A 64,182-nucleotide genomic window follows, 5' to 3' on the forward strand; every position below is an offset into this window, starting at 1 on the left:
GGCTTTAAAAAATCATTTTTTCGTGAGAATTTTCAACTGAACATATTCAAGAACATCCGAATTGTGAGTAATACATTTGTTTTTATAATATTCATTGCAAATTGATTTTTAAAATTGAATTCAAAATATCGTGGCGTGTGCGGATGGTTTCCGTTTTGGACACATGGCAGTTAACTGGTTAATTCTGCCGATCCGCATTTTCCTGTCTTCAGTAGATATTCATTCCCTATTCCTTTTCTGGGCAATTCCAGTCCAAGTACTCGCTCATCTGATCTTCGCTAGAAATTATTTCGTGTAGCAAGTCAGCATACATTGCTTTGTTACAGTGCTGCTTCTTCATTTTTAAGAATAATATCAACCCTCTGGTATTAAACTTTCCATTTTGTATCTTCCTTTTTGTTTCCCTGGGCCTTTTTATGGGTTGTCTGTGGGGTCTTGCAAAGATGAGGCGGGGCCAGGGAAGAATATGGGAGCAAGTAGAAGGGAGTCCATGAGAAGGAGCTTGAGGCTCCCTCTTTACCAGGACCCTTCAAAGGCATTTACCAAATAGAGATCATGTGAAACAGAGACCCCTTTTTGTAACATGCTAAAAAGATAAAGCCTTCCCATTTTACATGGCACTAATCCAATTATCATGACAGGACTTAGCTAGAGTACCTGCACCCAAGGGATGAGATGTCGGGAGACAGACGCAAGGATTTTAAAGCAAGACTTAAAATTTTAGAGCCCAAAGGGCTTGAAGATCAACTAGTCAAAACCCTTATTTCATAGGTCCCAAGGCAGGCACTGGGGGAGTTCAGACTCAAACTACAGTCTCTTTAAATTCAGTTGAGGAACTACATTATTCAGGCTGTCAGAGAAGTCTGGCTTGGGTGAAATATGGGGGGGTCTTTTCACATCAAGAAAGACAGGAGGGTTCTGTGCCTAGAGAAGAGGGGAGAGAAAGCAGGAGGTGAAAAAGAGGTGGTTGTCAAGTTTTGTCTTCTCTGCATTTGTGTTCTGGGCTCCTTGACAGTCTGTGTGAATGAAAGTGTTCTATATTAGCAGAAGCCAAATTAAGATTATTAGAACCTGTTTGGAAGGCTACAAACCTCAACTTCCCTTTAACCAGCTACTTCAAGAAACCAAATGAGCTCCAGTTTAAAGCTCTTTATCGAACCTTTCACACACCCCTTTCCCACACTTGGAGAAGGAAAGTCATTAAAGGAGCAGGAGCCCTAGCCGGTTTGCTCAGTGGACAGAGCGTTGGCCTGCGGACTGAAGGATCCCGGTTAGATTCCGGGAGCACATGCCTGGGTTGCGGGCTTGATCCCCAGTGGAAGGCATGCCGGAGGCAGCTGATCAGTGCTTCTCTCTCATAATTGTTTCTCTCTCTCTCCCTTCCTCTCTGAAATACATAAAAATATATTTAAAAAGGAAGAATAGAAAAGGAGGAAACACAAACATGAGGGATTTCCCTACTTCGAGGGTATTTTTACCCAGTTCCCCAGTATCTACTGTATCCAGAAATTCAGTCATTAGGGTAACCATGGAGATATTACTGGCTTCCGTCCTGTTTCCTTCCTTTTCTTTGCTATTAGAATCTTTCTATAAGGCACCCCGCTCCTGCTGGCGTCCGGGTCCTGCAGCTTCTCTCTCTGCTCAGAGACACTTACGCCGGGAGTAGGAACACTTTTTTAAGCGAGGAGAGCGTGTAAGCAGAAGAACCAGTAAGGTTCACACCAAAAGGGGATGAGTACCATTCACATTCAGCGGGTGTGGACTACAAGTCCCAGGAGACACCGCAGCCACGGCGCGTTCCAACGATCCTTCTTCCCTCACTCATCTGGATCGTGGAGATAAAGGTTCCGTCCGCGGCGCACTGCAGTATGGTCTGTTTTTAACCGCGGTGACGGAGTGCGGAGCCCGGACGGTTGCAGGCGGGGGCGTTAGGAGGCGGATTCCTCCTCCCTCCAGCACTGGGGGGCGGGGAGGAGGGAAGCCGGGCCAGCGGGCTGGGGACGGAGCCCCGAAGACAGCGGGCTGAGGCGATGGAGGGCGACGGGGTGCGGTGGGGGAGCGAGCCGCCGTCGGGTCCCGGCCCGGGCGGCGGCGGAATGATCCGGGACCTGTGCCGCAGCTTCAGCCGCTACCGCCGCTACCTGGGCCGGCTGCGGCAGAACCTGCGAGAAACCCAGAAGTTCTTCCGCGACCTCCAGGGCTCCCACAGTCACAGTTGCCCCTCCTCCCCCACCGAGGCCGGGCTGCAGGCCGGTAAGGAGGGCAGCCGCTAGGAGAGAGGGCCGAGCGGCCAGCGGGACGTGGACCGCACCCCTGCCCTGCAAAACAACTCCGGGGAGAGGTGGCCGGGACAAGGGCCGTGCGGCCGGGCCCGCGTGCCTGCGCCGTCCGCATCCCAGATGCCCGGGGCGGGCATCCCTCGGGCGGTGGGGAGAAGCGAAGGGGCGGCGCGGGCTTGGCTGGGGTTCTGGGGGCGGGAGGCGCCCGCAGGCTGGAGTTCCCGGAGCTGGAGCCTGGGGACCGGGCTGTGCGCGGGCGGGCGCGGAGGCCCGGTGTCGGGGAGGGCGGGGGTACCCCGAGGAGGGCGGGAAGTTGCTCCGTGCTGGGGGCTAAGCCCCTGTGGCTCCGAGTCCAGCTTTGGGATGCAGGGCTGGAGGAGGGGCTGGAGGCAGGGTGCCCCCGGGGCCTGAGGAAGCCGGCGAGCTATGGTGGATTGAGCGTGTGTTAGGCGTGTTTGAGTATGTGCGTGATAGGCGTGTTTGAGTATGTGCGTGATAGGCATGTTTGAGTATGCGTGTGATAGGCGTGTTTGAGTGTGTGTTAGGCGTGTTTGAGTATGTATGTTAGGCATGTTTGGGTATGTGTGTGATAGGCGTGTTTGAGTATGTGTATGATAGGCATGTTTGAGTATGTGTGTGATAGGCATGTTTGAGTGTGTGTTAGGCGTGTTTGAGTATGTGCGTGATAGGCGTGTTTGAGTATGCGTGTGATAGGCGTGTTTGAGTGTGTGTTAGGCGTGTTTGAGTATGTATGTTAGGCGTGTTTGGGTATGTGTGTGATAGGCGTGTTTGAGTGTGTGTTAGGCGTGTTTGAGTATGTATGTTAGGCATGTTTGGGTATGTGTGTGATAGGCGTGTTTGAGTATGTGTATGACAGGCATGTTTGAGTATGTGTGTGATAGGCATGTTTGAGTGTGTGTTAGGCGTGTTTGAGTATGCGTGTGATAGGCGTGTTTGAGTGTGTGTTAGGCGTGTTTGAGTATGCGTGTTAGGCGTGTTTGGGTATGTGTGTGATAGGCGTGTTTGAGTATGTGTGCGATAGGCGTGTTTGACTATGCATGTGATAGGCGTGTTTGAGTATGTGTGTGATAGGCATGTTTGAGTATGTGTGTGATAGGCATGTTTGAGTATGTGTGCGGTAGGCGTGTTTGAGTGTGTGTGATAGGCGTGTTTGAGTATGTGTGTGGTAGGCGTGTTTGAGTATGTGTGTGGTAGGCGTGTTTGAGTATGTGTGTGATAGGCGTGTTTGAGTATGCGTGTGATAGGCGTGTTTGAGTATGTGTGCGGTAGGCGTGTTTGAGTATGTGTGTGATAGGCATGTTTGAGTATGTGTGTGTTAGGCATGTTTGGGTATGTGTGTGATAGGCGTGTTTGGGTATGTGTGTGATAGGCGTGTTTGGGTATGTGTGTGATAGGCGTGTTTGAGTATGTGTGTGATAGGCATGTTTGAGTATGTGTGTGAAATGCTTTTGCACCAGTTGGGAGGCAACTTTGAAGTAAGGAATGGACTCATGGCCCTGTGGTCGCTAAAGGAAATAAGTGATAGTTGCTGGGTGGCAGCGACTTGACAGAGATGTTGCTGGTGCTTATGGTGAAGTTAGGGAAGGGATTGTTTTTGGCCCTGAGACTTCTTGACAGGATTCTCTCTGGGATGCGTTAGAGGCCTTATAAGCACTTAAAATTGTGCAGCATCTTCGCTCTTTCTCAGATTCTTGTTTCCTCTTAAACTGCTTGTTATTGGTGGGGAACTGGAGGGTTTGGTTTGTTAATGACTGTATCTAATTAGGAAATAACCTAGGTTGGAAGGGATCCCATAAAGACAGATACCTTGGGGACAACATAGCAAAGAAGTCAGTGGGGTTAATTCAGTGATTCACACTGAAGTATGTATTAGCATCAGATTGAAATGAAATATGTCCCCGGCTCTATCCCACAGATTGAATGAGTAGGTCTGGTGGGTGGGACCTAAGAATCTAAACATAAAAACATCTCTGGGGAACTGATACAAGTGTCAGCAAATACACTTTAAGAAAACACAAATTAGAGGCTGATAGCAGATTTGAACATGAGGCTCAGAATGGAACGAATTGTTAAACTCATCAGGGTTTGTGCACTGGGCCCTATATTTCCGAAGTTGCATGTTTATTATCCTAAATTTGTCTGAGACTCCAGAAACAGTAATAAAAATAAGATAGTAAGGCTGTGATAAGGCCCTTAACAATACTATAGTATTACATTTAATTAGCCTAGATGTAAATAAAAAGGTTTTTATTTTACTTCCTGGGATAAATGGGAGGAGGAGGATGACTTGTGTTAGGGAGGGGGAGTAACCCCCCTCCCCCTTTCTTTAGTTCCAGGGCTGGACTCATAATAAAATAATAAAATTGACACAAGACTAAATTAACAGGAGAAAAAAACAATTTAATAGGTACACATAGGAGAATAACAATATGATCAGATCATAAAATGAGGCTCGAAGTTATCCAATCGGGCACCTTTAAAAAAAAAATTCTCACCAGAGAATGTGTTTTATTGGTTTTTAGAGAGCGAAACATGAATCGGTTGCCTCCCATACGCTCCGATTGGAGATTGAACCCGAAACCTAGGTATGTACCCTGACCAGGAATCGAACCCGAAACCTTTTTCAACTGAGCCACCCAGCCAGGACCAACCAGGCACCTTTTTATACCTTGTAGCCAAAGAATCAAATGTGACACATTGACAGAACAAAGCAAGTTAGTGCTTATTAGAAAGGAATCTAAGCAAAGTTTGAAATTGAGTAGTAAGTTAGTGAAGGCAATACAAGGTCTGTTAATACAAGCTTTTGACTGGATTTTTTTTTTTCTAAATATATTTTATTGACTTTTTACAGAGAGGAAGGGAGAGGGATAGAGAGTTAGAAACATCGATGAGAGAGAAACATCGATCAGCTGCCTCCTGCACACTCCCTAATGGGGATGTGCCTGCAACCAAGGCACATGCCCTTGACCGGAATCGAACCTGGGACCCTTGAGTCCGCAGGCCGACGCTCAACCCACTGAGCCAAACTGGTTAGATCTTGACTGGGTTTTTTAAACTCTTGTGATAGATTGTCTCAGCCCTGTGGAGCTAGGAGGGTGCCTATCACATGGGGACAAAGAAGTTAGGGTTTTCTTCTTATACAGGCCCTTCCTTAAGTAACTTTGATTCACAATACTTAATCTGCCACCCCGGGCTGTCTTGGATTGGCCTGCCCAGGGCCCTGACACTAGCTGTGCTGAAATTGTGGTGTTGACATCTTATGCCCAGAGATGTTCTGAAAATGGAGCGATGGAGGGGACTGACTTCTGTGAGGCCATCAGAGAGCCCCTGGTGGGGAGGGCTGATGACTTCAGCGATGATCCCTGGAGTGCGTACTTTGACCCTCTCCCTTAGCAGTGCTTTCCCGTGGCTTTCCCTGCTCCGGGGTTTTCTTAGAGCTTATCTAATAAAACAGCGCGAAACAAAAGACCCTCTATTGCTGCTGTTTTATAACAACTATTTATTCTTGAATTACTATTGAAAAAAAAACCCACGGGAGTAGATACACCTCGGAGGAATGGAGGTTTTCAGGGTACCCTGGTTGGCTCTAGTTTTTATCCTTGAAAAGTCAGCTTAGGAATACAAAGGCACCTTTTGCATGCTGCCTCACTGGCTTTTCTAGTTGACTGCATGGCGAACCAATCTCAGCGTTTTTTAACTCTCTTCAGCCTCTGTCCACCCGGAGTGAAAGCGAAGAGAGGGTACAGGTGACAGCGCTGGGAGCAATTTGATTTTGTTCCATAAAATGCTTCGGTTCCTGTCAGCATGAGGGGTTTTATCTTTGGGGGGGAAATTAGTGAGGTAGCCCTTCTATGTATATTTTGGGGATGCCACTTCCCCAGCTGCGTAGGTAATTGTGTTAAAGGAGGAACCGCTCCTTACGAGACAAGTAGCTCTTGTTCTCTCCTTTCTACAGGCTCTCTTCGCAGGGTCATGTTCATTCAGAGACCATCTCAACTTTCTTTTGTGAGTGTGGGTTTCTAATTAGTAGGGACTTGGAATGTTAAGAGAAGGGTCACTAGATTTAAAAAAAAAAGTTTTTCTAGAAAAAGAGAAGGGGAGGGGGGGGGGGACGGACAGGCGTTGATGTGAAAGAGAAACATCAATTGGCTGCCTCCAGCACTCACCCTGACCAGGATTGAGCCCGTAACTTGGGCCTGTGCCCTGACCAGGACTCCAACCAGCGACTTTTCAGTGCACAGATGACACTCAACCAACTGAGCCACACTGGTCAGGGCGGGGCACTCAGTTTTTCGAACTGTCAATCTCTAGAACAGCGGTTCTCAACCTGTGGGTCGCAACCCCTTTGGGGGTCAAACGACCCTTTCACATGCGTCGCCTAAGACCATCAGAAAACACATCTATAATTACATATTGTTTTTGTGATTAATCACTATGCTTTAATTATGTTCAATTTGTAACAATGAAAATACATCCTGCATATCAGATATTTATATGACGATTCATAACAGTAGCAAAATTACAGTGATGAAGTAGCAACGAAAATAATTTTATGGTTGGGGGTCACCACAACATGAGGAACTGTATTACAGGGTCACGGCATTAGGAAGGTTGAGAACCGCTGCTCTAGAAGGTCTTAAGATCATATCAGGATGGGGCGTGCTTCTGTGTTGGATGTAGTATGGTCTTTGAGCAACTGAAGATCATGGATTCACTCTATTTTTATTATTTCACTTTTAACCACAAATTAGATGGGAAGGACCCCAAAATTATGCTTCCTTCTTACTTTTGACAGCTTTGCATTCACTGGAGGCAGTATACATATGGTGGTACAAACATAGGTTTACAGTTGCTCATACAGAAAATAATACAGTAATTAATAAATAATAATACAAGGATAAACTGTTTCACGTACTCACAACTGTAAGCTTGCTTTTGCCCCACCCTGTATATAATGCACATGATGTTTTAGAAGTTAAAAAAAATAGATGACATAGAACTCTAAAATGAGAGTAGCTTGGACCAGGGGTCCTCAAACTTTTTAAACAGGAGGCCAGTTCACTGTCCCTCAGACCGTTGGAGGGCCGGACTATAGTTTAAAAAAAAACTATGAACAAATTCCTATGCACACTGCGCATATCTTATTTTGAAGTAAAAAAACAAAACAGGAACAAATACAATATTTGTATTTGCATGTGGCCCCTGGGCCGTAGTTTGAGGACCCCTGGCTTGGACTGTAACAAAGAAAACTGAATTATAAGTGAAATTTCCTAATTGAGTTCCTCTGTGGCTTTCTTTTCACCTAACTATAGGGTAGGAGAGCTCCCCTATCCGTCAATTTTCCGCTGTCAGAAGGTTCAGAAGTAATGAGAGAAAGGCTTTGAGCACTTCTGAAAAAGGCAGATGGACTATTCCAAAGTAGCAAAGGGAAAACTGCTTTTCTTGTTTTTCCATCCGGTGGAGTTCCTCGCTATTGCAATGGATCCTAAGTCTCCCAGTTTTAAGAAGCCAGGATGACTCAAATGTGTCTGTTAATTGGAATGCTCCGGTGTCCTGCATTCCCTCAATCCTGACTCCCACTCCTATTGACTGAATGATCTTGGGCAGATCACAGCTCTGCTGGGCCAGTCTCCTCCTCAGGAAATGGGGATTATTATGGTAATAGCGCTCAGGGTTGTGGGGAGTTATATGTATTTAGAGCAGTGTCTGGTACTGCTAAGTACTTGCTATTATTCAATAAACTTTTGAGTGCCTGGTTTAGGGGATAAAGAGTCAAAGACATTGGCCTTGGCCTTGGATTAGTGGAAATCATTTTCCCTTTTATACTTTTCTCTTAAGGAAAAAAATACATATATATAATAATCAATGTTATCATGTACCTGTTTGTGTATGTTGGATGAGAGATGAAAAGGAAGACCTGAACTTGGTCCTCCAGAAGAGCATAATCTGATCTCAACCATATGCACACTTAATGCGTAAAGCAGAAAAATGGCAGAAAGCGGAGGCATTGTAGGCATCTTATGTGAGTTATGATTCTTTTTAGAGCTCTTTGCCTTTGGTTAGCCAACAGTTTGACTTCTCCTACATTCTTCACCCTCTTGTAGTCACAACTAGTATAAACTGGTTGCCAGAATTAAAAAGAAGAGGAAAAACACTAGTGCACTTATTTAAGCAGACATTTTTCTTGAACTCCTTAGACAGAAATTGGTGTGGATAATGAAGTTTAAGTGGCAGAGTGACATCTGGGAAAGGGACAGAAAGTCAGGAGAGAGGAGATTCTCTCCAGCCTGGATTTATAAAACTGCCCCCTGCATGGGTTGGGGGTGGGAGAAGTTGGGGTTGTGGGATGGAACAGAAAGAGGTGGGTTGGTGTGGTTTCTAGTAGTTTGCCATGGTCTGTGTAGAGGAGCTGCCTCAGCATTTCAATATAAGCAGAGATGGTGTAATTGATGCATTATTAGTTAAACAATATTATATTACCTTATATTACCTTAGGTGAAAAACCCTCTTTCTCCAAGTACATCTAAAACTTGCATTTTCTCTTTCAGTTTTCTTCCTGGATGGAAGCAGCATGTAGTGATCAGAAGCAAGCCCAAGCATTTGCATCAGACTTGGGTTCCTGTTCTAGTTCAGCCTCTTATTAACGGTGTGGCCTGGGGCAAGTTACTTAACCTATTTGAGTCTTGGTTTCTTCATATGTAAAATGGGAGTGGTACAGAATGCCACTTATTTTATTATTCCATCTATATGAAATGCCCAGAATAGGCCATTCATAAAAAGAGTAGACCAGTGATTGCCAGGGGATGGGGAGAGAAAAATGAGAAGTGACTGCTAATGAATATTGATTTCTTTGTGGGGAATGAAAATGTTCTGGAATTAGATAGTAGTGTTGGTTGCACAATTCAGTGATATGTGAATTATCTAAATAAATAAATGGGAGTGATAATGTCTGCCTCACAAAGTCATCATGACCTTTAAAGATATTATACATCAAAGCACTCAGTACAGGCATATAATTAGTGCTAAGTTTATTAGTGTGTGTGTGTGTGTGTGTGTGTGTGTGTGTAGTTGGTGAACAGTAGCTTAAGAAGTTGGAATATGATGGGTCAGGGGAAGAATAAGAGAAGCAGAAAGATACTAGTAGAATGTGGGACAGAGCAATTTTGAACCAGAACCAGATTTAGGCGCAGGTCTCTAAGCTCCAGTTCTGTTTCTGTGACTCCTCCCTTGTTCCTTCTGACCTGGCCATGGGAATATAAAATGCACCCTGGCAGGGGAGAGATCTTACTGCAAATGAGTCATCACCCAGGCTCCATAGCTTGTCATGGAACCATAATTTACCTCAGTTGAGACATTATTATCTGATTGAGTGAACATAAAGCGACACTACATATCCAAGCCTCTTCGTCCCATGTCCAGTCCCTAACATTTGCTGATCTTGCTACCTCCTTGCCTCTGGGAGGATATGGCCTCCCCAAACACAATGGCTTTTTGCACCCTTTCCCTTTACCACCTTTCCCCTTTCTAATCTGCCTTTCCCATGGCATAGGGCAGCCCACAACTGAAAAGGTTGGGATAGTTCTGCCTGCTCCTAAAAGACATTATTACCTTAAGATTATTATCATTTTCAATGTTTACTGATTTCATTGTGATTAATTCTTCAGCCTTGCAAGTAGTTTCAAAGAAAGCATAGATTTAAATAAAAACTCATTCTGGTCTTTACATTTTGTTCTGCTTTGTCCACTTTGCCAGCATGCTTTTTATTTCTTCATACTTCTGTTATCTGACTCACTAGGTTAAGGGAAAAAAACAATCTTCCTGCAGTAAATGTACTTCTCAAAAACGATCTTTTTAAAATAAAACCCTAAAAACATGTTATTGAAGTAAAGGCAAATATGAATTTCCCCTTATATCTGCTGCTCAATTCCTATAGGCTCAGCACATATCGATTATGCTTTTAATTATTTACTTCTTTGCATGATAGCTATGGATGTATTTATCTTATCCTTCTGACTAGATTGTGAACCCCTCAGGGTAAAGATTATTTTTACTCATCTTTGTATCCTACAATTTCTACCATAGTGCTTTGTGCATAACAGACATATCTTTTCAATTATTTCCATGGCTAGTAGACTTTGGAATGATGTTTCTACTTCAGAAAGGTTTTTCCCCCTAAAAGAAAATACTTTTTATAGATTTACCCCATTTTGCTCTTTGGGCCCCTACAAAAATAATGATGTGCATTTGATAGATGATTGACTAGGCTGGAGTGGCATTCTTTGCTAGTATCCCAGAGAACGGTTTTCATGTCCCACAGAATGAGTTGCATGCAGATATCCAGTATCAGAGCTTCGCCATGATATGGGAAGTAAATTCCTAATACTCATTCACTCAACAAACCTTTATTAATGCCTCATTGTACTGGGCGCAGGACACATAATGAATGGTGAACCACTGTCCAAGTAATTATATTATTCATTCCAAGTTGATGTTATGAAAGAAGGATTAGTGTTTCATCATGTTCCTTCTACTGGTTTTCTACAAATTGGTTACCTATTTAATTAACCATTAGCTGCCTTAGAGGAAGTAGGGATAAGGCATATGGGAAATTGTAAGATTAAATGGCATTGATAAAACAGGAGTTGACATGCTTTATTAACTTTCTGAAAGAATACAGGAAAATTAGCCCAAACTGTCTTTTTTTTTAATCCTTACCCGGGGATATTTTTCTACTGATATTTAGAGAGAGTGGGAGGGGGAGAGACACAGAGAAAGAAACACCAATGTGAGAGAGACACATTGACTGGTTGCCTCCTGCACGTGCCCTGACCAGGTCTTAGGCTGGGGAAAAGCCTGCAGCCGAGGTACATGCCCTTGACTGGAATTGAACCTGGAACCCTTCAGTCCGCAGGCTGTTGCTCCATCCACTGAGCCAAACTGGCCAGGACCCAAACTCTTTTATGGAGTAATTATAATTATCTTGTTTGTATGATTTAAAAGCAGTCTCACCCCGGGACTGCACCTGCAACCTAGGCATGCTGACCGGAATCAAACCCATGACCTTTCAGTGTATGAGACATGCTTCAACCAACCAGGCCACACTGGCCAGGGCTTGTGATGTTATTGTTAGAGTGTTTGTCATCTTCATATCTTTCTCAGAGGTTACTCACAAGGAAGCCAGTATGAAGAGTATGAGGTGTGTGGGCCGATGTGTTTTTTTTCTTAACAGTTTGTTTATTTTTTATTAAAATTAAAAAAATACTGATTTGAGAGGAGAGAGAGAAACATCAATTTGTTGTTCCACTTATTTATGCATTCATTGGTTGACTCTTGTATGTGTCATGACTAGGATTGAACCCACATATATAGTTTTAAAGAAAGCATGGATTTTGCATATTGGGATGACACTCTAACCAACTGAGCTACCCAGCCAGGACTTTCCTAACAGTTTTAAGACGTAAGGTAAAATTTGTTCCTTACTTCTTGTAGGACAATAGCTCACCTCTAGGATTAGTAGGTTTTGCTTCCTATATGGGAATCTGAATGCTGTCATTCATAAGAGCACAGAGGGTGAATCCATGTGGAAGATGTAGTTTTTCATTCCTTTTTAAAAAATATTTTTAAAAATTGATTTCAGAGAGGGAGAGAGAGAGATAGAAACACCAGTGATGAGAGAGAATCATCAATTGGCTGCCTCCTGCACGCCCCAACTGGGGATCGAGCCCGCAACGTGGACATATGGCCCGACCAAGAATTGAACCCTGACCTCCTGGTTCAAAGGTCGATGCTCAACCACTGAGCCACTCTGGCTGGGCCAATTTTTCGTTTTTGACCTTCCAAGGTCTGACTGGAGTCCCTGTGGGATTTCTAGTCTTAAGTTTAGTCCACCTCATGTTTGAAAATTTATTCTTTGCCAAATGGGGAGTCTGGTAATCTTGGGTATCCTGGAACTTGCCACCTTAACAGAGAGAACCAGGTGTAGCAGTGGCTGAGATATGTGCCCCCTTGCTTAGAGTTACAAACCAGCCATATATAATATTCCTCCAAAGTCCAAACCAAACCGAAGAAAAGTTGGCCAATGCGGTCGGGGGGGGGGGGGGGCGGGAGGGTGCGGCCCACTGGTGTCCCCGATGGCCCACAGCTGCAGTGCCTGCCGCATGGGGCGCAGTGGTGCCTGTTTCTGTCCCTTTAGTGGGCAGTGTGGTGGTTGGACGCATGCCCAGCCTGGTGCCCTGTGGCTGTGGGAACCTACGACTGCAATTCTCTTTGGAATTGGGCCTCTATAATGTGTTTCCGTTCCTTGCGGGGGTGGTTTCTGGGCAGGAACATGGGAAGTAGGACTTGAAGGTTGTTTTTCTTTTCACTTGTTTAACTAATAATGCATCAAAAACTATCCCAAAGAATCATGATAGGTCATGTAGTCATAAAAGCCTTTGATTTTATAATGAAAACCTCACATTTCTTTTAAAAAATACTTTATTCCTTTTCTTTAACTCAGATGTAAAGTAGGTCTAATTGTAGCTTCATCAGATTAAGAGTTTTTTTAAAAAATATATTTTTATTGATTTTTTTAGAGAGAGGAAGGGAGAGGGGTAGAGAGTTAGAAGCATCGATGAGAGAGAAACATCGATCAGCTGCCTCCTGCACACCTCCCACTGGGGATGTGCCCGTAACCAAGGCACATGCCCCTGACTGGAATCGAACCTGGGACCTTTCAGTCCGCAGGCTGATGCTCTATCCACTGAGCCAAACCGGTTAGGGCCAGATTAAGAGTTTTAATGCCTCATTTATGCTGGACAAGATTTTATCTTAGCGTATTTAACTTTTTCAGTCTATATAATGGGGAGAGAATTCTTTTTAATTGATTTTTTTTTTCTTAGAGAGAGGAAAAGAAGGAGGGAGGAGGTGGAGAAGGAGGAGGAGAGGAAGAGAGAGAAACTTCGATGTGAGAAACATCGATCGGCTGCCTTCTGTTTGTGTGCCTAGACTGAGGATCGAACCCACAACCTAGGTATGTGCTCTGACCAATTAGAACAGCGGTTCTCAACCTGTGGTCGCGACCCCTTTGGCGGTCAAACGACCCTTTCACAGGGGTCACCTAAGACCATCCTGCATATCAGATATTTACATTACGATTCATAACAGTAGCAGCATTACAGTTATGAAGTAGCAACGAAAATAATTTTATGGTTGGGGGTCACCACAACATGAGGAACTGTTTTAAAGGGCCAGAAGGTTGAGAACCACTGAATTAGAACCTGCCACGTTTTGGTGTAGAGGACAACACTCCAATTAACTGAGCCACACCAGCCAGGGCTCCCAGGATTTTTTTTTTTTTAATCAAGACAAACTTTTCAGAGCAGACTAAGGCCCTGTCATAAATATAGCTAGATTATAAGATTTATTTGAATAAAAACTTTATTTAAATTAGAGAGACAGTGACTGAACCAAAATGGAGTTTACTTTTTAGTAATATGCTGCACAACATAATCTAGCCTTAACTTTTAACATTATGGAGATATCTAGGTGCAAGGAAAGAATGTAGGGGAAACGGTATTCTTCCGGCATACAAGTGCCCCACTGTCGAAACCCATTTCAGTTTCTCCGGATTGAACCATTTCCTGCTCTGCTGGCTCTCATTCCAGGTGGTAATGGAGGCGTTCCACTGCTCCCCCTTGGGAACGTGGATTGTTGGTATAGAAGTGAGTTGCTAGCATCTGGTAAGAAGGGGGTCTGAGACCAGAAGAGGTGGAGATGTATTCCCCACTTCTGAGTAATCAGAGGCACCACTGTAGGCAGTCCAAGGTCCAGCTTCTTCTGGTGGGTTCTTGTTCTGTGAACTGGATAGTTGTAGGAACTTTTATCCAAGTGTCCTGACCTGGAGCATGAAGTTTGTCTCTACTGCTTAGCCTTGAGGATTTGGATTCTAAATGTGATCCTGAACTACTTAGATTAGTGCCTTGAACTCCCCTGACTGATCTGGCAGCAGCAAACCTTCACAGGAAGACTGAGGAGGCAGAAAGTAACGTGAAGGGCAAAAGTGCAGACAACAAAGAAACTTATTGTTTAAATTCTATTATTACCGTATTTAATGCATTTTTTTTTAACCTGCTGGGTTTGGTTTGTTTTGTCAAGTAAAATTCTATCTCTTGATGTCTTTCTCCTCTGAGATCCAGAACTGGGTCACTTTGCTAGGCATCCTTTTGGCTCATTTTTAAAATATTATTTTGAAACAATTTCAAACTGACATAAATCTTGCCAGATCAATACAAAGAGCTCTCCTACTACTTCATGCAGATTCCCCAGTTGTTAACATTTTATTGCATTGGCTCCATCACCCAATGGTGTCTACTCCTTTTCTGGGCAGTTTGAAAGCAAGCTCTAAGTAGGTTGTCTTATCTCCTAGAAATACTCCAGTGTACATACCAGCATACAATCCCACAAATCAGGATGTTAATATTGACTCACTGCTACCATCCAGTCCAGAGATCCCATTCAGATGTTGCCAACTGTTCCAATAATGTCTGTTTTTCTTTTTGATCCAGGGTCCTGTCCAGGAGTATATGTTGCATTAGTTGTCATGTCTCTCCTTCTCCAGGCCTTTATTATATCTTTGATAGGTTTAAAGAGTTGGTTTTACTTTGTGTAGGATGACCCTCCGCATGGATCTATCTGTTGTTACCTCATGATCAGACTTGGGTCATGAGCTCTTAGCAGGTTTAGGCACAGAAATGATGTGGTGTGCATGGTGTCAGCCCACCTGACTCCTGGAGACATTAAGCTTGATCCTTGGTCATGTTACTGTCCTCTAGGTTTTCACCTTAAAGTCACCATTTTCCCCTTTGTGGTCAATTAAATTTTTTAAAAAAATTTCTTTGCCCTAATCACCCAGGCTTTGGACAACTAGGAACCATCCCGAGACCACACCTTGCTGAATTTATTGAAACTATCCAATCCTAAACCTGCTCAGCTTAACCCCCCCCCTTCCCTCCGCCCCCCCCCCCCCCCCCCCCCCCCGCCGCACCAGCCTGGTTGTCCCCAACTGCCCCCCCTGCTGGCCTGCTTGCCCCCAACTGCCCCTCCCCTCACCAGCTTGGTCACCCCTCACAGCCCCCCCTGCTGGCCTGGTCGCCCCTCACTGCCCCCCTCTGCTGGCCTGGTTGCCCCTCACTGCCCCCCCTGCCAGCCTGGTTGCCCTATGCAGCCTGCTGCTCAGTCCTTTGGTCGTCCCTCACTGCCTCCCTGCCGTCCTGGTCGCCCCACACAGCCTGCTGCTCAGTCGTTTGGTTGTCCCTCACTAACCCCCCGCTGGCCTTGTTGCCCCACTCAGCCTGTTCGGTCATCTGTTTGGTTGTTTCGGATGTGACGGCCCCTGGCTCTTTATATATATAGACTAGAGGCCCGGTGCACAAAAATTTGTCACTCGGATGGGTCCCTCAGCCCAGCCTGTGCCCTCTTGCTGTTTGGTGCCCCTCGAGGGCCCCTTCCCCTGGCTGCTGGCACCAGTTTTCCTCCGGCACCCGGAACCGAGGCCTTCACTCTTTGCGGGAGGGGCCGGCATGGCGGGTGAGGGGCTTAGCTCCTCACTCGCCGCGCGTGGGCCCCGGGAGCGTGGCGGAGGCTGGCGCGGCAGTCTTCCCTCTTTGCTCTTTGCTCACCACCCCGGCCTTCACTTGCTGCTTCTGCCCGGGGCCAGCCGGCTTTGCTCCGTTGCTTGGCACCTACATATGCAAATTAACTGCCATCTTTGTTGGCGGTTAACCACCATCTTTTTTGGCAGTTAATTTGCATATCGCCCTGATTAGCCCATGGGAAGTGTAGCGAAGGTACGGTCAATTACCCTTTTTGTCTTTTATTAGATAGGATTATAGATAGATAGATAGATAGATAGATAGATAGATAGATGGCACTGAATCTCCCAATGCCAGCGACTCATCTAAGACTCCAGTTCTTTTACCACAGTATTAAAGCTCTAATTTGGTTTTTGGTTTCTTAAAGAAAAGACTTAAATAATAAAAAGGGGAGCTGGATACATTGTTTTGGATTCAGAAACCATATTTAAAGTATGAAGTTTGTTACTAGTAAATCTGTACCTTTCCTTCAAATTTACCCAAATTAGCCTAATTCTTCTCCATTCTTTTTTTTCTTTTTTTAAAATATATTTTATTGATTTTTTACAGAGAGGAAGGGAGAGAGATAGAGAGTTAGAAACATCGATGAGAGAGAAACATCGATCAGCTGCCTCCTGCACATCTCCTACTGGGGATGTGCCCGCAACCCAGGTACATGCCCTTGACTGGAATTGAACCTAGGACCTTTCAGTCCGCAGGCCGACGCTCTATCCACTGAGCCAAACCGGTTTCGGCTCTTCTCCATTCTTGACACTTCCCAATATCTGTCCCCACCCCATACTCCAAATGAAAATTTCCATCCAGTCGATTAATTTTTTGTGGGGAGGTGTTCTAAGATTTCACTGATAATCCCGTTCCTGTTATACCACCAGATGTAGCATCTACTTGGTCTACTTGACAACTGCCATCTGCCTCAGTGGTGGTTATTATACTTATCATGCCTTCTGTATCTCTTAGTTATCATGCCTTCTGTATCTCTTAGTTATCATGCCTTCTGTATCTCTTAGTTATTATGCCTTCTGTATCTCTTAGTTATCATGCCTTCTGTATCTCTTAGTACGTATTCAGTGTTGAGGAAGAGCTCTCCTTTTCCTTTGTTTATCTATTTATATCAGTCTTCACTTGAGAGTTTTTTCAATGGATTTTAATCTGTTATCAATTAAAAATTTTTTTAAGCTTATGTTCTCTGTGAGCCCAGTTTGAGCTTGCTCCTGTGATCATTCTTACTGGTTACTAGTTATAAGACGCTGCCTTCCAAATGACAGAAACTAAGCCCTTGGTGAAGCATGGGGTCCTTCGAGGAGCCACTTCCATCTCTGCATCTTGTAAATCCAGCCTCAGCTGCCAGCTGCCGTTGTGCTCCCTCTGCAGCATGCCCAGCCTCAGGAGCAGTTTCACCCAGAAAGGAGCTTGTCAGCAGGCTGCTGAGTGTGTCTCTCCTTTTCTCATGGTTTCCAGAGGCTATCGAGCTGGGGGCAGAGGCGCGTTCTCCTCCCTGGTGCCAGGACAGCCTGTTTCTTTAAGACTATCAGAGATGCCCATCAGGTAGGAGGACTTCAGTGACATTTCTACCAGCTTGACTTTTCAGTTTTCCATACAAGCTTGAATTCTTGAGTACATTTCAATCTCTAATCTCTAAAAACCATCCCTTTCAACCAAAATATCATGTACTGTTTGGTCCTGAAGTTTCTGAAAACCAGACTACCTACGCATGTGTTTTCCTTAAAGGGGATGCTTACTCTTATTCAGAATCCTTTAAATTTAGCTGAAGGTCAGAGAGCTTGTTTGGGAATGATAAATGTTTCTTAGCAGAATTATTTTTCTCTCAGCTCCTGGGATTTTTGTAGCTCAATACTTTGAAACTTGTAGGAGAATTGGTTGTAGTAGAAAGACTATAAGCTTCATTTCTCAACTTAGGATTTATCCTTTACTCTTGGCACATGTAATTAAGAAATAAAACACTAATTATTTGTGGAAATGTATATTTGTGTTACTGATTACTTTAGTGAATTATAAAATCCTTTATATTTTCATTCACTTTCAGAGAGAACTGTACGTTTAATGTTAAAAGTGAGGTAAAAAAAAAAACTTGACTGAAGGAGGAAATCCTTGTGGACCAGGAACAAAGATTGCAGTAGGAACTGTTGAGATCTGAATGAACTCTGAAGGCCCATGAGTTCAATAGTATGGGGCAAAGGCAGAGTCCCATTTCATTCACTTCATTGAATGCCTTCCTAGCTTGGCCATAGACTACAACTTACCCTGGCCTTCACTCACCTCTTGAATGTAATACTGATTAGGATAGAAAACTGGCAAGGAGAGTGGTAAACTCCATTGCCCTTACTCCAAAACACTTTAAAGTACCTATTCTAATGGGCAGTAGAGACATAAAAGGCCATTAGTATTCCTTCTCTCCAGTTCTTTCTTTTTAGAATAGTCTTACCCTCAAACCCAAAGGATAATACACACCAACTGGTAAGAGGAGCATTAAAATTTTTCTGAAAAGCACCTGCAGACTCTTACAGGAAAAAGACTCTAGTGACCTTAGGATAACAATAATTAAAAAAAATATACACCAGCTAATAGTAATACTGTGTTTTCCCCCCAAGCTTTATTTCTGGTTTTGGGCAATTTTCATAGTGACTGTCCGTCTGCTTTAAATTGGGTTCGGGGCAGTTTTCATGGTGGCTCTGTCAGTCTGCTTACATTGGGGTTCTACAGTTACTAAGTTGTGTTTTATGCAGATTGGGAAAACGTGGTAGAGGGGGTAGGGGAGGAAATATCTATTCTGTTAGGGTCTCGAAGCTGGGCCTAAGACTTAAATTGATGTAGGACATATTAACAGGAGAAAAGCATATTCATCTTATTAAATATTCCTTGTATTTGGGGGTCCTCACAAGAGAATGAAGACCCAAAGAAACGGAGTTGAACATTTACTGAATTGGATAAACAGAAGTAAATTTGAAAACATGACAAGACACAGGGGCTTGGGCTAGGGCAGTTAATGGTGGAAAAGTAGGAAGACAAAGGGTGGTTTAACAAGGCTTATTTGTACAGATTTTTCATGGCCTTGACTCCTGGTCCCTGGTGATAAGGATGTTGCTTTCCTTCTGGTATAAGGACATCTGCCAGATGGGGTTTTTATCTCCTGCTTTCAGGAAGAAAAAGGGGAGGTCAGAGCGCTCTTCTTAAACCTGCTGTGTGCCAAGTACCTTCAGTTCAAAATAATCCTTATGCCAAAGTAGCATATTTTGGGATGGCATATTCTGCCACCCTTCAGGGGTATTGTCTACTACTAAGTAATAATCTGGTAAAGTGGTTCAGAACCAGTCTCCCAGAATGTGGCACTTTGGCAAGTGAACTATTTTGAGCTGAAGACAATGAAGGTCCAACGACATAGAGCTTTTTTTAACCTACCCCTTAACTGTCTAGAAGAATTTAAATAGAGGGCCTGGTCTATGAAGAGAACTATCACACTGTTAGCCACAAAGAGCATGGGTAGGTGTAGTGCTCTGGGGAAGCTTGGCAGGGACTGGAGACTGAAGTCCTCTCTGAGTTCCATTATCTCTGAATGGCCTGGCAAACATTTGTTTACCAAACTTTTGCTCTTTCCATCCTCCTAAAAATGCCTTCCTGACCTTTGCAGTCCCAGACCTTATCTCAGTAAGGCAAATAAATCTCAATTGCTGACTGCCTGTGAGTCTCATATTCTTATGGGGGTCCTGTACTCATAGGCAATTACTCCTGTTAATGTGTCTTACACTAATTTGATTGTTAGACCAGCCAAAGAATCTAGAAGGGTAGAAGGAAAAGTTTTCCTCCCCTACACTGGTCCCCTGAGACCTAGGTATAGCTCCTGTACTGCCCTGTGTTCCACCTTTTATTTGCCTAGAGATACATACAGAAACATGGGCTCTTTTTTATCTGCACTAATAAAAGACAAAGACGCTAATTGACCATACCTTCACTATGCCCATCAGCCAATCAGAAGAGTATATGCAAATTAACCCAACAAAGATGGTCATTAAATTTGCATACTGCAGGCGGGGCAGGACAGTGCAATCCGCCGCCTGCCCAGCCGCCATCCGGGCCTGCTGTCTGCGACCCAGCGCAGGATCTGGGCCTGCCATCTGCAACCTGGGGAGACGGGGCAGGCACCGTGGGATCAGGCCTGCCATCTGCCACCCGGGGAGCAGGCCTAAGCCAGCAGGTGGTTATCTCCCAAGGGATCCTAGACTGTGAGAGGGCACAGGTTGGGCTGAGAGACACACACCCCCGCCAGTGCACAAATTTTTGTGCACCAGGCCTCTAGTGTGTGTGTGTGTGTGTGTGTGTGTGTGTGTGTGTGTGTGTGTGTATGTATTATTGATTTTTTACAGAGAGGAAGGGAGAGGGATAGAGAGAAACATCGATGAGAGAGAAACATTGATGAGAGAGAAACATCGATCAGCTGACTCCTGCACACTCCCTACTGGGTATGTGCCCGCAATCCAAGGTACTTGCCCTTGACTGGAATTGAACCTGGGACCCTTCAGTCCACAGGCCGACGCTCTATCCACTGAGCCAAACCGGTTAGGGCTGGGCTCTTTTTTTAAAGCTGTTTCCTATAAATGTTGACGGTTATCTATAAACCAGTGGCCTGGTGCACAAAATTCCCTCAGCCCAGCTTGCATCCCCTCCAATCAGGGACCCCTTGGGGGATGTCCTAAACTGGCAGTCGGACATCCCTCTCACAATCTGGGACCACTGGCTCCTAACCGCTCACCTGCCTGCCTGCCTGCCTGATTGCCCCTAATTCACTCTGCCTGCCTGGTTGCCCCTAACCCCTCTGCCTGCCTGCCTGATCGCCCCTAACTGCCCTCCCCTGCTGGCCTGATCTCGCCCCTAACTGCTCTCCCCTGCCAGCCTGATCGCCCCTAACTGCCCTCCCCTGCCAGCCTGATCTCGCCCCCAACTGCCCTCCCCTGCTGGCCTGATCGCCCCTAACTGCCTCTGCCTCAGCCCCCACCACCATGGCTTTGTCTGGAAGGAAGTCGGACGCCCAGAAGATGGCCGGTTGACCCGGTCTAATTAGCATGTTACCCTTTTATTAGTATAGATGGGGGTAATATTCATTTTCTGGTAGAATCAGGAACATTAAATGACATGAGGCAATTCAAGTTATGTACTTAGAAAGGGTCAGTAAATGTTACTGTGGGAGGAAAAATAATTTCTCTACCCTTTTAGACATTAACAGGAGGAGAACAAACAGAAATTTGATAATATGCATACCTCCTGTATACATGGGAGAAGCTCAGGAAAAGTGAGTAATTCTGAAATGGTCCAAGTTACTACTTTAAATATCATCTTCAGCTAGAGACAGATGTTGTTGGGGGTGGGTAGTATGGGAGGTCACCAGGAAAAGCATGGTACACACAGGTAAGGTTGTTAATGCAGATCTAAGCTTTCCCTTCTTCATTGATAAGAGTGTCTAGAGATTTAGAGTCATCTTTTTCCTGCTACTGAGAGGAAGATACCCTTACGAAGGAGATTTCCCTTATAAATGTTTCTTACAAAAGGGTAACTTCTCAGTTTTCAGAGCTTCACCTGAGTCTGCTGTTTCTTAAAAATAACCAGCTTAAAATCAATCAACATGCCAGAGGCATTTTGGAGTGGTATATTTTGCTCCCCTTCATTACCTAAAACAAATGAACAAAATGGGTTGCTACTTTAGTTGCTCTTCTCCTTCTGGTTTGAAAGCTTTGTTCAGAAGTACAGGTGACCCTTGAACAACGTCGGTGTGAACTGCTTGGGTCCACTTATACGTGCCTTTTCCAACCAAACTGAGTGGGTCAGTTCAAACCCACGTTGTTCAAGGGTCAACTGGCAGGTCGTTGGAGCCCCTATATTTTTGTTGTTGACATTGTTCAAGGGCCAGCTCTAATCGCAATCAAGAAAATCTGTATTTAGGAACTACCGAGAGAAAAGTAAGCCTTAGCTTGCACTTGAATTTGAGTTGACTTTTCCTGCAGCAGAGTTGGCAGGGTTAATGTGCTCCAGCTGGGAAGCCCTACAGTTGCCTTCTGGCAGCCCATATGCAGATGCTGTTATATTAATTACAAAGAAAACCCGATTAACTCTGAAGTCCTTTAACTGTCAGTGGGGCAGCTGCTCCACCTCTGAAGCAGGTTTTCTTCCTTCCTCCTGTCAGCCTACACTTTCTTATCTTCTTTAGCGAACTGCTAGCACTGCACTGTAGGTCCTCAGAGCCCCTGGCTAGTTCAGTCATGTTTTTTGATCTGCAGTTTCAGTAGTAGCCCAGGGGGAGCGTGCATAATTAAATTCACATATAACTTAGAGTAAAAACAGCCAGACCAACCACCCATCCCCTCAGTTATGTTTCCTTCAACAGTTAAAACCTGATGGAATCCTGGAATTTTAGGACTGGAAAGGATATTAAAGATGATCTAATCCAGCGGTTCTCAACCTGTGGGTCGAGACCCCTTTGGCTGTCGAACGACCCTTTCACAGGGGTCGCCTAAGACCATCCTGCATATCAGATATTTACATTATGATTCATAACAGTAGCAAAATTACAGTTATAAAGTAGCAACGAAAATAATTTTATGGTTGGGGATCACAACATGAGGAACTGTTTTAAAGGGCCAGAAGGTTGAGAACCACTGAAATCCCTTAGTTCAGAGATGAGAAATCCAAGGCTGAGACAAAGCAAGTGAGTTGTCAAGGTCGCAGAGCTAATCAGCGGTGAAGCTGGAGACCAGGGTATCTCCCTTCTCTAGTGCTGCTTCCAATTCGATGCTGCACTCCTCCTCACAGAACCATGAACCATTTGCTGAGAGAATCAAGGAGTGAGACAGTCTAGTTCAGTGGTGGCGAACCTATGACACGTGTGTCAGAGGTGACAGGCTTTCTCATTTTTTTGGTTGATTTTTCTTTGTTAAATGGTATTTAAATATATAAAATAAATATCAAAAATATACATCTTTGTTTTACTATGGTTGCAAATATCAAAAAATTTCTATATGTGACATGGCACCAGAGTTAAGTTAGGGTTTTTCAAAATGCTGACATGCCGAGCTCAAAAGGTTCGCCATCACTGGTCTAGTTTCACCTTCACTTCTCTCCACGCCCTTGTTCAAATCTTGTAGACACGTTGGAGATCAATAAAAAAGTTAAAGATTGCTCTAGCTCAGTGGATGGAGCATCGGTCTGTGGACTGAAGGGTCTCAGGTTCGATTTTGGTCAAGGGCACATGTCCAGGTTGTGGTCTCGATCCCCGGTGAGGGTGGTGGGGTGGGCGTGCAGGAGGCAGCCGATCAATGATTCTCATCATTGATGTTTCTCTCTCTCTCCCCTCCCTTCCTCTCTGAAAACAATAAAAAAAATATAAACAAAAAAAGATAAATATTTGTAGGAGAAGCAAAGGGCTTGGATAATGAGATATTGAAAAATCAATTGTAATGTCCATATAAGAGCTTTCTTCAGTGAAAATGATTGCACATAGAACCCTAGTTGTGCATGGAAACAAAAATTAAAACTGGTTTCAGTGTCGGCCCCTGGCCCATTGCACTGGTCTGTGGCTATTTGACACTAGTGGTACTATTTGTAGTGACTGTTTTTGTCACTACGGAGGTGTGTGTGTGTGTGCATGGTGATTTGGGTCAGATGAATAATGGGGTGTGTGCTGTGGTTTTTGGCTCATGTAGAGCATGTTTTACTGGCTTTCCTATATTTGACAGTGTCTCAGAGATGTTGAGATCTCTCCCTCTGGTTCTGAAAATGCTTAGTTGATTTTCATTATCTACTAGAGGCCCGGTGCACAACATTCTTGCAGTTGAGGGTGGGGAGGAGTCCCTCAGCTGAACCTGTGCCTTATCGCAGTCCGGGACCCCTTGGAGGATGTCCGACTGCTGGCTTAGCCCGCTCCCCTGAGGGGTACTTAGTGCTCCCGCCACCACTGCTGCGCTCGCCAGCTGAGGGCCTCGCTTCTGGCTGAGCTGTGTTCCCCCTGTGGGAGTGCACTGACCACTAGGGGGGAGCTCTTGCATTGAGCGCCTGCCCCCTGGTGGTCAGTGTGTGTCATAGCGACCAGTCATTCCACTGTTTGGTTAATTTGCATATTAACCTTTCATTATATAAGATTACCCACTCTCCTAGCTGCAGCAATAACAAATCTCATTCAGGTTTTTATTATGTACCAATTTTTGTTTTAGGAGTTATGAAGTTTGTCAGAATGAATTGGCACCTATCTGAGGATGTGAGGAGAACTGATAAGAGAGGAAAGGTAGGAAGCATAGATGAGAGTGAATCTAGTTGGACTTCTCACTGCTCAGGCGGAGAGTTCGGTAGTTAAATGAATTCTGCAAGGTGATTGGGGAGATGAAGGAGGTTTTTAGGAATGTTAGTCGCTCCTTAGTGATTCATCATGGCACTGGACTTTCCTGAGTCTGTAGCACAATACTTACAGCTTTCTATAAACAGTTCTCCACAATAAATGGGTTCTTGCACAGAGCGAACAAAGGTGTAACATAAAGTACTTACTATGTTTTTGTCGTTGTGTTGGGTGTTCCGCTAATTATAAACAAGATAACTAGAGTAGACTGTGACAAGTGTTTAGCTGTGAACAAGATATGCAGGCACTCAGGACAAGCCCATTGCTGCGTGCTAAGTGGTCATACAAGAAATTGGCTGGGTCCCATTGCTTCTGATGGTAGTTCAAAGTAAGACCAGTGGTCTGGTGTTTTACTCTTGCGTTTAGTAAATCCTCACACAGAATTAGGCCCTCATTTACGCTCTTTGCTTTTTCAAAGGACCTGTCTCTTCCCTAGAAGCATAGACTTCCTTGTTTCAGCTTTGCTGACGTGCATGTGCAGCCAGGTGGTGTGCTTGCAGACAGACCTGAAAGGAAGGGCTCCCTGAAATGCACACGGGGGTCTGGGTGAAAGTGGACCCCTGTAAACCGTTTGGTGGTGCCATTTGTGGAAGAGAAGGAGGTTTAAGGTTTAAGTATGTGGCAGGATAGGTACACCCTAAAGTAGACCAACCTCTTCAATGAGTCTGGGCTCTCTTGCTTCATGTATAGGAACAAAATAAACAATGTATGGAAGGTGTGCAGCTCGTGGTTAAGTGACTAAAGGGAATACTGTTTGTTGGTGCCACCCCACATTTCAATTAAGATGTATGTCAGATCAGCCTTCTTACAGCCTAAGAACCATGTGTCTGTGCCCTCTGAACAAACTCAAGGGTTGCCTGAATCATAGAGATAGGCAGGCACTGGCACTGGACAAGTGGGGGAACGATGGAGTTCAGAATCTGAGTTTCAGTCAACTGACTTCTGGTTCCTTTCCTCAAACAGGGGTCTTCATGCTTTAGGAAGTCTTTTGTTCTGTCTTGAACACTATTGGACTTGTTTGTGGAAGTGTGGTTGTCTTGAAAAAATGTTTTTTAAATAAATCACATCTCTTCCTAGATTTGCCTGGATCCTAACAGGCAGTTCTTTCCCTGTCCATACATGGGAATGTGATTTGATTAGGAGATATTGATCTTTATTGAGTACCTGATGCTTTCAGAAAACAGATGACTTGGCAACTGGGGTGCTATCTCCAGCTCTCAGACAGATGAGCCAGAAAAGATCCTAGAGCTTATGTAAACTTAAGTAATTTTTTATTTCAATATGTGTGTATTTAGAGAGTCCCATGCATTTAGTTATAAAATATGTCATCAAGGAGGAAAATAACAAGCTAAAGCTTCACATGGTAGCGACATTTAAAAAGGTCGAATATGTTCAAGTATTAAATCTTCTGTCCTAAGGAAGGTTTTCATTTTAACATATTCAGGTGTGGTTTCTTCTTGGACTCACACCCCAGTTAATGGCTTTGTCAATTTAATGATCTTGTGATTGTGACTGAGTCCTTGTAAACTCCTTAGGCGAGTGGTCGGCAAACTGCGACTTGCAAGCCACATGGGGTTCTTTGACCCCTTGAGTGTGGCTCTTCCTAAGCCTTGGAGTACCCTAATTAAGTTAATAACAGTGTACCTACCTATATAGTTTAAGTTTAAAAAATTTGGCTCTTAAAAGAAATTTCAATTGTTGTACTGTTGATATTTGGCTCTGTTGACTAATGAGTTTGCCAACCACTGCCTTAGGCTGTCCCTTCCCTGGATGGAGAAGGAGCGGGGAGGGTAGATCAGGTCACTGCTACCTTTCTGGATAGAAACAGCTGCTTTGGGGATGAGCCAGGGAGGGGAAATCTGTTTGATATTTGAGGAGCCTTTTCTGACTGGGGTATTTTCCTGATGTCTCCTTCAACCAAGAGCTTCCTAGGAATTTTTTCTCTAGGACCCTGGCATCCCAATGGGGTCTCTGTATGAATCTCTCTCTACCCCTCCTCACTCTTCTCTCTGTCCTCCTTTCTCCTTCTCCACCCTCCCCTTCCCCAACCAGGCCAGCTGAGCTGCATTTCCTTCCCACCTAAGGAAGAGAAGTACCTCCAGCAGATTGTGGACTGCCTCCCCTGCATCTTGATCCTCGGCCAGGATTGTAATGTCAAGTGCCAGCTATTGAACCTGCTACTGGGGGTGCAGGTGCTTCCTACCACCAAGCTGGGCAGTGAGGAGAGCTGTAAGCTTCGGCGCCTCCGCTTCACCTACGGGACTCAGACTCGGGTCAGCCACACTCCCGTTGCTCACCAGGGCGCCTGGGAGACCATCCCTGAGGAGGACCTGGAGGTCCAAGAGGACAGTGAGGATGCTGCCCATGTGTTAGCCGAACTGGAGGTGACGATGCAGCATGCTCTCTTACAGGTACCAATCTCATACTTATACAACTGTATATACATATACCAACTTTCCTTGTATTTGAACTTTCTCAGAGGCAGTATATACCCTCGGCTCTGAACATCAGCTGATGGAGTTAAAGGAACATGTCTAGGAAGTTGAAAACACACAAGGTTGTAGCAGTGTCCATCCCTGCCTCCGCTGCTGTGCTGGAAGGCCCTAAGCAATTGGCTTGTCTCCTTGCCTCCTGTCTCCCTTTCTGAAATAGAAGGAATGTGCCCTGGCTGGTTTGACTCAGTGGATAGAGCGTTGGCCTGCAGACTGAAGGGTAGGGGTTTGATTCCAGTCAAGGGCACATGCTTGGGTTGTGGGCTTGATCTCCAGTGTGGGGTGTGCAGGAGGCAGCCGATCAATGATTCTCTCTCATCATTGATGTTTCCATCGCTCTCTCCCTCTTCCTTCCTCTCTGAAATAAATAAAAATATATTTAAATAAAATAAAATAGAAGGAATGTGATACTTGCATCTCGCCATGCTTTTACAGAATGATTATGTTCAAGGGTAGAAATCCTTTTTTCTTTCTTAGCAGGAACGTGTTCTAGGATTATCTCTAGCCATTCCTTTCTAAAAGGAACAATAAGATGATGGATAATTAATGTTGTTGTTTTTTAAAATATATGTATCTCTTAATTGATTTTTTTTTGAGAGAAAGAGAGAGAGAGGAGAGGAGAAGCATTGATGTGAGAGTGAACCATTGATTGGCTGCCTCCTGCACACCCCCCACTGGGGAATAAGCCGGCAACTAGAGCATGTGCCCTGACTGGCAATCTTTTGGTGCCTGGGACGGCATCCATCCAACTGAGCCACACTGGCTAGGGCATGCACTTATTAGAGTTGAGACAAGTGAAGAATTTTGTATTTCCTTAGGCTTAGCCATTATTTGCTAAGTGGGACAGATCGTGTTTCCTACTTTTTAAAAAAAATATGTTTTTATTGATTTTTAGAGAGAGAGGAAGGGAAAGGGGGAGAGAGAGATAGAAACATCAGTGATGAGAGAAAAACATCATCGATCAGCTGCTTTCTGCACACTCCCCACTGGGGATCGAGCCCACAACCCAGGCTTGTCCCTGGCTGGGAATTGAACCAGTGACCTCTTGGTTCATGGGTAGATGCTCCACCACTGAGCAACACTGGCATGGCATGTTTCCTACTTTCTAAGGAATTTTGGGAACGTGAAGACGGGTCTGGCTCGATGTTATGAGATCTGGAGAATATCATTTGCTTCTCTTTTCAAGTAAACTCGCAACGAGAGCACAGGTCTTATGGCGTATCCTAAGAGATCATATTGCCTGTCTGGTGTTGCTGTCTCCACTTAGGAAGGACTTGTCTCTTGTGCTAGGCTTCCTTTCCTCCTGTATAGCTGGGATTGGGCTATTTGAGTAGACTGAATGGGGATGGACAATGCGTGTGACTATGCCAGGGGTCAGGAGTGGGTAGGAATAAAGGATGCAGATACTCTCAGCATAGAGAGTCCATCACCTGGGTTAGTTGTGCTAGGAAGGACGGGCTAGCTTGGCAGGACTAGGAGAGTGGTTTTTTTCTTCTAATACATTTTTATTGATTTCAGAGATGAAGGGAGAGAGAGATAGAAACATCAGTGATGAGAATCATTGGCTGCCTCCTGCACACCCAACACGGGGGATGGAGCCTGCAACCTGGGCATGTGCCCTTGACCGGAATCAAACCTGGGACCCTTCAGTCTGCAGGCCAAAGCTCTAAACCAGTGATGGCAAACCTTTTTGAGCTCGGCGTGTCAGCATTTTGAAAAACCCTAACTTAACTCTGGTGCCGTGTCACATATAGAAATTTTTTGATATTTGTAACCATAGTAAAACAGACATATTTTTTATATTTATTTTATATATTTAAATGCCATTTAACAAAGAAAAATCAACCAAAAAAATGAGTTCGTGTGTCACCTCTGACATGCGTGTCATAGGTTCGCCATCACTGCTCTAAACACTGAGCCAAACCAGCTAGGGCGGTTTCTTTCTTCTTACAACGTCTTCACCTACTCCTGTTCTATAAGGCTTGATCTTCCAGTCAAAGAATGAGTCCTTTGGTTGTAGCCATGGTCAGTGACATTCTAGAAATAGAAACTCATTTCCTTCCAGAGTCCAGGTTTATTTATCTTGATAAAAGCTAGAGGGGACTATGTATATAGGGCAGCATTTTCTCTCAGGTCAGTTTCAGTGGTGACTTTCCTTTTTCACACATTGAGCTTGCATTTCTCAGCTCAGGGACGCTGTGAGAGTTCTTAGATAACTCTGCGAGTAATTTTTGTATATTGACTGAGGCTCCTCAGTTGACCCATGAGCTTCTTCACAGGCATACATATTTGATCCATACATAATCTGTCTATAGTATACTGCCCTGGTCTGGTTCCTTGCAGTTTTCAGCAGCTCAGTGGTTTTTATACTTTCTTAGATTTTAGTTCACTGTAAGAAATAACATTTTATAACAGGACCCAGTACATACATACACATATACTTGGAAATAAAGTTTCAGGAACCAATACTTTTACTTCTTGCAAAACACACTGATATTTTTCTTTCTATTCTATTTGACTTCATTTTGAAAAATGATGATAGCAACCACTAAGTTGTTGCTATGACCTCATACATTGTGACTTGCAGCTTAAGAACACGGGTAAATGGGTGAAATGACTGCCTGCTCTGGGTTGGGTAGTGATTTTTCCTGTTATTGCCTTTTAAAAAGTCTTGGAATGTGAGCAAAGCCATCGCAGGAGAGGCAAATGATTTTATTTCTTTGTACCCCATCATTTTATTGGTTTCAATTTTTAAATATTTATTTCTTTTATTGGTTTTCATTTTTGACGCTCATTTCACTTTTGTTCTATGAATTGAGGGGATGCAAGGAGGGAAAGTGAGAGCCTTCCCCCAAGAGGCTGGCTGAGCGCCTCGCTTACTGGTGAGAGTGGTGCTTGCTCCTGATCTTGCTAAGCACTCAGACTGAGATGACACCTGAGGAGGCTACCTAGCTGGGGAGTTGAGATACCAAACCAGCTGTCTCTTTACACAGTTGAAATATATATTCTTTCTTGAGGAATATTCTTCTTTTTTTTTTTTGAGGAATTCACAAGCCTGTGTTTCTGTTTCATGTGGTTTCTGAGGCTTCCTTAGCCAATGTTTCTCCGGATCTGCTTTATTCACTAATGGTTTTGATGTAGAAATAGCAACGGACCCCAACGGTTCCAAGTTTGATCCCTTTGATGCTGAGCCTCACAGGGGCAGCCTTTGTGGAGCGCAGGCCCTGCCCTGTCTCTACAGTCAGGCTCCTGTCTCCATGAAGCCCATCAGCCATGCTCAGCTCACTGCTGGGAGCATTTCACAGCCACCTTGAAGATGTTTCATGCCAGTGAGAAAGATCCTTTTGTTTAGCTCTCTTTTTATTTAGGACCAGCGAGTTAGCTCTAAACAGCCCTTCCATTTGGTGTATGAAAGGGGTGGTGAAGAAAAGAAACATTTAGCTGAAGGAAACCAAGATTGAATTAGGGGAAATGGATGTTCATTTGCAACTGTCAGATTGTCAAGGCAGAATTTCCCCTGCCCTCTTATACAATGGTCATTCTTCTGATCTGTTACTTTAAAGTCTTCATAAATTAGTCATTTTCAGTTTTTCTAGAAATCGGCCAACTCACATGAACCCATAGTGCTGTGTGTTCCCAGCTTGTTACTTCTGGTCCCCGGAGATTCTTGGTTCATAATTCAGTAGTCAAGCCATTAGTTTCTAAAACCTTGTTTAGTGTTCAATTTAAAGCAGCATTTTCCAATTGGCAACACATTTCACCATTCTCCATATGCACCAGTTCTGTCTTTGTGGACATACTTCCCCTTCTGCACCCTCACCCCTTTCTTTGCATACATCCATCTACCCACCGCCTTTCCTCTGTTCTTCCTCTTATAAGTCCAGTGGAACACAGTTGACTGCCTCAGAGTTGTCTCAGTCTGATGTGGGGGTGTCTGTGTATTTCTTTCCTATGAACATCTGTAAGAAAGGAATAAAAAGAAGCAGAGAAGATTAAATTTACTGAGTTTAACTGAGATCCTGCTTTCCAGCAGCGTTCTTTTCTTTACCGTGGCGGGCCCGTGGCTCTCGGTTGTTCTGTGCTTATCAGTAGCCTGTTTGTCCCCACCAGGTGTTTTCTGGCCCTTGGGAAAAATGTACGTGTCACCTGGCAGCCAGGCTGCCGCACGCTGCCATGGTTTTTGGCTCATAGTGATGTCTGATAGGGAACTGAAGTAGGTTGACGTTTCCAGAAAAGGTCTAACTTGCAAATAACTTTTTTTAAAAACTTATTTTTAACTCAAACCAGTTGGAGTAGTCAAGTTTTCTATAACCCTCAATCAATAGATTTCAATGAAAATGTTCCTTTCAAAATTTTATAGACATTGATATTTTTAATTTCTCAGTTAACACTTTCACAAACCAGATTTATTATAAAGGGTCTTACTTAAAATAATAAACGTTTATGTACAGTTTTAATTCCAAAATTTACAGAAAAGTATTTGTTGCTAGAAAGTTAGCTTCTCTCAATTTTTGTCTAGTTATTGTCATTTAATATGGCACCTTTTAGAACTAAATTTGTTGTGTGTTGCTTAATTTTAGTTAGATAATGAAGTTAGGATAACAGATATAAGAGAAAAATAATGATATTCAAGAGATATTAAAATAAAGAAACCATGATTTTTGTGGGGCAATAAGAAAGGGGAACTAAAATATATGTTAATAAAGGATATGGGAAGTTCAGGCAAGTCATTAATTATAAATTCCTTCTGACAATAACCCTGTATTCTTCGAATTTAACATCTCTCTTGCTTTTCCCCTAACACACACTAACATACATGGTGGAATGTAACCATCCTCTGTACATGTTTTTTTGCCAAGAAACCTGGGAATACTTATAGGTTAACTTACCTTTTAAGGATATGTGTGGTTTAAAGGCAAGTTTAAAAAAATCCTTATGCACATGAGAGAAGACTTGATATCTCTTAGGAACAGCTTGAAGTTGAGGCTGTATTTTCTCAGTTCACCACCAGTGATTAATTTTTAGCCTTCCAAGGTTAGCTCTTGGGGAGGAAATCTGGCTGCGATTATAATCGTAACCTTCCTCTTTTGTCTTCTCCCTTTTCTAGGATCCTGCCTCTTTCCTGCATCAAATGACTTCCCTCTCTGTTTTCACTGTCTCAGCTCTGCTGTCTCCGATCCCTTTGAGTAGAGGATGATGGGGTAGGGGGTCTTCCCTAATTCAGAGACAGAGCGTGAAAGTACTGTCAGCATGCAAAACTGTTGTTGGGACTATGAAACATATTTTCTTTGGTGATTTCTCACCCAGTCCTTGGAGGGTTGTTTCATAGCTGGGCCTTTACTTTGCAGCAAACATATACTTAACATAGAACACTAGGATTGTCAGGAACCCTGACATCATCTCGTCCAATCTTTGTTCTTTCAGAACGTCCCTAACAGATAGTTCCTGACATACGGTGGACCTTCAGTTACTATTTAACCATGGTCTTTATAGTTGAATGGACCTGGGTTTACATCCTGGCTTCGTTACTTAACTGACTGTCCCCTCATTTGTAAGATGGGGTAGTTATCCATATCTTTTAGGACTGGGGTGAGGCTTAAATGAGAGAGTGTTTGTAAAGCACCCAGCACAGGGTCTGGCCCATAGTAAGCCAGTTCCCTCCTCCCTTTGTATGAATGAATCTGTGTCCTTGAGAAGAAGATTCCTGCCTCTCTGTCACCCACCTGAGAACCATCCACACTGGGACGCCTTCATTTTGTCAAACCTAAGTCCTCCTGGTCCCCATGTACTTATGGTTATTATCCTGCTCTAATTAGAGACAAAGTTCTTCACAACTCACTATGAAGTTCTTTTGTAATAAAATGAAATAAGAGAAATGTTATAAAAAGGTAAATAATACAACAGTTAAAGTCATAAAGTTAAAAGGTAACTTCTCCTCCTTCTTCCTCCTCCTTTCTTCTCCATTGTCCTGTTTCCTTTCTCTCTCTCCCTCTCCTTCTTTCTCCCCCACCCCCTCGAGTCTAGTAAGTGGTAAGACACCAAAGCTTCAGATTCCTGCGTTATGTGTGTCTGTGGTAGAATGCATAGTGTCTGTTTAGTACATTCTTGTCACCTTGTCTGTTTACCTGATTCATACAAGTATGCAACATAGAGAAGTTCTGATCCTTAGGGGCTTCGTGCTTATCAGCTGAGATGCAGAGCCCCTGTTTTGGGGTGTTCGGGATTGTAAATGTATTTCCACTGTTGGCATGATGCTTTCTGTGGCTAGTTTAGGGCTTTGGTTGGGGTTGTGTTTTTTGGCATCTGAGTTAACCACACTGATACTTTTACTAGGTAGGAGATGAACTTGTATCCATTCCATGTTGGCTGCTGGATAAGGCTCTGGGTTAGCTTCAGACTAGTCCCAGTTGCTTATGGGGCAGGCATGTTATAGCCCAGAAACTGCAGTTACAGCTCCCCTTGGAGAGTATTTGTACCAATAAGAGTCAAGGTATTTTCTACAATGTAACAGGAATAGGTATTTTTCTTAATATGTAAATAAATTTAAGAGTGATAGTGAGTTCAGGGAGCTATATGAAAATGTAGAAGAATCAACCCTGTGTAAAAACAAACAGGAAGAACCTTTCAACTGCCCTGTGAGACTGGCCTGGGAGAAGAATTGGCAGTAAAAATAGGGAGAATATGGAGGCAGGGAGGAGGTCGAGCTGTGTCCATTGTTGAGCGAGGGCAGGACAATTATATCTTTGTGTGCTTCTCTTCTTGTGATGTAAACCTGAGCTTTCAGGACTGTAGCAAAAGCAGAGACGGCTTTATCCTTCCTGTCTTCTGTCTGAACCATCAGTTAGCATAGTCCTCCTCAGCTATAACGGAGTGCTGGTACTGTGCCCGGAACAGGTAAGGAGTTCTTGTCAGTGAGAGAGCCAGTATTCTCAGGGAGCGGCCAGGCTTCTTTGGTGGCTGATTTCTTCTTGGCATTTAAGATTGTGTCATTTATATCAAAAACAAAACCCAAGAGGTGAGTTCTGGTGTCTGCAGGGTAGCAATCTCCTCTCTATTACCTTCTCTTAATCTTGCCAAGAAAATTGATGGTAACATCAACTTCTATAGATTCCATAGATTTGTACGGAATGCATTCCACAAAAGAAGCTTCTTTAGGAATTTACTGTGACTTAAAATGGAATTATGGGATATTATCATGCTTCCCTGAGATTCTTATTCCTTCATTGAGTTAGGAGCAAAATGCTTACTGCTTCATCCTTGGCAAACAGGATGAGGCAAACAGCAATTCCAGGTAAATATATAGGATGTGGATTGAAAGATAGAAAGTTTTTCTCCTGGTATTGAAAGTGATTTGAACAAGTAGGAAAGGCATCGTTTATTTATCCATCTACTTCACATTTATTTATTGTATACTTATGAAGGCCAGGCACTGTTCTAGGTGCTGGGAAGGAGAAGATAGTTGGAGGTCAGGTTCTGGTTCATCCTTTTTTTTTTTTCCTCTCTGTCTCCAGGAGACAGTGCTGGCTTCCTTTTTGTTTATAACTGTCAGGCATGAGTCATCCCTTCACTGTCAGTATTGCAGAATCACATTGCATTCCAGTCTCATTTGTACAGGAGCTCAGCCAGCAGCTCTTGCCCGTCCTCTAGAAGTTAGGCTAGTCAGAACAGTGAGATCACCGCAGGAGTTTATTAACTGAGGAATGGGGAAGAGAGAGTTTGGTACTTGTTTTCTATCCTTTTTTTTTTTTTAGTACAAGAAATACTTAGGAGTGGAAAATTTCTTTCTAGGTGCCATTGTATCAGGCAGTACCTACCATTAGAAAACCTTGAATCCATTTTAAAAAATGAATTTGCAGCTCTGAGCAAATAAAGTCAGCTATGTCTTAGAAAGGGTATTGCTTCTACAAATGGACTTGAGCTTTGGCTCATGGTTCTGTTGCACACGAAGTGGCCCTATGAGGAAAACCTGGAAATTTATTTTAGAATTTTAAGAAAATCCATCAAATAAACAAGCAAACAAAAATCTTCCTGAAATTTTTCTAAAGAACACTTATTTGGTTTGACTATTTAGGCTTTCTTCTGTAATACTCCCGTAATAAGTTTGATTGACTTATATCTTTAAAATATGTATATTTAAGACAGCTTTGAAATTTGAAAATAAATATTTTTAGAGCATTTTCACTTATAATTCTCTACCATACTATAACTTTCATTTCTTGGGATTTTCACTTAGTCTTTTTCTAATTATTAGATGCAGTAATAATGTTGGCATTTAGGCGGTTGTATGTTCAACTCTAAACTTAGAAGCGCTTACCCTTTTTGTGAATATGCCTCAGGAAGTGCGACAGTGACTCGAAACTGAAGGAGGGTTTGATTGTTTTTGTTTGTTTGTTTTAATATATTTTTATTGATTTCAGAGAGTAAGGGAGAGGGGGAGAGAGAGAGAGATTGAAACATCAATGATGAGAGAATCATTGATCAACTGTTTTGTGCACGCCCCCTTCTGGGGATTGAGCCCACAATCTGGGCATGTGCCCTTGACTGGAATCAAACCTGGGACCCTTCAGTCCGCAGGCCGATGCTCTATTCACTTAGCCAAACCGGCTAGGGCAAGGAGGGTTTGTTTTGAACATGAGTGTGAATGTCAGACTAACCTTCCAATCAGAAAACATTCCGTGCAATTCGAGGCACAGATGAATCAGCAGATTTTTTCTTGGCCTAGGCTTGGATGGCAAACAGATGGATTTATGATGTGTTTGCTCAAATACAAATGGTGAGATGCTAAAAGCACTTTTCGCTTTAGGGGGCTCAAAGTGGCCAGCCAAGTGACACTTTTGTGACCCACCTTAGAGTAAAATTTACTAGCACTTTGTTGGGGAAGTGAGACCTTTGTGCTTTGCTGGGAATGGGAGACTTCTCTTTCTCTCCCTCCCCCCCCCCCCTCTCTTTCACACACACACACACACACACACACACACACCATGAGAAACAATAAGCTGGCATTTCTTAGTCCTTTCTTACTTATCTAAAGAAAGAGATCAAAAAGGAAGAGGGCCTAGGTTTTGATTTTTAAAAATATTTAATCAGAAATACATGTTGCTGAAATAAGGTAAGGAATGAAAACAACATTAATCTGAAAGAAAATAAACAAATTGTGTATCTTTTAGATTTCAAATAAAGTACAATTTCAGCATCTGACAATTGTTAAGGAGATAGACTTGGGCAGATTTGTTGTTGAGTTCTTTTATAACTGTAAAATGTGCTAGAATTCAGTGGAGGATTGATTTTTGAGCTTGTGGACCCCCCTGAAGACATCAGGAGTTGTTGTGCTTAAATGGTGATACAGGCGTGAGTCTCCTGGTCAACCCTTAGGTCTGGAATGCCAGGCACAGTAGACAATTTCAGAGCTATAGAGGAGCAGCAATGCAGTGGATGGAAATATATGCTCCGAAGTGCCTCAAGATCCTCAGGAAAGAGATAAAACACAAAGCAGAAACTGTTGGCTAGGAAAAGAACCTGTAGAAGGTTTGTTCCTAAACCAAACTCACTTTAGGAACGTGGGTATATCAGTTATGTTTGGGTTGAGTCACAGGTAAAAGACAATCAGAAAAGCAGAAGCTAGTTTACAGAAGACACAGGTTAAGTTTTTTTTTCTTCACATAAAAGAAGTCTGGAGCTAGGCAGTTCAGGGCTTGTGTGGCAGCTCTGTGGTCATCAGGTTTCCAGGCGACCTATTTCTTTTCGTTTCGTCATCCTTAACTCTGGCTTGCACAGAGGTTTGCCTTACAGCTGCCTATGACCATCGCTGTGCTGCCAGGCAAGAAGGGCAAGGCCAAAGGGCATACTTCTTGGTAGGATCATAGAATCATATCGCCTCTGAAGAGCTTTCCTGGAAGCCCCGCATACTTAATTGGCCACCCGTGTCTGTAGAGGACATTGCCTTTCCAAATCATGAGAATAAAGGTATTCTCAAGACTCAGGTGGCTAAGATTTTGGGATACCTGTAGACTCTCAGAATAGAACAGTAATAATGTTGGGCAAACCTGACTTTTAGGTTGCTATTGCTTGATTGGTTCAACAATATTGAGGGCTTACTGTGTGCTAGACACTGGAGTTATAATCATGAACAAGATGGACATGGTTGCTGCCCTTAAAGAGTTTATTGGCTAATGGGAAAAATGTGTTTTAAATAAATAAATTCTAAATGTGTCGAACATTAAGAAAAGGAGAGGTAAAGAGTGCTTGGGATTATGTAATAGGAAAGAATGTAAGGGTACGGCATGACATACACATCAAGATTTAAAGGATGCTTGGGAGTTAGCCAGGTTAGAGATGTGGGGGTGGGGGTGTGAGAGGAGTGCAAGAGGGGCAGGCATGTTGCATCCAGGCAGACTCACTCTCAGTCTGATAATTTCCATAGTAGTTCATTCTTCCATTATTTGCCTCATTTCTTCATCAGAGAGAATGGGTGAGAGTTTCCAAGCAACAGAGGAAGGCAGGGACTAAGTAATATTCTCTTCACCTGAAATGGCTGAAGGTCTGCCATCCTTTCTGCTTATTTGTTTTTTCACTCTCTCTAGACGAGTGCCTGCCTGCATGGGCTACACCAGGGAGGGAGGGAGGGAGGAGGCAGACAGGTGATTAGGGCACGCCAAAGTCCGATTGCCTCATTATAGAGCTGGACTTTGGTCTCAGTGTGGGACTTTGGGGAGGCAAGGATTGGTTGACTCTGAAGTGCTGATATGACCCCGTTACCCTTCCAGGAAGTGGACATTGTGGTAGCACCGTGCCAAGGCCTCCGGCCCACAGTGGATGTTCTGGGTGACTTGGTGAATGATTTTTTGCCTGTGATAACCTATGCATTCCACAAAGATGAACTCTCCGAGAGGGATGAGCAAGAGCTTCAGGAAATCCGAAAGTATTTCTCTTTTCCCATATTCTTTTTCAAAGTACCGAAGCTGGGCTCAGAGATAATCGACTCCCCCACTAAAAGAATGGAGAATGAACGATCACCACTTCATCGCCAGCTCATTGACCTGGGCTATCTGAGCATCAGTCACTGTAACTGGGGGGCCACTGGCCAGGACACTAAAGCTCAGAGCATGTTGGTGGAACAAAGTGAGAAGCTGAGGCACTTAAGCACATTTTCTCACCAGATGCTACAGGCTCGCCTGGTCGACGCAGCCAAGGCCCTGAACCTGGTGCACTGCTGCTGCCTTGACATCTTTATTAACCAGGCCTTTGACATGCAGCGGGACCTGCAGATTACTCCCAAACGTCTGGAATATACGCGAAAAATGGAAAACGAGTTGTATGAATCATTGATGAGTATTGCCAACCGAAAGCAGGAGGAAATGAAGGACATGATTGTTGAGACGCTTAACACCATGAAGGAGGAACTTCTGGATGAAGCTGCCAACATGGAGTTTAAAGGTAGGTCCCTGAGAGCTCGCTCGGTGGGGTGCCGGGACTACAGGAGCCTCTGCCCTTTCCAGCTGGAAATGGAGAAACTCAGGCTTGTCTCATGTACACCGCTGCCATCAGCAGGAGCCACTGTAAACATTCAGCCTAGGTGGCCCCTTGTTCTCAGAGACCTTCCTAGAAGATGCCCCTGTCATTCCTTCTCAGGACTCTCAGGCCACCTGCCGGTGAATCCATCCTAATAGTGCTCTGTAATCTCCAGTCTGTGTCTGGGTCCCTTGACCTTAATGGAGCTGGAGAAGAGTTGCTTGAAGAATGATACTAAGTCATGCTTTCAGCTTGGCTCCTTTGGCAGAGCCCCATACTTTATTGGTCCTTTTGCGTGTGAGCCATGGTGTCCATTTTCTTTTCAGGTTGCTCTTAAAACCCAACTTAGAAGGATTTCACAAAGTAGTGTTTTTAGCTTCTCTGGTGGTCCCTTTCTTACAAATGGCTATGAATAAAGTTGGGCCAAAGTGGTTAGTCAGATCTTTTGGTTTTAGATGCTGTTGACTTTGTATACTGACAGCTGCATAAACATTAGCTCTACTACCCATTACCATGACATGGTTTGCAAGTTACACCTGGGAGGCTTTTTGAAAATAGAGATGCTCGAGACTACTAATTCATCAGAATTTCTGACATGGGACCTAGCATCTGGTGTGTGTGTGTGTGTGTGTGTGTGTGTGTGTGTGTGTGTGTTTCAAAAACAACCTCCCTAGGTGAATTCTATTTATTGCCATTTTCTTGATGAGGGAACTGAAGCTCAGGTTAATTTGCTCAAGGTCACACAACTCCTAAGTAGTAGAGGCAGAATTTAAATCGATATAGTCTGATTCCTGAGCCAATACTCTGTTTCATATGCTTTACTTCTTAGGTGCTGGATGCCACTGTCTTCCTGGTAACCAGCTTCAAAACCTCGGCATAGTCTTTAACTGTTTTCTTTCTCTCATCCACACATCCAGTTGGTTGCCAATTCCTGATGTGTCTTCTTCCATGTTGTACATCTACCTTTGCTTTCCTATTCCTCCTCTTTAGTCTAATGAAACTGTTGTTACCTGATTGATCTCAGTGACATCTTTCTCTGCTTCTCCAGTTCATCATTATTGGCTCCCTGTTCCTACAGATTACGTTTAGACTCCTTCGCCTAGTATTAAAGGTTTTCCCAAGCCTGGCCCTTACCAAGTTTCCCAGTCTAATTTCCCACTATGCACCTTCTGTAATTTCTGCTTGGGTTGCTCTCAACTGCTTGCTGTCCTCTATATGTTCCTTTTCCTTTTCCTTTGCTCATGCCCTGTTCTAAACCGGAAATGTCTTATATTGTCTGTGAATGCTACTTACCCTTCAAGCCTCTTCCAAGTAACATTTTTCATGAAGTTTCTTTACTTTTCTTAGCTATTTTATTATAGTTATTAATAATTATGTTGTTCTATTTTCTAAAATCCTAAAGGTGAAGTAGAATAAGATCTGGATCTTATATCCCCTGCAGCAAATAGCACAGTCTGTTATAGTACATCTTTGGAGAATGAATGAGTATTGAATGATGGTATATGGCTGCTAAACTTATAGATACAGAGGATGCCTCATTTCTTACCTGTATTTCTAAAGATGAACAAAAATACCTCTTTGTTGACTTCCTACAGTGGGGAGGAATTGCTGAGAAATGCTCACTTGCAGTGGAAATCCTAGGAAGATTCCTGAATAATTAGAGAGACTGGAGTGGCAGTGCTGGTACCATAGAGCACATAGGGCAGCTAGGTTGGGCATTGAAATATTTGATTGCCTATTATGTGCCAGGCATATCATGTTTGGTGTCTAGGATACAATGGTTAGTTCAACAGACGTGGGAGTAACTGGGAACAAATAGATCATGTCTGGCTTTGTTAACTGCATTGTGTTTTTGTGGATCTTCTTACCTGGTTGGCCATGTGCCTACTTCTTACGTTGTTCTAAGTCTTTTCTGGGTATTCTTGAGGCAACAATAAATAGATTTCGGAGATATCTACCACATGTTCTATGGAGCCAGATTCTTATTACTGTTTTGTTGTTGTTGTTTTTAATAAAGATAATGCATACACACTTAGTATCAAGACATACATACTTTGTAAAATATTTGTTGCTTGAAAAGATAATACCTGTATACATGGTACTTAACTCAAAGGTGTCAAAGATACTGTCCCCCAGTTTTCTTCCATATCTTCTGCCCCTTGTTTTTACATTTACTCCATGTCTTAGAGATCTTTCCATAAATGTGCATACAAGTTTGTCTTCTTCTAATGCATCTATACCTAAATTTATTTGACTACTCCCTTACTGATGGACATTTAGTCTATTTCTTTTTCTTTTCTTTTTTACTATTACAAACTGCTCTGCATTGATCATTGTTGTTCATATATATCTTTGGGACTTGTAAGGGTATATTTCTAGAAAAATAATTTCTAGAAGCACAGTAGTTAGGTCAAAGGGTATACAGGGGTTTTTTTTGTTTTGTTCTTGTTGTTAGTTGGTGAGCTTAGAATTTTGGTAGATGTTGCCAGATTTCCTCCAAAGAGGTGACATTAAATTTTCACCAGTAGACACAAGAATGCCTTTTTAGGAGTGGAGTTTTTGTAGGTAATTTATCTCCTCTTAATTTCTTCTGTCCTCTGGCTTGCAAAACAGCCATTAGTGGGGATAACCAATGCTCCAATTTTTATATTTATATAATTTTTTTATATTTACCTAGTAATTGATTAGAATTGAATGCCTAACTCTGGGATTTTTCTCAATATGCTAGGTGGTGGGAAATATGACTTTGGAATTCATGAGCTTTGGGTTCAAATGCTGGCTGTAGTACTTCCTGACTGGACATTTCCAATGCCTAGTTGTCCTTTCTGTGAGGCTGTTTTCTGATCTATAAAATATAACCAATAATACCCACCTGACAAAGTTATTGTGAGGATTAAATTAGACTACATATGTAAAATACTTACTATAGTGCTCTCAAAGAGTCTGCACTCAATAAATGTTCTTCCCATCTTATAAATGTGACCAAAAAGCTAACAAAATCAGTAGGCTTATTCTATATACAATTGTTCCTTCTTAGGATTCTTAGCTCCTTTAAGTACTTGAGGATTACATGGCCCCTGATCATCCTGAGGGTCAGAATTCATCAGTTGACCATTTGTTTTATAGCCACTGTCATGGTAGCTCCTTGGCTTGGGAGATGCCTTTATTCAGTGTGCCCGCCCTTCCCTGCCACCGAGCTCATTTCTCTGCCTCTGCAGATGTCATTGTTCCTGAGAATGGGGAACCAGTGGGCACCAGAGAGATCAAATGCTGCATCCGACAGATCCAGGAACTCATCATCTCCCGGCTGAATCAGGCGGTGGCTAATAAGCTGATCAGCTCGGTGGATTACCTACGTGAGAGCTTCGTTGGAACCCTGGAACGGTGTCTGCAGAGCCTAGAGAAGTCTCAGGATATCTCAGTTCACATCACCAGTAATAATCTCAAACAGGTACTCAAAGAGTGTTTAAGACAGCATGTTACAGATAACACATGAAACAGAATCCACACACAAGCCCAACTTCAAAGTAGCCAGCAATTTCCCTTTCAACATTTTGCTGATCCAGTTAGAATTTTGTTTTGTTTTCCTGTCATGACCACTGCCTGTGGGGGGTGCTCGTGAACTGTACAATTGCAGTTAAGGCAATGAGCACAAAGGTGAAGGAAAGGGGCCCAAATAGTCCCAACATAGATGATCAACTTGCATTGACTCTGCGCTTGTATTGAGGGATAAGTTTGAGAACCTTGAGACCAGGCTATATTCTCGAAGTAAATGTCATTTATTGCCTTTTGTAAAAAACCACTTAGGGCATACTGATTTTCTTCTGCGTGTTCTCTTCCAGATCTTAAATGCTGCCTATCATGTGGAAGTCACGTTTCACTCAGGTTCCTCGGTGACACGGATGCTGTGGGAGCAAATCAAACAGGTAGAGGTTGCTTAGAGAAAAAATGGTCAGCCTTTAGTTGACTCGAATGAATCTTAGTCACAATATCTAGGATCTGTTAGTGTGAGGTGGCCATTTTCCCTAGTTTGCCTTCCTGGGAGGATTCTGGTTCTTGCTTATTCTGATGTAATTGTTAACATTGCTACCTTGAACTCCTAAACGTGGTGTATTTAAGTTCTATTTTATGGAGCCGTAAGACTGCTTCACTAGCTTTTTCATGTTTCTTTGTCCAAACCTAAATGTTTTCTCAGAACCAGGCTTTATTGCCTGAGGCTGTATGTGGTTCCTTTTAAATGGAATTATTTACTAACTTCACTGAGGGATTTATCAGGTACTTCCTGGTACTGGATATAATGTATTGAGAGTTTGTGAGCACGTAGACTAGGCCTACTGTTTTTTAATGCTTTCCTTTGGGCTGAGCCCTGATTTTGAAGTAGATAGAATTAGAGTGGAGTCTTAGACTTCATAGGGCTTCTGTCTTAAGGATGGATAAACCAGCCATGGCGGGCTAGCTTAGTTGGTTAGAACATCATCCTGACCCTTCAGGGTTGTGGGTTTGTTTAATCTTCCGTCAGGGCACATACAAGAATCTACCAAGGAACGCACAAATAAGTGGAACAACAAATCAGTGTTTCTCTCTCTCTCCCTCTCTTTCCCCTCTCCACCTCTCTCTTCCTTTCTCCTTCCCTCTTCCCCTTCCTCTCTAAATCAATTTAAGAAAGGAAGGAAGAAAAGGAAAGGAAGGAGGGAAGGAAGCCAGCCCTCGATGGTGAGGTTCAGTTGGTTGGGCATCGTCCCATATACCTAAAGGTTGCTGGTTTGATTCCCAGTCAGGGCACATGCCCAGGTTGCAGGCTTGATTCCCAGAAGGGGGAGTGCAGGAGGCAGCTGATCTGTGCTTTACTCTTCATTGATGTTTCTCTCTCACCCTCTTCCTTCCTCTAAAAAAATCAATTAAAAAATATTTTAAAAGGAATGGAGAGGGTCTGGTGTTTTTTAGTGGTTTCTGTCTCCCATCCCTCAATGTTCTTATTGTTCTTGTCCTGGCAGATCATCCAGCGCATCACGTGGGTGAGCCCACCTGCCGTCACAATAGAATGGAAGAGGAAGGTGGCCCAGGAAGCCATTGAGAGCCTCAGTGCCTCCAAGTTGGCCAAAAGCATTTGCAGCCAGTTCCGGACCCGGCTCAATAGTTCTCATGAGGCTTTTGCAGCCTCCTTGAGGCAGGTGGGTATATAGGGAGGGAGATACAGCTGGGTCGAGCAGAGAAGAACCTCATCCATTGGGGAATATTTTGCTCCTGTTCACATAATTTTTAAGAAGTCATATATATATTTATTCTGTTAAAGGGTGTCTGGCCCACAGGCCATGTAAGGCCCATGAAATCATTTGGTCTGGCCCTGCCAAGGCATTAGGAGTGAATTAATTAAATGTTTGACCAAATGTAGAAAACATAGGCTAATTTTCAAGTTGATAATTTTGTATGGCCTGTGAATGATGTTATAAATATCCAAATGGCCCTTGGCAGGAAAAAGGTTTCCCACCCTCTATGTTAAGGATAATACCACATCACAGGAAGTTTTGTTAATAAGTTTTTCATGTGGCTATTTTTCTATTTTAACTCTAGGGAGAATGCAGGGAATCAGTTAATTTCTCCCTGTTTCATTGAATAAGGAATAAAAATCGAGGGGCAGGAATTTTGTGTAAGTTTATGTAGAATTTTAGGATTGATGACAGAAAGGGATGACTATCCAAGTTCAATACTAAGTTGTAATTATGTGACATCTGCTTGTCCCTTTGGTGTGTGTGTGAGAGAGTATGTGTTATATGTGTGTGCCGGGTGAGGGTGGGTAGATGTGACACGCATCCAGGAGGAAAAATTACTACTTGTTGAGAGCCCATTATGACTAATCTCTGAGCTAAGTATCTTACATACGTCTTATTTAATTCTCAGTTATTCTTATGAGGCAGATATTATTCCTATACAACAGGGGAGGGAGCCAGAGCTAGGCCTTAACTAGGTCGTGTCTTGTGTGTGTCCTCCCAGCTGGAAGCCGGCCACTCGGGCCGATTGGAGAAAACTGAAGACCTGTGGCTGAAGGTCCGGAAGGATCACGCCCCCCGCCTGGCGCGCCTCTCCCTGGAGAGCCGCTCTTTACAGGATGTCTTGCTGCATCGTGAGTCCTTTTTCCACAAGTAAATTGGAGGAGGGTGCTCCCGCTCAGCCTTGGAGAATCCGAGTGTCCAAAGCTGCGTCCTTGCGAAGCTGCCCAGCACTCCCTGATGTGTTGTTGCATTCCTGGAGTGTGTGGTTCTGCTGGTTATGTCCTCCAAAGAACATGGCCGAGGCCTCTTTCCATCAAACCAGTTCGGTTACTTTCTGCTGGCTTCGAATGACATTAGACTCGCTCCCAAGCATACTTATGACTTCCTGCCTCTAGGCAGGTCCATGGCTAAGAATTTGGGGGAGGTTGCCCAGCAAGGTCCCATCCCTCCTGCCTTATCTCTGTCTCTGTACCTTGTAGATAAACCTAAACTGGGACAGGAACTGGGCCGAGGCCAGTATGGTGTGGTGTACCTCTGTGACAACTGGGGGGGACACTTCCCTTGCGCCCTCAAGTCGGTGGTTCCTCCCGATGAGAAGCACTGGAATGACCTGGCCCTGGAGTTTCACTACATGAGGTGGGTAGGGTCTCGTTCACCTCTGTGGGAAAAGGTCCAGAGAAGAAGCCAGAAGCCTGGCATAAATTTTGTACCAAGAGCTACAGCATGCCGGGTCCCTCCACACCCAGGTCTAAGAATGTGGTGGACCAGTATCTGTGTCTGGTCTGAAACTGCTCTCTTCAAGGTCTTTACGTTCTTTGGCTGCCCTTTCCCAACATCCTAACTTCTCAGACTCATCCTTTCATTTGACTTTCTTCCTTAGTTCTTAATACCTTAGTTCTTAATCAATTTTTAGATTCCATAATTCTTTGTCCTTGTTTGAGAAGCCGTTCTCCGTGCCCTCTCTCTGTACCGAGGGCCATTACCTATGGGCCTAGACTCAGCCTGTCTTCAGGGTGTTCCTCCCACATGGTGGCATGTGTGCGTTATAGCCCAGCCCTCTCTCCTTCCTGCCAGGTCTCTGCCGAAGCATGAGCGGTTGGTGGACCTCCACGGTTCTGTCATCGACTACAACTATGGTGGTGGCTCCAGCATCGCCGTGCTGCTCATTATGGAGCGGCTCCACCGGGACCTCTACACTGGGCTGAAGGTGAGGCGAGGCAGGGAGAGTGAGGTCCAGCTGACAGCCAGATCCGCAGGTTCCTGCCTGGCCTTTCATCCTTTCTTGTTTGTTTAGAGCTTCAACCTTTTATAAGACATTGTTGGAATAATCAAGCTTTATTACCCTTATTTCCAAAAAAATCTTTAAAAATTTTCAGAATCTGTTTTTTGGCCCAGTTCATATCCAGAATACTGTAACTTAACCACCTTTCCGTCCTGTGGTGGGAAAATCTAGACGACTCAGAAGCACAGACAAACTTCCTGTAACGCTGCTGTTCTCTCCCTTTTTGCTGTCAGTGTATAAACCAGTTTTTGTTGTTTAGTCATATGTGTAGTAGTGACTACTTTGTACAAGGCCCTTTATTAAGCACCATAGAGTCAAAAAGTATAATTACCAGGACTTTTAAGAGAATTATAGTCAGTGAATATTCCGTGAAGATGGGGCACTTGAGTGTAACAAGTACACACTGATGGCTAACATTTGGACAGTTAGGGAGAAGAGGCCATACCAGGGGGAGGAAATAGTGCAATGCCAAGAGCATTGGAAGGCCAGTAAGGACACTCATCAACATTGGAAGAGCTGGTTCATTTTGGAATTGTTGAGGGGTGAGGGGGTAATGTGTCAAGCAATGTTTGGAGCAAGTTATAGAGGACTGGAAATGTTCAGAGTTTCCATAGAATTCAAATTCTGTTAATAGATAGCAAGAAGCTATCAAAAGATTTTATTCGAGTGAAAGACCCTCAGTTGGATGCTGCGTTTCCCTCATCTAAAATAACTACCAAAGCCCTAACCCATTTGGCTCAGTGGATAGAGTGTCGGCCTGGGGACTGAAGGGTCCCAGGTTCAATTCCGGTCAAGGGCATGTACCTTGGTTGCGGGCACATCCCCAGTAGGGGGTGTGCAGGAGGCAGCTGATCGATGTTTCTAGCTCTCTATCCCTTTCCCTTCCTCTCTGTAAAAATATATATATATATATATATATATTTTTTGCCCTGACTGGTTTGGCTCAGTGGATAGAGCGTTAGCCTGCGGACTCAAGGGTCCCAGGTTTGATTCCAGTCAAGGGCATGTACCTTGGTTGCGGGCAAATCCCCAGTAAGGGGGTGTGCAGGAGGCAGCTGATCGATGTTTCTCTCTCATCGATGTTTCTAACTCTCTATCCCTCTCCCCTCCTCTCTGTGAAAAATCAATAAAATATATTTTAAAAAATAAAATAAAATAACCACCAAAAGGACTAGAGGTTTCTTCTGTCTATGGACCGGAACTTAGAAGAATGGGGGGAAAGCTAACCCCAGAATATCTGGGTAGGCCCCTTCCCATAGATTTCTCCTGTACCAGTTTGTTTGGAAGCTTCCAGAAGTAGGACAGAAGAATCCTTAGAAATGCTTGCAGGAACCATGAGAAGTCAGTATGGTGTTTAGGGGTTAGAATGAGCTCATGCCTCTAGTCGTTTGGGTGCACCTCTCCTAGTCACATGTGGGGATTATCCAGCTGAAGTGCAGACTCCAAGGGGTTCTATCTGGCCTGCATAGCTTGCCCTTCTTTGCTTTTTCTTTACTTCCCTCTCCTAACTGATTTCCTCTTCCCCCTTTTTTCCATCCACTTTTCTGTCCTTGTATACCCTAGTGCAGCCAGTCTTTCAGACCCCACATAAGGAACTCTTCGTTGGTGTAAGCAGATTGGATTGACAAGTTGTCTTGCTAGTGACAAATAAGCTTTTGTTTCCCCAAGGCTGGGCTGACCTTGAAGACACGTTTGCAGATAGCACTAGATGTGGTGGAAGGAATCCGCTTCCTGCACAGCCAGGGACTCGTCCACCGTGATATCAAACTGAAAAATGTGCTGGTAAGGAAGAGCTGCTTCTCCAGCAGAACGTGCTGCCTCTGGGTTAAGTGGTCTTTCTAGGAGAAGACTGGAGGGAAAGTAGTAGAGTTAATAGCAGAGTAGTTGGGTGGTTATTTTGAACTTAAAGTTGAGGGGGGACTTGCATCAGAGACCCAGTTCATATTGGTTTAGGTTTTTTCTCCCAACACTTGAAAACATTTAAACTTATAGAAAAATTAAAAGAGCAGTACAATGAAAGCCTATATACTGTTCACCCAGATTCATATTCTTTATTTTTCCTAGTGGTCTCTATACACACACACACACACACACTTTTCTTATGAAAATAAATTGCAGATAACCTGTCATTCCTAAATATAGACATATCTTGTTTTATTGTGCTTTGCTCAACACACTTCACAGATACTGTGTTTCTTATAAATCGAAGGTTTGTGACAACTTTGCCTTAAACAAGTGTACTGGTGCCTTTTTTCCAATAGCATTTGCTCACTTCATGTCGCTGTGTCACATTTTGGTAATTTTTGTTGTTATATTTGTTATGGTGATCTGTGATTAATGACCTTGGATGTTACTATTGAAATCGTCTTAGGGCACCACAAGCCACACCCGTATATGGTGACAATTATTAAATGTGTGTGTTTTGACTGCTCTGCTGATTCCCTGACACACAGCAATGTTGAAATTAAGCCAATTAATAACCTCACAATGACCTCCAAGTGTTCAGGTGAAAGGAAACATCACCCATCTCTCACTTTAAATTAAAAGCTAGAAATGATTAAGCTCAGTGAGAAAGACTCGTCGGAAGTCAAGAGGCCAAAAGCTGGGCCTCTTGTACTGGTTAGTCAAGTTGTGAATGCAAAGGAAAAGTTCTCGAAGGAAAGGAAAAGTGCGGCCTAGTGAACACATATATGCTAAGAAAGCAAAACAGCCTATTGCTGATGAGGAGAATGGTCTAGAGGTCTGGATGGAAGATTAAACCAGCCACATTTCCTTAAGTCAAAGCCTAATCCAGAGCAAGGCCCTAGTTCTTTCCAGTTCTTTTCAAGGCTGAGAGAGGTGAGGAAGCTGCAGACAAAAAGTTTGAAGCTAGCACAGGTAGGTTCACAGGGTTTAAGGAAAAACTATGAAGCAGCAAGTGCTGATGTAGCAGCCGCAGCACGTTGTCCAGAAGATCTAGCTAAGATAATTAATGAAGGTGGCTACACTAGACAACAGCTTTTCAATGTACATGAAACAGCCTTCTATTGGAAGATGAGGCCATCTATGAGGTTCTCAGCTAGAGAAGACCATGGCTGGCTTCAGAGGTTCAAAGGACAGGCTGACTCTCTTGTTAGGGGCTAATGCAGCTGGTGACTTCAAGTTGAAGCCACTGATCATTTACCATTCTGGAAATCCTAGAGCCCTTAAGAATCACACTAAATCTATTCTGCCTGTGCTCTATAAGTGGAACCACAAAGCCTGGATGACAGCACATCTGTTTACAACATGTTGGCTGAATATTTTAAGCCCACTGTTGAGACCTACTGCTCAGAAAAAAAGATTCCTTTTAAAATATTACTGCTCAGTGACATGTTCCTGGTTATCCAAGAGCTCTGATGGAGATGTATAAGGAGATTAATGTTGTTTTCATACCTGCTAACAAAACATCCATTCTGTAACCGATGGAACAAGGAATAATTTTGACTTTCAAGTCTTATTATTTAAGGGATACATTTTGTGAGGCTACAGCTGCCGTAGAGCGTGATTCCTCTGGTGGATCTGGGCAAAGTAAATTGAAAACCTTCTAGAAAGGATTCACTATTATAGATGCCATTGAGAACATTTGTGATTCATGGGAAGAGGTCAGAATATCAACATTAACAGGGCGTTTGAAAGAAGCTGATTCCAGCTCTCGTGGATGTCTTCAAAGCGGTTCAAAGTTTCAGTGGAGGCATTAGAAATGGAGCCCAAAGATGTGACAGAATTGCTACAATCTCATGATAAGACGTTAACGAATGAGGAATTTCTTCCCATGGATGAGCAAAGAAAGTGGATTGTTGAAATGACAACAAAGGATTTAGAATGTTACATAAACGTAGTTGTTAAAGCAGCAGCAGGGTTTGAGAGGACTGACTTGAATTTTGAAAACAATATCACGGTGGGTAAATGCTATCAAACAGCATCATATGCTACAGAGAAATTGTTAGTGAAAAGAAGAATCAATTGATGCAGCAAACGTCATTGTTGTTCTAAGAAATTGCTGCTGGCACTACCTTGATCAATCAGCAGCTATCAACATTGAGGCAAGACCCTGCACCAGCAAAAAGATTACAACTCACTGAAGTCTCAGACGATGGTTAGCATTTTTTGCTGTTGTTCATATCTCTTCAGTGAGATCATAGGCTCCTGTGCATGTCATTGGAGGTAGAGCTAGCACAGTCCTTCCAGCACAGCCCCTCTCCTCAGGACTCCAGCCCTTTCAGACAGCTTCTGGGAGGGCAAGGAGAGCCCGAGGAGAACTCAGGGAGTTGGGACCAGCCCCACAGAAGAAACTTGGGGTATGGGATCTAGGGGCAATGTACAAGGGGCGTGGTCCCCAGATCTAGCCCTAGCCTCCTTGACCGACTCACCCGTGCGGGAGTCGGGATAAGGGCAGAGCTCCATACCCAAGTCACCAGTCAGCTCGTAATAGCATCAGGATATGGGGGCAGGGCTCAACCCATGCCCCAGGCTCCCTCTGCTGATGAGGGGGGCACTCTGGGGGGAAGAAACACCTTTCGTGTTTGCTCCTTTGCAGTGGGCAGGACAGCTAGTAGTAGAGGAGCCGCAGTCATTCCCTGGAAACAGTCAGGGGGCACCTGGATGGCAGTGTAAGGAGGTGGTGTGACTGGGAGGTGAACCACATCCTCATAGGCTGGGGGGCTTGAAGGCACTGAGGAGGCGAAGGTCAAGCAGTGAACTGGTAGGAACAGGGCCCGCTCCCTGTCATGCTCTGTGGCATGCTCTGTGGTGGGCCAACAAGTTAATCTCATGCTGCCGCTGCTGTTGCTGCAGCCAGAGTTTAGCTCGTGGATGACGGAATGTGCAACAGTAGTTAAAGGGGATGAGGACAGTCCAGAGCGGCCAGAACCACCAGAGCTCGTAGTAGTAGGTGCAGCAGCCAGGCTGCCTGGAGCAGTGACCACTCTCACAGAAGTAGGGCTGGTTGTTCACTCCTATGCAAAGCTCTCAAAGCTGTCATGTGACATCCGAAGTGCCCCTCAGGCCTCCTCGATGCTGGCCCGAACCATGCCTCCACCTACAGTTCCCTAAAGACTGCAGCCTCCTCTACCACCAGCCACCCTGCCCCTGCCACCTCTGCCGCTACTGCCATGGTCCCTGCCCAGCCCATCTGCACTACTGCCACCATCAGTCTGAGGCCAAAGCTCCCATCCTGATGGTTAGCATTTTTTACCAATAAAGTATTTTTTAATTAATGTATGTACCTTGTTTTTTAAAAGGTATATTGCTATTGCACACTTAACAGACTTACAGTATAATATAAAAATAACTTTGATGTGCACTGGGAAACCAAAAACTTCATGTGACTTGCTTTATTGCAATATTATATTGGCTTTATAGAAGTGTTCTGGAACCGTACCTGCAATATCTCTGAGGTATGCCTGTACTTCAGCTTGTATCTCCTAAAAAAAAGGGGGGGGATATCTTCTATGTAACTAAAATGCCATATCATGCCCACTGGCATGGCTCAGTGGTTGAGCATTGACCTATGAACCAGGAGGTCACTGTTCGAATCCCGGTCAGGGCACATGATTGGTTGCAGGCTTGATCCCCAGTGTGGGTTGTGCAGGAGGCAGATTCAATGATTCTGTCTCAGCACGGATGTTCTATCTTTCCCTCTCTCTTCCTCTCAGAAATCAATAAAAATATATTTTTTAAAATGCCATTATCACACCCAAGAAATTTAACATTGATACAATACTATTAGTTAATATACTGTCTGTATTAACATTTTCCAGTTGTCCCAAGTATGTACCATTATCTCACATACAGTCTATTTATTTGATCCAAGATCCAAGCCAAGGATCATACAGTGCATTTTGTTGTCATATTTCTTTAGCCTCCTTTAATCTAGAATAGTTCTCCCGCCATTTTCGCTTTGTGACAGTGATATTTTTAAGGATTCCAAGTCTTGTTATTGCTTAGGGTTTGATCAGAAATACTGGACCGAGATGGGTAAATGCTCCTTAAAATGTCATGAGACTCTTATCTAAATTACAAAGAATCTTTTGACATACTCCTCTCAAGAACAGATTGGATTATTCTTGGGTTGTCTCTGGCATCACTTAAATGATGTGTAAAGACAGCAATTTGGGGGAAAGGAAAGATCTTCCTAAAATTATAGGCTGAAATCTAAGAGGCTTCTCAATTTCCAAATCAGACACAGGTTTATTCTCTTGGACCTTTAGGAAAGGAAACTACAGAGAATTCCAGAAACTTCCTTCAGCTGCCCAGAGGATTTCAGTGTTCTTACTTAGAAGCTTTGTTCCCTGGTGCCTGGAGGTCAGAGGATAAAAATCAGGAACTGAAATACTTTCCACAGTGTTCTTCACTTATTCATTCTTCCTGATTCTTTCAAGCTCCTGAAAGTGCCGGGCACTATGCTAAGTGCTGGGAACCCCAAGATGAAAAAGGCAGTCCCCCATCAGGGTGCTTACAGTCTGGGGAGAAGATACTATTGGGAATGAATCTGGAGACAGGGAGGCAGAGGCAGGATTGGTTAAGTACTGCTATGAGGTAGACACCTACTTGCGAGTTTGGGGATGCAGCTGAGCTGAATGCTCTGTGCAGGATCAGACACAGGGTGACTCTTACCCTGCTTTGTTGGCAGTTGGACAAGCAGAACCGAGCCAAGATCACTGACTTAGGATTCTGCAAGCCAGAGGCCATGATGTCAGGCAGCATTGTGGGGACGCCGATCCATATGGCCCCTGAACTTTTCACAGGTAAGCTGGAGGGCAGGGACTGGGTTTGGATGGGGCTCTGTACTCTAACCTGAGTGCTACCCTTTGAGCTACGGGCAGTGTACACAAGTAGTCCTGGCAGATCCAGCACAGGCAAGGGAGAAAAGAGAGCAGGAAAAACTAAGACAAGTAGGGGAAAGTGAAGAGGAAAAGGGGCAAAGTGCAAATAGGAGTCGCCAACTGTTCTTTTGGATGTCTCTCTGGGCCATAACTGCCGTAATCAGCCAATTATTTAATCATAAAGAATTTATTGATAACTCCTATACTATGTTAGGAGTTGTTGCCTATTATTAAAGAACTTATAGATAGCAGAGATATACTAACAGGTAAAATAACTTAAGAGGGCAGTATAAGACAACATGTGATAAAGTGCTAAGTTAAATGCTACATGATGTAATGTTGGTATTCAGAAAAGGGATAAATGAAGGTTGAAATGTCTGATAGTTTTGTGGTAGAGGTAATATTTTAGTTAGAGCTTGAGTCTGATCTGGAAAAATTGGTAAGTGGGAAAGGAATTCATATTTATTAAGTATATTCTTTGAGTTAGGCAGCATATATTTTTTCATATATTTTATTCCATTTAATCCTCACTAGAATTCTGCAGTGATATTGATGCATTTTTGTGTCTATATTATGAATAAAGTTAAGTCAAGGCCAGATTGCTGAAGAATCCATCCAGGACACTGAGCTAGAAGTCATGGAGCTAGGAATGGAATTGAGGTCTTTCTGTCTTTAGCGTCTAACCATGTATCATAAAAGAAAGACAATTCTGGAAGCTGAGGAATGGAAAATATGAGAAAAAATGCGGAATAGAAATAAGCATGACAGGAAAGAAATCCATTTGGGGAATACTAGCAAACCAGGTTGGAGGGAAAATGCAATGAGCTTGAAATTCACACAGAGGAGTGAAGAATTAATGTTGAAGAAGTAAGGTGCTATTGCACTCTTGAGCAGGTAAGGAATGAAAAATGTTTATGGAAGATTAGCTTAGCAGGAGTAGGTAGAGGGAACTTGAGTGGCAAGAACCAACAAAGGGAAATGGAGGCTGTCTTCATGATTAGGTTGTGCTAAAACAAAAAGCAGTGACAGATTTGAAATAATTCAGAGGAGGAATGGGCAAGTTTTTTTAAAAGTTGATATGAGTGATGAACAGAAAAGAATGACTAAACAATCACTCCAAGATTTGATCCTGTCTGAGTGGATGAGGAGGGGTTGTATGATTGTTCGGGAAGATGGAAGGTGGCATTCTGTCTGAATTCCTCTCACCAGCCTCATGCACAAGTCCTCCCCCAGCCCGTCACTGAGAGATCCACATAAGGATTAGGACTTAGCTGGAGGGCGATAGTCCTGCCCACATCGAACAAAGTACGCAGTCATCCTTTTTCTTTCTCTAGACTTCTTCTTTAAAATTAAATTTCTGCAGAACCAAGTAATAGAAGCTCTAAGCTAAACTAGAAATAAACTATTTAGATGTCTATTAATATAATACCTAAATTCTGAGAGAATCATTGGAATACTGAATCTCAATGAAAATGAAATGCATCTCAATGAAAATGAAATGCATCTCAATGAAAATGAAATGCATGGATTAATTTCACAAATAAAACAATAACTCAAAGAAACCAAATACAACACCGCACATATGATATGGTTCCATATAAATAAAGTTCAAAACTAAAGAAAAAAAAATTAAATTTCTGTTTCCCCTGCTATCATGTGTTTTGGTTACTTCGTATTTAAATTCTTTTGATTGTTTCTACTGCAGTCCATTCTGTTGCTGTCAGAATAATCTTTCTAAAATACTCTTCTTCATGTCATCTGCTCTAAAGCATAAATGACTTCTGCTGTCAACTGACTCCTGACTCTTCTGTCTGCCTATAAAAATCTTTATACTCTGGTTCCAACTTGCCCACCCACCTGTATTTCTAACTTTATTTCCCTAATATGACCTAATATGAAATTAATCTTTTCGACTGTCCCATTAAAATAAAAGGCATGTTTTCCTTCTCCTTTGTCACGTTCTGGTCTTGGGGCTCTTAATATCTAGCTTTAGCCTTCACTGCCGTAGTTCTTTTTATTATACTAGTAAAGTGGGCATTATGAATGTGTCCTGCCTAACAGGGTTGTTATGAGAGAGAATGGATGATAAAAGCTTTAGATAAAAGTGTGAAAAGGCCTCTGCACGTGCAAGTTAGTGGTGATGGTATTGCTGTCTCTCCCTGGCTCACTGCTTGTCACCCCTTCTTGCTGTAGGGAAGTATGATAATTCCGTGGATGTCTACGCGTTTGGCATTCTTTTCTGGTATATCTGCTCAGGCTCTGTCAAGCTCCCTGAGGCATTTGAGAGGTGTGCCAGCAAAGACCATCTCTGGAACAATGTGCGGAGAGGTAAGAGCCACAAGCCCTACTTTATCCAAACTCCCCTGTTAAGAGCAGACGGAGGCCAGGCACTGCAGCAGGGCCTCTCATCCGGCAACACATTACGGAACTATCTCAAAAAGGCTTTTCTTTAAAATTTCCAACTCTTCAACTTGCTATGCCAGTGTGTTCCAGTTTACCGTCACTGTCACCATTAGGTTCCAAGCTAGGTGTTTGCAGTTGAAGTCAAAGCTTATTACATTCCTGAGCATCCCAAGCCCCAGCTGGGTCATCAGCCTGAGAGCTGAGCATGCCTGTTTGTTGTGTTGGTCGCTCTCTCACTAACTCTGGTCTTGTTTCCATGCTCCTTTCTCTAGGGGCCCGCCCCGAACGCCTTCCTGTGTTTGATGAGGAGTGCTGGCAGCTGATGGAAGCGTGTTGGGACGGCGACCCCTCTCAGAGACCTCTCTTGGGCATTGTCCAGCCCATGCTCCAGGGCATCATGGACCGGCTATGCAAGTCCAATTCTGAGCAGCCAAACAGAGGGCTAGATGATTCTACTTGAAAGCAAAGACCTTTCTCTTTTACTCTTTATTCTTTCCTTCCCCCACTTTTTGGCCATGGAAAGAATTTGACAGTTTTTTAAGAGAGCTCCCAGGGGAACTGATGTTTGCTGGGCAGCTTGAGACCTCCCCAGATAGTGCTGTCCGAATGGCTGAGCATATTCAGCAGTTCACTGATGCCTCAAGCTATTTCTTTAGCAAAAGATTGTCTAGGACATGGGTAAAAGGCTGAAGAAAGCAATGTTCTGGCCTCAGAACTGAAAAGGAGGTAAATGTTACCATTCTCTGTTTCACTGTATGGTTTTAAGACAAGTGGGACACTGCATTGGCAATAGTATTAAAAACTATAATTTTCATAGTTTTGGCATTAGCTAGGGATAGTTTGGTTCTATCCAGTTGTCAGAACCATTAGAAAATGTAAGCTCAGCTCTGGAATTGTGAAAACATAGGCGCAAAAACTTAACGTGTGGATACTAAGACCCAGAGATCTCTGGTCGCAATAGCCAGAGGCCCCAGCGATAATGCTAGAAACAAAGCTCTCTGTTCCTTCCAATGCCAGTGTGTTTACACTTATAGGACCACATAGCCCTGACTTCTGGGAGAGTACTTCACAGTTACATCACCAAGAGGCCCACAAAGACAAAAGTGTGTGCGTACGTGTGTGCGTGCTATTGGATTTTGAGTTACCGCTACTCCTAAAACAGAATCTCTTCTACCCTTGGGTCTTCATTTTTTTTTCTCTCTTTTCATCCTCAAGATGAGGAAGCACCAGTTAACAAGATACTTAGGGGTGAGTTTCTGAGTAAAACTGACTCAGTGTGAAGTATTTAGTGAGCCTGAGAAGTGGACAGTGATCTGGAGGCCGTGGGTCTCCATACAAACCCACTAGACGGATACCAGCTTGTTTTTTAAAACTTACAAACAAACAAACAGAAACTCTTCCTTTTGAGTTTGAATCTAACACACTGATGTTTTTAAACTTGATCGTTGAGCTTTTTAACCAAGGTTTCTTCTGCCACTTGTCCCTTCTTTTTTCCTTATTTTAAATGTTAGCAGAAAAGAAACAGTTGGAAGAGAAGAACACTTTTTGTAGTTCCGTGTGTGCCCCTTACCCCTGGGTGTTAGTGCCTGGGGAGGGCCCCTCCCTTGCATTCAGAAGGTGGGTGGTGGTCTTTGGGAGAGTTTTCCATGAAGTGTGCATTGGAAGAGAAATTCTTATGCCAGTCAAAGGAAGGGGAACAATTTAAACATTGGTGCATCTCAGATCTCCATTTCAAGCCTCCCTCAACAAAATAGTCATTCAATTTAGAAAAAGAGGTAGGTGAGGGAATAGACAGTGGAGTGAGTAACTTCTCCATCTGCCTCAGCTCCAAGCACTGTATCTGACCCTGTGCCTAGTCCCAAACTGGGAAACAGGTCCCTGAGTAGGTGTGTAAGATAATGGGCAGGTTCGTTGCTGGAATTTTCCAGGGTTGTCACAGAGTGTCCATCTCTCAAACGTTAACGGTATACATGGGTCTACAAAAATTTTTTCATATAACTTTAAAAAATATTTTTTTATTGATTTCAGAGGAAAGGAGAGGGAGAGGGAGATAGAAACATCAATAATGAGAGAGAATCATTGAGCAGCTGCCTCCTGCACGCCCCACACTAGGGATCAAGCCCACAGACTGAGCATGTGCCCTGACCAGGAATCGAACTGTGACCTCCTGGTTCATAGGTTGACACTCAACCACTGAGCAACACCGGCCGGGCTCATATAACTTTTAAAGTTCAGTTTTTAACTCTGGCTCTCCTGGGCTCTGATTATGACACGTATGAGTATAGTAGCCCCTTGAGCACTTGTAGCCCTTTAGAAACCCATATAGAGTCCTAAAAACCTTTTGACTTGCAAATGACAGGTTGACTGACCTGGTCTTTGGGTTCTGTAGGCTCCAGCCTTGTTTGGTGGAATGTTCAGTGTATCTCTTAGAATTTTTAACACTTATTTACTTCAAATAACTCTATTCTTGTCAGCATTAACTCGTTGCCCTTCTGGGGACTATGATGGGCCTTCCAGGAAGCCATGTTTCAAGTTTAAAAAGTAGAGGCGAGTAGTCTCTACTTGATGGAAAATCTGTTTAAGTCTTGTTCTGTATGACATTTCAAGAAAGCTTTATATAGTAGTTCCTTTTTCTAGAAATTTCAAGAAAGTTTTATATAGTTCCCTTTTCTAGTCATTTTAACTCTGACTATACTCAGGAGTCTGTGCTCCCATTATGGAGACCACATTCCTAACATTCTTTGGAAGCCTTAGTTCATACCCCCATTCAGACATGGGAGGTTAGGTTTGCCTCCACCCGGAGTCCCTTTTCAATTGCTCCCTGTGGCTTAGGGAGAAACTGAAAAACTCTCCAACATCAGTTTTCTAGCAGATTCCCCATATTTTTTGCCTGAGTGGGGAGGAAAGGGCTAATGGACGTGTAATTGTGTTACAGTTCATTAAGTTTTTTTTAAAAAGGCATTCTGACAAAAGGTGCAGAATATTCCTGAAAGTCTTCAGGCTATCAAAGCCCCATGTAGACACTTGGAGGTGTTATTTAAACACTCAGCAGGCTGAGTGCAGGAGTACATATGTGTAACACGTGTATACTGTGCTTTTGTTTTACAACATTGTTAGCAAATTTCAGATTCCTTTTTCCTTGGCACCCATTATTATTAAAGTAATGGAATGCCGTGAAATGTACTGTATTGTATATTACTTGGGAAGATACTAGGTATTTAAGAAGTTTGGTGGCAATTGGGCTGTTAAGGGCTCAGCAAGACCAAAGTCTGAAGATTTTACCTCCTAGCTTTGGGCTAGTGGTGAGGGTGGGGGGCAGGAGGGTGGCACAGAGAAGGATGAGATGAAATAATTACCCTGTGTTCTATTCTTCTAGTCAGTTTAATTATGGCAGTTTCCCCCAGCCCGAAAAGGATCACCTGGCCATTTTTAATGCCCTTGCAGTCTGATCACTTATGTTGCTTCAGAACTGAGTGGGGGACCTTTCTGCAGAGCAGTTGGAAGAATGGAGTCTGGAGCCAGGAGTGGCTGACCTGTGCCTAAGGAGCCAGCAGCAAAGCAAGGTCAGTCATGGGTGGAGGAATGCTCGCTTGGGTGAGGTTTCCACAGGCATGCCCTAGCCCCTTGATCCTCTGCAGAGAGTAGCTCTGGAACGTGCTGGTTCTTCCCAGACCAAAGAATCACTTGTGACTACATCAGTTGCAGGGGGACAGAGCATAGGCAGCAGCTTCTCCTAATTTTTAACACTAAAAGTCAAGGAAACGGTGAAGAAAGGATACATTACTACCACTGATATAGGGGCATGGTAGACCTCCCAACTAGTACCAGTCAGCTCTTCAATGCATTTTTTTTTCATCTTTGCTTGAGCTGTCAAAGGTGTTGGAAACAGTTTTTTGTTACCGGAGAAGTGGTTTGGGCTGCAACATGATACATGCACTGAATGACACTTTATTTTTTGGTTTTTATTCAGCACTGACAAGCCACGGGGGATTGGTGGTCACAGTAGCACGTGGGGGAACAGAGACGCCCTCTGGCCTTGCTTTGGCAAGAAGGCGTGCTCGGTGTCTATCTGCCCAATCAGGGACCTTCAGACTCCACAGTGCATCAGAGCGGTCGCAACGGCCCTCCCAGAGTCCATTGCCAATAGGGGAGCTTCTTTGAGATTTCAAAGCTTGATTTTGGGATTTGCTGGCTCAAATAACCCACTTTCTCTTTAAGAGAGGAAAAAAAAGAGAGGGTTTATCCTTCTAAATACGGAGGTGGGGTGGTTAGGGCTAGTGGAGGTTAATAGATAAGGAGGGAATAACCTTGAGAAACTTACATTGCAAACTCCCTTGGGGGTTTCAAGTAGCACTACTGTTCTTACAAGGGTTTTATTTTTAACTTCACCTGCTGTGTTACCATCCAGTCCAGCCGAGAGGATGGCAGAGATGAACACCTGGCACTGGGTAGGCCTTCTTCCCCAGAGGGTTGGAAAGAAATCGGTCTGGACAGCTTGCTGTCTTTTGTCTTTATGTAATATTTTCGTTTGTTGTAAAGCACTAATGTTTATTACAGTGTTAAATAAAAGTGTAACATACTAAGTGTGTAGATAAAAGTGCAATAACAAGAGAAATTACTTTGGCACAAACTTCAGTCCTTACGCGCTCTCCTTTCTTGTGCTCCCGTCTCTTTCCACACTGTTACATTTCCACGTTGTTACAGCAGGTCCCTGTTAATTGTGCGTATTTTTAAGAGACGCAATTAAGGGATAAGCCTTCGCTTCGTGTAATTCTGAAGGGTTGGGTTTGGTTTTATAGAGTATTCTGTATACTTGTTTGGATGTACAAATAGCAGATGTGCTGTATAATAAAGACCGCATTAACGTTTTAAGTTCATGTGTGTTTGGCTTTTGTTTCCCCCGTGTCACCGGGACACTCCCTGTTCTGTCCCTTTTCCACGGGGACCTCTGCAGTCAGATGTCTTTCCGTTTGTCTTAGAGGTGGATACGGTAGAACATGCTGCTCCCCCATAGATCACTCTTGATTCCCAGGTACTTGACATTAGCACGACCAGAAAGTGGGGCAAGGAAATGGGAGGTGGGACAGTGGAGAAGAGAGGGCAAGGCGTGGCGATAGCAATCTAGTTTTCAGAGCCTTTCCTAGGTTCACACACGTTTCTCCAGCTTCTTTCCAGCACAAACTTGCAGCATTCTGAGCTCATGCACAAGCCTAGCTCTTCTTTATCACACTGTGAGGGGATCTGGGGCTGGAATCTACATACCGGACCATCTGCATTTGGAATGTTTGAATTTTCTATTTAGGCTCACCCTGCCTTCCGATGCGCTTGTTAGGCAGTGCTCGGCAGGCACCAGCATTGGCCACTGCCAGCAGAGGGGCACCAGCTGTGGTCACCAGGAAGTGTCAGCAGGCTGCATGCCACCTTCTGCAGGGTGCACTTGTCTGGGTTACTATCTCATGCTTATCTGGCTGCATCACTTTGTGCTGTAACTGCTTGTGATTTGACTGCAACACAAGTTCAGCCAGGAGATGGCAGCACAACTTAAACAGCTTATGTGTTTTGTTTTGTTTTTGTCTTAAAGGAAAAGCTAACGTTGAATCTCAGTGGTTCTCTGCCTTCCCCTACACAAAAGGCATGTAATGCACATGAGCTTCTTACACTTGTGAAACTCTCACTAATCCCAGCCCGCCCTTCACAGCCAAATACACCCCATCTCACATGCTATACCCTGTGCTGTATAGAGTTCATGTAAGTCCTCTTAACTTCCTCTCTAACCATTACTACTTTGGAAAAAATAGCTTATAGTGTAAGTATACATGTTTAGGTTGTGTATGCTTCTCCAAGAACGCATCACTCAGCAGGCTTATTACTTGAGTAAGGCAACTAGGGTGGCCTTGCTGGTCCTGTGAGTGGGTGGGGTTCCAAGGGGAGAGTCCACCACGTTTCTGAACACCGTTCAATTTAACTTAGAAATTTCTACCTTTAGTAGAACCCCAAGGTGTCCGTGAAGTGCAGTTATCGTGGGTGGCCACTGAACTGGTTGAGGTCTCTTAGGGGCTTCCTTAGGGATGGCCTGTTCCTTAGTATATTCTAAAGGTGGTATTTCAGATCTGGAAAAATAGACGTTATAAAACTATTCACCTGGGGAAAAAATAGACTCAAATCATGCACACAAAAAAGTATACTAAAGATCTAAATATTAAAGAGAACTATAAAGGAACTTGATAATGGTATACACGTTGAATATTTATTATATACTAGGCACTATTCTAAATTATATCTATCTATATATTTACATATATAGATACATAGATATATTCACTTAACCTTCACCAGAACCCCACTTTACTGATGAGAATATTAAGTACCACAGTCATGCAATTGATAAATGCCAGAGCTGGGATTTGAACCTAAGAAGTCCAGTTCCAGAATCTCTCATTCTACAACTAACTACTATGCTTTCTGCTTCCAGGAAAAAATGTGTGTAAGTATGTTCATTTATTGTTTGGAGGAAGAGAGAACTTTTTTGGGTGTGATCAGAAGCCCAAAAGCCATAAAGAAAAAAATGATAGAAATTGTAAAGAACATATATACATCCAAAGACACCAAAAGCAAAATTAAGACAGATCATTAATTTGGAGAGAATAATTATATAACTGATAAATACATTCATATTCCTAATATATGAAGAAACAAATCAAAAATAAAAACAAATTGGCTAATTAAAAATTTGAAAAATATATTTATCCTCACCTAGTAACCAGGGGGAATGCATATGAAAACCAAAAAGATATTTCCATCTATCAGATTCCTGAAGATAAATATTAGAAACCTCTTTATAAGTGTGGGTTATGAGCACTACTTTTCCTATATTGTTGGGAGGTGAATATAGCCACAAAAGACCAATTTGTCAGTACTTAATATAAACACGTTAAATGTATTGACACAGCTAATTAAATTATTTTCAAAGTTAATGTATTTTTGAGTTTATTGGGTGACATTAGTTAATTATATAGGTTTCAAGTGTACAACTGTAATACAACATCTGTATATTGTAGTGTATGTTTACAGCTAGTTGGAGGCAAGGACAAGACTACCTCCCATGTCCCCTCATTCCAAGGCCAGTTTTCCTTTCTTAATTACGCTCCCCACTGGCCCTCTGAGTTGCAGAGGAGGCTGGCAAATGAGCTTCTTCATCTCCCTTCCAGCCATGGGGTCTGGCACAGCCTCATGTGTAGGACTCTCCATCCAATTCAGGCAAAAGGAGGAGTCTGTGGCAGCTGGTGTCATCCTCCAAATTGCCCTGGGTTGCAAGAATAGCTTTGGAGGAGCTTGCTGAACCAGAAGCTGGGGCGAGGGGTGCAGGCCAGGGCAGGTGAAGGGACAGGCAGCCCGAGGATGCCGCCAAGTGCTCACAAGATGTGGGGCTGGGGGAAGGGGGAGTGAAGACCAGCTGGGCCCAAGTTTTCCCTGAGGTGTAACTTTGATAATTTGCTGCATTTCAATGACTACACCCAAGGAGGGGTTGGCTCCAAGAAGCGGAAGCCACTGTGATGGTGGGATTATTAAAGAAAACTGAATGACAGCTGTTAAAAATGGACCATCGCGATAAATACTGGGACCACTGCAGTGGAATGTTACAGTGGGGAGCGAGATGCTGCTCAATTCTGAATACAGTTTGGGCAATTCATAGCCAAGGGATGTTAAAGTGTGGTAAAGTGTCCATATTAGAATTGATAAAATACAGTAGCTTGGATCTCTTCTTTGAACTCCAAGTCTGTATGGTCACTTGAATTTCCGACAGGCTCCTTAAACCCAACGTGTCCCAATCTGGACTCTCCATCTGCCTTGCCAGAGCTGTTCCTTTCCTTGCCTTCCCCGTGGTGGCAAATGGAGTCGCCCCAACTAGAAACATCTTAGTCATGCCAGTCTTCTGACCCTCCATCACAGTGGTTCTCAGCCTTCCTAATGCCGCGACTCTTTAATACAGTTCCTTGTGTTGTGGTGACCCCCACTTTCATTGTTACAAATTGAACATAATGAAAGCATAGTGATTAATCACAAAAACAATATATATAATTATATATGTGTTTTCCGATGGTCTTAGGCGACCCCTGTGAAAGGGGTCAAGACCCACAGGTTGAGAACCGCTGCTCTATCAGTTCTGTCTCTTACATCTCTCTTGAAGGCATTGCCTTCTCTCTTCCCTTTTTTTTTTTTTAATATATTTTATTGATTTTTCACAGAGAGGAAGGGAGAGAGATAGAGAACCAGAAACGTCGATGAGAGAAACACCGATCAGCCGCCTCCCGCACATCCCCCACCGGGGATATGCCCGCAACCCAGGCACATGCCCCCGACCGGAACCGAACCCGGGACCCCCCAGTCCGCAGGCTGACGCCCTATCCACTGAGCCAAACCGGTTTCGGCTTCTCTCTTCCCTTTATCGTGGCTTTGAGTCAGGTCTTCCTCGGCTCTCCACAGGATTACAGCAGTAATCTCTTAATTGCTCTCCATTCCTCTAATGAATCCCTACTCTACTCTGTCCTTGTTTTTTTTCTTAAGTAGCAATCTGATCTTATTCCTTGCTTTTAAAATCCTACAACATGAAGACTCTACCCCCCAAATAGGCAAAGGACATGAAGAGGCCACTTCACAGAAGAGAAAAACACACATTTACACATGTGAAGTGTTGTTCATCTTCATCATGAAAATAAATGTAACAATGACATTATTCATTTATTCAATTGTCAGTGTGTGAGAACTGATGATAATGAATTGAGTACAAGAGTGTTGAGAAATACTCCTATATATCATTGCCGGAGTACCATATTTTTGGATGACTTTTTGGCAGTGTTTTGGATATGTCACAGAATGCAAACTGTCTATTATCTCTGAGCCTCAATGACTGCATTTGGTCAAATTGGGCTGATATCTACCCTAACGGCCTGAAAGAAGTGAGATAACTTAGGGGAAAGTGATCTATATAAAAGGCCAATATACTGTGTCCCTTTGCCCAGCTGACATGTTCAGTGACCACCAGGGGGCAGACACTCAACGCAGGAGCTGCAGTGATGTGCACTGGCCATTTGTAGAGAAAGGGCAGCCTGGACCTGGCACCCACAAAGCAACACTCGGCTTCCCCCAAGTAGGACACAGGCCCCGCCACCACCACTCCCACCCCCCAGCAACACCCCACCAAATCTCAGCTGACGCTGCCGAGACCCCGTGGCCAGCCGGAAACGGTCGTTGTGGGCGCCCAGTAATGCTGTCATGTAGCAACGCCCGGCTTCCTCTCCCTAGTGACTAGCCTCCTTGGAGTTTCTTCAGCCCAGGAAC

The 64,182-nt window shown here is 43.6% G+C and overlaps 1 protein-coding gene and 1 pseudogene across 2 annotated transcripts; one reads left to right on the plus strand and one right to left on the minus strand.

Moving 5' to 3' along the window:
- The first annotated feature begins 1,997 nt into the window (after positions 1–1,997).
- DSTYK (dual serine/threonine and tyrosine protein kinase) lies at positions 1,998–56,440 on the plus strand. Its single transcript, XM_081112394.1, has 13 exons — positions 1,998–2,253; positions 26,376–26,734; positions 37,579–38,248; positions 41,542–41,774; positions 42,166–42,249; positions 43,318–43,494; positions 44,315–44,444; positions 44,793–44,949; positions 45,388–45,520; positions 47,264–47,377; positions 52,248–52,362; positions 54,634–54,768; positions 55,116–56,440. The coding sequence occupies exons 1-13, from the start codon at positions 2,031–2,033 to the stop codon at positions 55,301–55,303; spliced, it is 2,718 nt and encodes a 905-aa protein (XP_080968520.1). The 5' UTR covers positions 1,998–2,030; the 3' UTR covers positions 55,304–56,440.
- Positions 49,877–50,729, minus strand: LOC308534662 (WW domain-binding protein 1-like; annotated as a pseudogene). The gene is made up of 2 exons: positions 50,688–50,729; positions 49,877–50,581 (listed from the first exon to the last, which is right to left on the minus strand). The product of its transcript is annotated as a WW domain-binding protein 1-like (transcript).
- Positions 56,441–64,182: the final 7,742 nt, after the last annotated feature.

The sequence above is a fragment of the Myotis nattereri genome (assembly GCF_964212035.1).
Source record: "Myotis nattereri genome assembly, chromosome: 18".
Classification (NCBI taxonomy): domain Eukaryota; kingdom Metazoa; phylum Chordata; class Mammalia; order Chiroptera; family Vespertilionidae; genus Myotis; species Myotis nattereri.

What these genes read in the sequence shown, in the direction of transcription:
- DSTYK (XM_081112394.1), top strand. Translation starts at nt 2,031, where the DNA reads ATGGAGGGCGACGGGGTGCGGTGGGGGAGCGAGCCGCCGTCGGGTCCC. An exon ending in ACAGGATGTCTTGCTGCATC is followed by an intron (nt 44,445 to 44,792) that starts GTGAGTCCTTTT and finishes TGTACCTTGTAG; the next exon opens with ATAAACCTAAACTGGGACAG. An exon ending in CTGGAGTTTCACTACATGAG is followed by an intron (nt 44,950 to 45,387) that starts GTGGGTAGGGTC and finishes CCTTCCTGCCAG; the next exon opens with GTCTCTGCCGAAGCATGAGC.